Here is a 72,089-nt window from a genome sequence, read left to right on the forward strand (position 1 = left end):
CCTCAACACAGGAAGGAGCACCGCTGTCCTCCAACATAACAAGAGAGTGGTGCAGTATTGAGTGTGGCGGGAGGCGGGTCAACACAGTAGCAGTGATAACCTTGTGGTATGATCAACACTCCCGCCTTCCCTGGTCAATACCATTACTTCACTGATGGCTGCTGCTTCCCTCACTCCCTCCACTACTGGCTCTGGGGGCCAGATTCACGAAGCAGTTACGAGCGAACGTGTTCATCTTTCCTCAATCTTTGACGGCTTTGGTTACATTTATTAAACAGTTTACAAGCATGAAAACTTCCCAATCAACTGTTGTTATTGTTATAAACAGCCTCCTGGTGCTTCGGAGCTCATTAACTGTTTAATATTTATAAACAAAGCCGCCAAAGATTAAGAAAAGATGGAAAGGTTCGTAAGTACTTGCGTAACTGCTTCGTGAATCTGGTTCCTGGTCCGCGCGGTGCTGCCTTGAGTCTCCTCTATGTTGACTTCACTGAATTTCTTTCTTCTTACCTGAGCTGTTGTATATTAATATTACCTGTGACTTGTATGTAATTATTATTGTTTAGAGTCTAACTCTCTCTCTCGTGCCTCGTTATTCTTCGTTAGTTCCTTCATAACGTGCATAATGTTTGTGGCTATGGCGGTACTGTTGTTTAATTAACACACACTATTACAAGTAAAGGAGTTAGAAATTTTTACTGTTTTTTTAATCAATTGAAATTTATCAGTCACTGAGTTCTGAAGACACTAAAGTCTGTGCTGGTTCTTCTCGATGTTCGTCCTCTTACTGCCTCTCCCTTCCTCTCCCAGCCCTCTTACTGCCTCTCCCTTCCTCTCCCAGCCCTCTTACTGCCTCTCCCTTCCTCTCCCAGTCCTCTTACTGCCTCTCCCTTCCTCTCCCAGCCCTCTTACTGCCTCTCTCTTCCTCTCCCAGCCCTCTTACTGCCTCTCCCTTCCTCTCCCAGCCCTCTTACTGCCTCTCCCTTCCTCTCCCAGCCCTCTTACTGCCTCTCCCTTCCTCTCCCAGTCCTCTTACTGCCTCTCCCTTCCTCTCCCAGCCCTCTTACTGCCTCTCTCTTTCTCTCCCAGCCCTCTTACTGCCTCTCCCTTCCTCTCCCAGCCCTCTTACTGCCTCTCCCTTCCTCTCCCAGTCCTCTTACTGCCTCTCTTTCTCTCCCAGCCCACTTACTGCCTCTCCCTTCCTCTCCTAGCCCTCTTACTGCCTCTCCCAACCCCTCCCAGCCCTCTTACTGCCTCTCTTCACCTCCCAACCCTCTTACTGCCCCTCTCTTCACCTCCCAGCCTTCTTACTGCCCCTCTTTTCACCTCCCAGCCCTCTTACTGCCCCTCTCTTCACCTCCCAGCCCTCTTACTGCCCCTCTCTTCACCTCCCAACCCTCTTACTGCCCCTCTCTTCACCTCCCAGCCTTCTTACTGCCCCTCTTTTCACCTCCCAGCCCTCTTACTGCCTCTCCCTTCCTTTCCCAGCCCTCTTACTGCCCCTCTCTTCACCTCCCTGCCCTCTTACTGCCTCTCTTCACCTCCCTGCCCTCTTACTGCCTCTCTTCACCTCCCAGCCCTCTTACTGCCTCTCTTCACCTCCCAGCCCTCTTACTGCCTCTCTTCATCTCCCAGCCCTCTTACTGCCTCTCTTCATCTCCCAGCCCCCTTACTGCCTCTCTTCATCTCCCAGCCCTCTTACTGCCTCTCTTCACCTCCCAGCCCTCTTACTGCCTCTCTTCATCTCCCAGCCCTCTTACTGCCTCTCTTCACCTCCCAGCCCTCTTACTGCCTCTCTTCACCTCCCTGCCCTCTTACTGCCTCTCTTCACCTCCCAGCCCTCTTACTGCCTCTCTTCATCTCCCAGCCCTCTTACTGCCTCTCTTCATCTTCCAGCCCTCTTACTGCCTCTCTTCATCTCCCAGCCCTCTTACTGCCTCTCTTCATCTCCCAGCCCTCTTACTGCCTCTCTTCACCTCCCAGCCCTCTTACTGCCTCTCTTCATCTCCCAGCCCTCTTACTGCCTCTCTTCACCTCCCAGCCCTCTTACTGCCTCTCTTCATCTCCCAGCCCTCTTACTGCCTCTCTTCACCTCCCAGCCCTCTTACTGCCTCTCTTCATCTCCCAGCATTCTTACTGCCTCTCTTCACCTCCCAGCCCTCTTACTGCCTCTCTTCACCTCCCAGCCCTCTTACTGCCTCTCTTCATCTCCCAGCCCTCTTACTGCCTCTCTTCACCTCCCAGCCCTCTTACTGCCTCTCTTCACCTCCCAGCCCTCTTACTGCCTCTCTTCACCTCCCAGCCCTCTTACTGCCTCTCTTCACCTCCCAGCCCTCTTACTGCCTCTCTTCACCTCCCAGCCCTCTTACTGCCTCTCTTCATCTCCCAGCCCTCTTACTGCCTCTCTTCACCTCCCAGCCCTCTTACTGCCTCTCTTCACCTCCCAGCCCTCTTACTGCCTCTCTTCACCTCCCAGCCCTCTTACTGCCTCTCTTCACCTCCCAGCCCTCTTACTGCCTCTCTTCACCTCCCAGCCCTCTTACTGCCTCTCTTCATCTCCCAGCCCTCTTACTGCCTCTCTTCACCTCCCAGCCCTCTTACTGCCTCTCTTCACCTCCCAGCCCTCTTACTGCCTCTCTTCACCTCCCAGCCGTCTTACTGCCTCTCTTCATCTCCCAGCCCTCTTACTGCCTCTCTTCACCTCCCAGCCCTCTTACTGCCTCTCTTCACCTCCCAGCCCTCTTACTGCCTCTCTTCACCTCCCAGCCCTCTTACTGCCTCTCTTCACCTCCCAGCCCTCTTACTGCCTCTCTTCACCTCCCAGCTCTCTTACTGCCTTTCCCAGCTCCCGCATTCATTCCTAAACATTCTTATTCAACTTCCTTTAGCGTTTGCCTCGTTGTCTATCAGTTAAATAGCTGGTGGGTCACTTCCTGCTGCTTTTCCCTGTTGATGGCTGAGATCATGAGAACAAGCAATGGTCTCAGGCGCTCTAATGCTAATGTTCTCCTCAAGCTTTCCCTGTTCAAGATCTGTTCAGTGAGATAACAAGGATCTGTTCAAACTCGTTACAACAGCTTGTTGGTCGTGAAGATCTTTCTCTACATATATAATATATATAAAGACAAAAGCACGTGATTCAGTTATGTGTAAGTATCCACATAGGATGTTAAAATTAAAATAATCTGAACACTTTCCTTATTAAAGGAATGTAATAGATAGATAATACAGGAATATGGGTTATATATTACCACCATAAGGAAGTGACGTGTAAAACCAAATAATGAAAAAAATGTAAATCAAATAATGGGACTAGGTCTTTACCCACCTTTACATACTTGCATATCTATCACAAGTCTTACCAATTATAAGAAAATATTTAATCTATACAATCCAGGAATTCAATTGATGGTGTCTAATCTACTACCTTACATATAATGGGGATTTAATTATATTTCTTTCACCAACAGATTTACTCAATAATTTTGCACGAATTAATGAAGTGACATGATTACGATCTCTTAAGTACAAAAAGAATTTAATCTTTTGACCTATTCTTAGCCTATATTTGTGTTGTGTTATTCTTTGGTCTATGTCTTTGCCTGTTTGTCCAACATAATGCTAAAATTTGTTCATGGACACACACAGCCACGTGGGCCTGTAGCTGAGTAGTCAGCGCTCTGGATGCATAGTCCTATGGCCCGGGAATCGATTCCCGGCGATGGCGGAAACAAATAGGCAAAGCTTCTTTCACCGTGATGCCCCATGTTCACCTAGCAGTAAATAGGTACCTGCGAGTTAGACAGCTGCTACGGACTGCTTCCTGGAGGTGTGGGGGGAAAACATGTTGATTGACAGCTGAGAGGCGGGCCGAAAGAGCCAGAGCTCAACCCCCGCAAGCACAACTAGGTCAATACACACACCCATTTCAACTACTCTGGAAACTTTCTATCTGAGAGTTTTTATGATATCAAAATTCCCAAATGCTACATTAATATAAAAATTATTTTAGTAATTTTGGAATTTCATTCAAGTTACTATGAAATGTCAGAATTATTGTATTCATTATATTTCGGGTAATTCGACTATTTTCAACAAAAGAATTACGATATTTTAAATGTTAAACCTGTACAATATATACCACTAATTTCATCATCTATAATCATAGGATTATTTATCCTTGTGCCCTGAACAGTTTTAGAGAAATATAACTTGTTTTACGCTTTGACGAAATAAAGTATTCAATGAACCAACATTTGTTGGTTTTCTATATACAGAAAACTTGAATTTATTTTCAAATATAAAAGCCGAAACATCTAAGATTTGTTGAGTTAGCTGGTGTCAGCATAGTGATGGATTGGTTAGCTAGTGTCAGCATAGTGATGGATTGGTTAGTTGGTGTCAGCATAGTGATGGATTGGTTAGCTGATGTCAGCATAGTGATGGATTGGTTAGTTGGTGTCAGCATAGTGATGGATTGGTTAGCTGATGTCAGCATGATGGATTGGTTAGCTGGTGTCAGCATAGTGATGGATTGGTTAGCTGGTGTCAGCATGATGGATTGGTTAGCTGGTGTCAGCATGATGGATTGGTTAGCTGGTGTCAGCATGATGGATTGGTTAGCTGGTGTCAGCATGATGGATTGGTTAGCTGGTGTCAGCATAGTGATGGATTGGTTAGCTGGTGTCAGCATAGTGATGGATTGGTTAGCTAGTGTCAGCATAGTGATGGATTGGTTAGCTGGTGTCAGCATGATGGATTGGTTAGCTGGTGTCAGCATAGTGATGGATTGGTTAGCTAGTGTCAGCATAGTGATGGATTGGTTAGCTGGTGTCAGCATAGTGATGGATTGGTTAGCTGGTGTCAGCATGATGGATTGGTTAGCTGGTGTCAGCATGATGGATTGGTTAGCTGGTGTCAGCATAGTGATGGATTGGTTAGCTGGTGTCAGCATGATGGATTGGTTAGCTGGTGTCAGCATGATGGATTGGTTAGCTGGTGTCAGCATAGTGATAGATTGGTTAGCTGGTGTCAGCATAGTGATGGATTGGTTAGCTGGTGACAGCATATTGATGGATTGGTTAGCTGGTGTCAGCATGATGGATTGGTTAGCTGGTGTCAGCATAGTGATGGATTGGTTAGCTGGTGTCAGCATGATGGATTGGTTAGCTGGTGTCAGCATGATGGATTGATTAGCTGGTGTCAGCATAGTGATGGATTGGTTAGCTGGTGTCAGCATAGTGATGGATTAGTTAGTTGGTGTCAGCATAGTGATGGATTGGTTAGTTGGTGTCAGCATAGTGATGGATTGGTTAGTTGGTGTCAGCATAGTGATAGATTGGTTAGCTGGTGTCAGCATAGTGATGGATTGGTTAGCTGGTGTCAGCATAGTAGTAGGCATCCTTCAGTCTCGGGAGACTATGGAGTTGCGCCCTAGTTGTCAATCCTGGTGCAGCGTCTGGTGTGACTGATGAGGCCAATCCGAGAGTGGCAGTCCATCCCACACCGAGCACAAACGAAGTCCGATTCTGGTCTGTCTTCCTGGTTACCGGCTTTCCTTCTCTGTCTCTTTGCCTCCGATTCCTTGGCAAGTGACTCCTCGAACTTGGAGAGACCTCGTTGAACAGACTGCCTCCAGGCTGAACGGTCTGTAGCCAGTGTCTCCCATATAGCAAGATCGACGTCCATGGCTTTCAGGTCCCTTTTGCATACGTCTTTGTACCGTAGCTGGGGCTTGCCTACTGGACGCTTTCCCTGCCTCAGCTCTCCATACAGGAGATCCTTGGGGATCCTGCCGTCGCCCATTCGCACAACGTGCCCGAGCCAGCGCATTCGTCTCTGTTTCAGCATTGTGTACATGCTGGTGATTCTTGCTCTCCCCAAGACGTTGTTGTTTGTCACCTTGTCCTGCCAGGTGATGTCCAAGATGTGTCGAAGGCAGCGCATGTGGTAGGCATTCAGCCGTCTTTCATGACGGGCGCGGAGTGTCCAAGACTCACTGCCATAAAGGAGAGTGCTCAGGACACAGGATCTGTAAACCTGAATCTTAGTATACTCAGTTAGCCTATTGTTGGCCCACACTCTCTTTGTCAGTTTGGACATGGTAGTAGATGCCTTACCGATGCGTTTGTTTAGCTCCGTATCAAGAGAGAGGGAGTCAGAGATTGTGGAGCCCAGGTACACGAAGTCGTGAACAACTTCCAGTTTGGAATCAGAGATGCCGATGTCAGGTGGGGAGTCCACTCCTTGTCCCATGACTTGTGTTTTCTTCAGACTGATGGTGAGTCCGAAAGCCTGAGAGGCCTCGCTGAAGCGGGTTATGAGCCGTTGGAGGTCTTCAGCTGAGTGGGCAGTGACTGCTGCGTCGTCGGCAAAGAGGAAGTCGCGCAGACACCTCAGCCGAACCTTTGTCTTGGCTCTCAGCCTGGCGAGGTTAAAGAGCTTCCCATCCGACCTGGTCCGGAGGTAAATGCCTTCCGTGACAGATCCGAAGGCGTGCCGCAGCATAACTGCGAAGAAAATCCCGAATAGGGTTGGAGCCAGTACGCAGCCCTGCTTTACTCCACTTCGGATGTCAAAGGCGCCTGATGTTAGGCCATCAAAGACCACGGTGCCCCTCATGTTCTCATGGAAAGATCTGATGATGCTGAGGAGCCTGGGTGGGCATCCGGTCTTGGGGAGGATCTTGAACAGGCCATCCCTGCTGACGAGGTCGAAGGCCTTCGTCAGGTCTATGAAGGCTACAAAGAGTGGCTGCTTCTGTTCCCTGCATTTCTCCTGCAGTTGTCTGAGGGAAAAGACCATGTCGATGGTGGACCTGCCAGCTCTGAATCCACATTGTGATTCTGGATAAACTCTCTCTGCAAGTACTTGGAGCCTCTTCAATGCGACTCGAGCAAACAGCTTTCCGACAATACTGAGGAGGGAGATTCCACGGTAGTTGTTGCAGTCGCCCCTGTCACCTTTATTCTTATACAGTGTGACGATGTTGGCATCCCTCATGTCCTGTGGCACCTCTCCTTCTTCCCAGCAGAGGCAGAGAATTTCGTGCAGCTCCATGAGCAGGCTACCTCTGCAGCACTTCAAGGTCTCAGCAGGAATGCCATCTTTGCCAGGAGCTTTACCAGAAGCAAGGGAGTCTAGGGCATCGCTGAGTTCTTCCAGGGTCGGTTCACTGTCGAGCTCCATTAACACAGGCAGACACTCAATGGCGCTCAGGGCATCTTCGGTGACCACATTGTCCCTGGCGTATAGCTCAGAGTAGTGCTCGACCCAGCGCTTCAGCTGCAGTGTCTGGTCCTGAATCACCTCGCCAGTGGCAGATTTCAGAGGAGCGGTCTTCTTCTGGATTGGGCCGAGGGCCTGCTTGATGCCGTCATACATTCCCCTTACATTGCCTGTATCCGCTGCAGTCTGTATCTGGGAGCAGAGCTGGAGCCAATAGTTGTTGGCACATCGCCTGGCGCTCTGCTGCACTTTGCAGCGGACGGCCCGAAGGATCTGTAAGTTGCGCCGACTTGGGCAGGCTTTGTAGGCTGCCAAGGCGTTTCTCTTCTCTTCGATTACAGGTGTCATCTCTTCCGAGTGAGCCTCGAACCAGTCTGCCGACCTGCTGGTCTTCTTGCCAAAGGTGGAAATGGCAGCGTTGAACACTCTGAAGTGAAGTGTTCAACGCTGAAGTGCTCCCATCTTTTACAGGCAGTGACCCCAGCTGGGCCAGGAAGAGCTTCCTCGAGCACGTGTGCAAAATCTTCCACCTTGTCCTGGTTGCGGGTCTTGGTGGTGTCGATGCGAGGTCTGCCCGCCTTTTTCGAGTGATGAATCTTCTTTGGTTGCATCTTGACCCTGCTACATACCAGGGAGTGGTCGGTGTCACAGACAGCACTCTGGTAGCTACGCGTAATCTTGACGCTGGGTAGACTTGCACGCCTGGTAAGAATCAGGTCAAGCTGGTGCCAGTGCTTGGATCTGGGGTGTCTCCAAGATACTCGGTGTTGAGGCTTTGTGCCGAAGAACGTGTTGGTGACACAAAGACCATGAAGGCAGCAGAGTTCTAGCAGACGTTGCCCGTTCTCATTCATCCTTCCTATGCCGAATTGACCCAGGCAAGTGGGCCAAATGTTGTGCTCGGCACCCACTCTGGCGTTGAAGTCGCCGAGGATGAACAGTGGCTCCTTTACAGGGATTCTCGCTATGACTCTGTTGAGGTCATCGTAGAATTTTTCCTTTGCCTCTGCTGGAGAAGTCAGGGTTGGTGCATATGCACTAATTACATTGACTGGTCCTGTTTGGGAGTACAGTTGCAGAGACAGAATTCGTTCGGTTTCCCCCATCGGTGGCATAATGTGTCCCAACAGTGCATTCCTGACGGCAAATCCCACACCATGTTCTCTGGTCTCATCTGGAGGTTTTCCTTGCCAGAAGAAAGAGAAGGTCCTCTCTCTCACAGATCCTGATCCTGGGAGCCTGGTCTCTTGGAGAGCAACAATATCCATCTGCAGCTTGCTCAGCTCCCTATCGATGATTGCTGTTTTTCGGGCGTCATTGATTTCTTGCAGGTCGTCAGAGAAACCTGGTGTCAGTGTCCTGACGTTCCATGTGCCCAGCTTTAGGGCAGTTGATATTTTCTTCTTTGGTTTGGTATTGCTTGGTGCAAAGTTGTCGGGCCGCTTGTCAGTTTTCACCCTAAACCCCACACACCCAGTGAGGTTAACGGACCGTGGCGAGGCAACACCTTATTGGCTGGGGTTTGCCCAGCTTGAGGCGGGCGGTAGCTGCCCAGTGGGGCGCGATGACCCCTCCCACCGTCGGAAGCAACCCCTGGCGTCACACTCTTCGCCAATCGAGCAGAAGACTTAAAACCGGTAGACTGTCGCTTCCCGTGTTGGTTCGACGCTGTGAGGCGAAGCTGGAGTGTCCTCTCCAGGGCGCAAAGCCTGGGTAGGTAGATATGGAGGAGAAGCTGTTACCCATGCAGCAGGTCCCCCCTCTCCACGTTGCTGAAATTATCCAATAGAGAGGCAAATGCCAATACGCATGGTTCCAGCAACGTCGCAGGAGCTGCCAGAACGAGGTCGACGTCAACAACGAACTGCCTTAGGGGCTCCAACTCCGGATTTTTCCTCGAGGTTGACTCCTGAAGCCTTCCCAAAAACAAGGGTATGGCCGCAAGGCAGCGGAGGTTTAAAATAAGGGTTTTCCTTCCCCTAGATGGGCTGCCTTCCCAGGCTATCGAGTCCCATCTACCCGGAGCAGCTGGTTTTAAGGCGCCAGAGGCACGCCCTCGCCCCTTCTCCTGTCGGTAAAAGCAGTTCCGCCGGACTTAGACTAAGCCACCCGTGCAGGCCAGGAGTTGGACTTGGTTGTCAGAGGCTATTTGAGACGCATGCCGTATAGGAGCATTTTATAGGTCATGGGAGCTCGTCCCCCATTACCACCCCCTGGCTATGACAACCCCTTGGAACCGTCAGCATAGTGATGGATTGGTTAGCTGATGTCAGCATAGTGATGGATTGGTTAGCTGGTGTCAGCATAGTGATGGATTGGTTAGCTGGTGTCAGCATGATGGATTGGTTAGCTGGTGTCAGCATAGTGATGGATTGGTTAGTTGGTGTCAGCATAGTGATGGATTGGTTAGCTGGTGACAGCATATTGATGGATTGGTTAGCTGGTGACAGCATATTGATGGATTGGTTAGCTGGTGTCAGCATAGTGGATTGGTTAGTTGGTGTCAGCATAGTGATGGATTGGTTAGTTGGTGTCAGCATAGTGATGGATTGGTTAGTTGGTGTCAGCATAGTGATGGATTGGTTAGTTGGTGTCAGCATAGTGATGGATTGGTTAGCTGGTGACAGCATAGTGATAGATTGGTTAGCTGGTGACAGCATAGTGATGGACTGGTTAGCTGGTGACAGCATAGTGATGGATTGGTTAGCTGGTGTCAGCATAGTGATGGATTGGTTAGCTGGTGTCAGCATAGTGATGGATTGGTTAGATGGTGTCAGCATAGTGATGGATTGGTTAGATGGTGTCAGCATAGTGATGGATTGGTTAGATCCATATGGTTAAGAACACAAGAATCAAATAAACTGCAGAATTCCATGCCCCAAACATAGTAGCTCCTATTTATATCCAAACTCATTAATACATCTAACCTACGCTTGAAACAATCAAGGGATCCTTTGTCTATTATGTTACCCGGTAACTGGTCACACAAATCAACAACCATCTTACCGAACCAGTATTTACCCAGGTCTTTCCTAAAGACCTGACTAATATTATTTGTAAATTTATAATAACTTATCCAATGAATATCCATAGCTTCGTGTTCTGTTATGTGTTCATGTATATAATACGTTCTTAATATTCCCTTTGTTAAGTACATTCACCCCCCTGGTACTCTTCAGTCATCACCCCTAACTCTTCACTTTTCTTGAGAATTAGGTTACTGTGATGGGCGACTCAACCTACGTAGCTTTAAACCTAGACATCACTAAAGCTTTAAACGTAAGCTTTAAATCATTAAAGTTTTTAACCTATTCATCATCAATAAGTACATCACTGATGTGTACAGTATCTAGGTCATCAATGTTTAACAATTGTGTTGTGACACGCAATTTTGAGTGTTATGCCCTCAAGCGAGGAGGGAAGTATACTGAGGGAAGCATACTGAGGGAAGTATACTGAAGGAAGCATACTGAGGGAAGTATACTGAGGGAAGTATACTGAGGGAAGTATACTGAGGGAAGTATACTGAAGGAAGCATACTGAGGGAAGTATACTGAGGGAAGTATACTGAGGGAAGTATACTGAGGGAAGCATACTGAGGGAAGTATACTGAGGGAAGTATACTGAGGGAAGCATACTGAGGGAAGTATACTGAGGGAAGCATACTGAGGGAAGTATACTGAGGGAAGTATACTGAGGGAAGTATACTGAGGGAAGTATACTGAGGGAAGTATACTGAGGGAAGCATACTGAGGGAAGTATACTGAGGGAAGTATACTGAGGGAAGCATACTTCCAACAGGTACTCATCAGCCAAGATCATCAATGCTGCAGCAGGAATGCTTTCTTTCAGACACTAATATTTACAACTGACACCATTACTCAAGTCAAGAATATATGTTGTATTGTTTAATATCTCAAAAGCCATCAACATCCACAATTATTATAAAGTTTGATTCGTGGTTGGAGAGAGAGAAGCCATTGTGAATGTTACGTTGTTCATTGTTCAGTCATGAACATTTGGAACACATTATATATATGTAATGGAATATATGGAACACATTTGTTTAATCCAATGTTGAGCACTCTGTGCATACATGGCGCTCAATTAATGCTTGGTTGGTACTACATACATGGCGCTCAATTAATGCTTGGTTGGTACTACATACATGGCGCTCAATTAATGCTTGGTTGGTACTACATACATGGCGCTCAATTAATGCTTGGTTGGTACTACATACATGGAGCTCAATTAATGCTTGGTTGGTACTACATACATGGCGCTCAATTAATGCTTGGTTGGTACTACATACATGGCGCTCAATTAATGCTTGGTTGGTACTACATACATGGCGCTCAATTAATGCTTGGTTGGTACTACATACATGGCGCTCAATTAATGCTTGGTTGGTACTACATACATGGCGCTCAATTAATGCTTGGTTGGTACTACATACATGGCGCTCAATTAATGCTTGGTTGGTACTACATACATGGCGCTCAATTAATGCTTGGTTGGTACTACATACATGGCGCTCAATTAATGCTTGGTTGGTACTACATACATGGCGCTCAATTAATGCTTGGTTGGTACTACATACATGGAGCTCAATTAATGCTTGGTTGGTACTACATACATGGCGCTCAATTGTTTAATGCATGTTGAGCACTCTGTGCATACATGGCGCTCAATTAATGCTTGGTTGGTACTACATACATGGCGCTCAATTAATGCTTGGTTGGTACTACATACATGGCGCTCAATTGTTTAATGCATGTTGAGCACTCCATGTATAAGTAGAGTTCATTAATATACTACTGTGCTTTAATCAATCTACTATGGCCTAAATTGCTGTGATTTTAAGCAACAGTGGTTTAATTTATTGTGAGTGTGTGTGTAATTACCTAAGTGTAATTACCTAAGTGTAATTACCGAAGTGTAGTTACAGGATGAGAGCTACGCTCGTGTTGTCCCGTCTTCCCAGCACTCTTTGTCATATAACGCTTTGAAACTACTGACGGTCTTGGCCTCCACCACCTTCTCACCTAACTTGTTCCAACCGTCTACCACTCTGTTTGCGAAAGTGAATTTTCTTATATTTCTTCGGCATCTGTGTTTAGCTAGTTTATATCTATGACCTCTTGTTCTTAACGTTCCAGGTCTCAAGAAATCTGCCCTATCGATTTTATCAATTCCTGTTACTATTTTGTATGTAGTGATCATATCACCTCTTTTTCTTCTGTCTTCTAATTTTGGCCTATTTAATGCCTCTAACCTCTCCTCGTAGCTCTTGCCCTTCAGTTCTGGGAGCCACTTAGTAGCATGTCTTTGCACGTTTTCCAGTTTGTTGATGTGATTCTTAAGATATGGGCACCACACAACAGCTGCATATTCTAGCTTTGGCCTAACAAAAGTCGTGAACAATTTCTTTAGTATATCGCCATCCATGTATTTAAAAGCAATTCTGAAGTTAGGAAGTGTGGCATAGGCTCCTCGCACAATATTCTTTATGTGGTCCTCAGGTGATAGTTTTCTATCTAGAACCACCCCTAGATCTCTTTCTTTATCAGAATTCTTTAAAGATTTCTCACATAATATATAGGTTGTGTGGGGTCTATGTTCTCCTATTCCACATTCCATAACATGGCATTTATTAACATTAAATTCCATTTGCTAAGTGGCGCTCCATGTACTTATTTTGTCCAGGTCTTCTTGAAGGGCATGACAATCATCTAAGTTTCTTATCCTTCCTATTATCTTAGCATCATCAGCAAACATGTTCATATAATTCTGTATACCAACTGGTAGATCATTTATGTAGACAATAAACATCACTGGTGCAAGAACTGAACCCTGTGGTACTCCACTTGTGACATTTCTCCAGTCCGATACATTGCCTCTGATCACAGCCCTCATTTTTCTATCAGTCAGAAAATTTTTCATCCATGTTAGAAGCGTACCTGTCACTCCAATATTTTCCAGTTTCCAGAACAACCTCTTATGTGGAACTCTGTCGAAAGCCTTTTTTAGGTCCAGATAGATGCAGTCAACCCAACCATCTCTTTCCTGTAATATCTCTGTTGCTCGATCATAGAAACTGAGTAAATTCGATACCCAGGATCTTCCAGATCGAAAACCATACTGTCTGTCTGATATTATATCATTTCTCTCCAGGTGTTCTACCCATTTAGTTTTAATTATTTTTTCCAATATTTTGACTATTACACTTGTCAATGATACCGGTCTATAATTAAGGGGGTCTTCCCTGCTTCCACTTTTGTAGATTGGAACTATGTTAGCCTTTTTCCACACATCAGCTACAACTCCTGTATACAGGGATGCCTGAAAAATCAGTTGAAGAGGAATGCTGAGCTCAGGTGCACATTCTCTCAGAACCCATGGTGAAACTCCATCTGGACCAACTGCTTTGTTCTTATTTAGCTCCTTGAGAAGTTTTTCCACTTCGTCTCTGGACACCTCTATGTGCTCTAAGTTTGTTCTCTGGAATTCTTTTTTATCTGGTTCCCTGAAGATTTCATTTTGTACAAACACACTTTGGAACTTTTCGTTTAATGTTTCACACATTTCCTTTTCATTTTCCGTGAATCTATTTCCCATTTTCAACCTCTGAATATTATCCTTTACCTGCAATTTGTTGTTTATGAATTTATAGAACAGACCTGGTGCTGTTTCACATTTGTCTGCAATCCTTTTTTCAAAATTTCTTTCTGCCTCTCTCCTCACTGCCGTGTAGTTGTTTCTCACATCTTTGTATCGCTGGTATGTTTGGGGGTTCGGCCTCTTCCTGTATTGATTCCATTTTTGTGTCTTTCGGTCTCTGGCCCTCTCGCACTTTCTGTTGAACAAATCCTGTTTCCTAGTTCTGCTTCTCTGTTTTGGTATAAATTTTTTTGTGCCTTTATCATATATTTCACAAAACTTGACATACATCTCATTCACTTCCTTGCCTAGCAACAAGTCTGTCCAATTATACTCACTAACAAAATTTCTAAGGTTGCCATAATGTCCTCTCCTAAAGTCAGGTTTTTCATTTGCATCGACCGTCATATTTTCTTCCAGATTATAACACATTGCATACTTTATTCCCAAAAAGACATGGTCACTTTTACCCAAGGGAGGAAGGTACTGAATGTCAAATATTTCTTCCTCCTTCCTGGTGAATATCAAATCTAGCATGGAGGGAACGTCCCTTTCCCTCATCCTCGTAGCTTGTTTAACATGTTGATACAAGAATGTTTCCCGGATGAGGTCTACAAATTTACAGGTCCAGAAATCTTCTGTTTTAGCTTCACATGCTTCCCAGTCTATGGATTTCAAGTTGAAGTCGCCGACTATCAACAGTATTGAACTATCGTTATCCGCTCTCGCTATGATTTTTCTCATTATTGTTATAAGACCTTCTCGTTTACTATCTAGCTCCTCCTTTGACCATGTGCTGCTTAACGGTGGACTATATGCATTTATGATCATTAGTTTATCATCCTCATGGCAGATCTCTAGTGCTATTATGTCAACTTCTTGTGGATTGGCAGTCACTATTTCGTTCACCTTTAGGTGTTCTTTCACCAGCACAGCAACGCCACCGCCTTTCCTAATTTTTCTGTCCCGTCTCCAAATTGAGTCGCCCCTTGGGAATATGACCTCATTTAAAATAGCATCTTCAAGTTTTGTCTCCGTGAGTGCAACAATGTCTGGTGTCTGCAGCTGTATTACATCACTTAACTCCAGTATCTTTGATCTTACTCCATCTATGTTGGTGTATGCAATCTTCAGGAACTTGTTCCCCCTCTCCTTATTCTTCACTCTCCCTCTCTCTAATGATTTTGTTGGTTTGCCTTTATGTACCACTTTACTGGCCTGCCTGCCCCTATCACTTTGTAGAAAAAATAATTGATTTCTTCTTCATTCCTGCTCTCATTTAAACGTTTTGCCTCGGCGAGGTTCAGTTTCAGCTTCTCTCTATCTTCTTTTGAAAGATCTCGTCTTAACGACCACACTTTCCCATCCTCATCACTTTGTAATTTTCTAGCATTCCTTAGTACTTCTTCCATCTGTTTAGCACCGTTTACGGTGATCCTCAAAGGTAGATCTTTCCCTTTTACGTACCTGCCTATTCTCCTGCAGTCGCACACATTCTCTATGGTTGCAAGACCTTCCACGAGGCCAACAATTTTATCTACTACTTTTGCTTCTTCTACAGCTCTTTCTGACCTAGATGTTATCTCCTTTTCCTTGCAGCCAAAAATGATCAGGGACTTACTCCGATCAACTGTGTTTTGCACCAACTTCGGGTTAGATGCCAATTCTTTTCTCACTTCCAGCCTAATGTTTGTTTTATCTTGGTTGCTGCAGTGTTTGACTTCCTTTACTGCTTCTTCTATTTTGTCCTTCTCCTTGGCCACTTGTGCATAGGTGAGTTGCATATCTTTCTTGCACTGTTCTATTCCCTGTGTAACTTCCTCCATCTGTGCTGACAAAAGCTGTTTCTCCTGTTGAAATTCCTTACCTAACCTATTGTAGTCATTTATGTTTAAATTTACTTTAACTTCTTCCAAAGCTATTTTTAAGAGTTTATTTTCTTCTTCCATGGCTTTGCAATTTGTTTCCAATTGATTCTTATCCTTGCGCAAGTCTTTCACTACACCCTCAAGACATACAACTTTGCTATTTAAATGGTCATTACTTTCTTTCAATTTACTAATTATTTCTACATGAGAGGTCACAATAGTATCTAATTTTACCACCTTGTTGTATAGACTGGTTATATCAATGCTTTCTTCACTGAATCCAGCAAAATCAAGCTCTGTTTTGTGTTTCTTCTTGCAGGCGGCCATCTTGAATGTTCTTCTCTGCCCTGGAAACACTAGGGCAACTTTTTCTCATCCACTATTTCACTTCCCTTGGCACATTCCTGTTATCTCACCTATTTTTCAAAAGCACTATACCTTTATGTTCTCTGGGACACCACTCACTATCATCATCCTGTACTACAATACTTAGGATTGTTGAAATATGCTGGAGCTCCTCTTGTCTGCCTCTTGGGAAAGAACTTGGGATAGAAGATCAAGGTGAAGGTGTGTGTGTGTGTGTGTGTGTGTGTGTGTGTGTGTGTGTGTGTGTGTGTGTGTGTGTGTGTGTGTGTGTGTGTGAGTGTGTGTGTGTGTGAGCGCGAGTGTGTGTGTGAGCGCGAGTGTGTGTGTGTGTGTGTGAGTGTGTGTGTGTGTGTGTGTGTGTGTGTGTGTGTCAGGTTACATCACAAACACAACAAATATGTAGTAAAAACTAATATCTGCATCACATCAACACAAACCAAGAACAAAAAACTGAATAATGTAAAAATAAAGAGTTAGGAATGACCATTAATCTAGGGACGAAGGTCACCTTTGGCTTAGGAAAAAAATTCAGTCAAAAAATATATTTTATCTGGGGACAGTAATTTTCATCAACATACCTAAAATACATATAACCCATCAGGAATCATCAGCACCAACATGGGCACCACCATGGGCACCAACATGAGCACCAACCCCTCCCAACATGAGCACCAACAAGGGCACCAACATGAGCACCAACACCCCCCAACATGAGCACCAACATGGGCACCAACATGAGCTCCAACACCTCCCAACATGAGCACCAACAAGGGCACCAACATGAGCACAACACCTCCCAACATAAGCACAACACCTCCCAACATGAGCACCAACACCCCCCAACATGAGCACCAACATGGGCACCAACATGAGCTCCAACACCTCCCAACATGAGCACCATCAAGGGCACCAACATGAGCACCAACACCCCCCAACATGAGCACTATCATGGGCACCAACATGAGCACCATCAAGGGCACCAACATGAGCACCAACACCTCCCAACATGAGCACCAACAAGGGCACCAACATGAGCACCAACACCCCCCAACATGAGCACTATCATGGGCACCAACATGAGCACCATCAAGGGCACCAACATGAGCACCAACATCTCCCAACATGAGCACCAACAAGGGCACCAACATGAGCACAACACCTCCCAACATAAGCACAACACCTCCCAACATGAGCACCAACAAGGGCACCAACATGAGCACCAACACCCCCCAACATGAGCACTATCATGGGCACCAACATGAGCACCATCAAGGGCACCAACATGAGCACCAACACCTCCCAACATGAGCACCAACAAGGGCACCAACATGAGCACCAACACCCCCCAACATGAGCACTATCATGGGCACCAACATGAGCACCATCAAGGGCACCAACATGAGCACCAACATCTCCCAACATGAGCACCAGCATGAGCACCAACATGAGCACCAACACCTCCCAACATGAGCACCAACAAGGGCACCAACATGAGCACCAACACCCCCAACATGAGCACAAACATGGGCACCAACATCCCCCAACATGAGCACCAACACCCCCCAACATGAGCACCAGCATGAGCACCAACACCCCCCAACATGAGCACAAACATGGGCACCAACATCTCCACAACATGAGCACCAACACCCCCAACATGAGCACCAGCATGAGCAGCACCATCCTTCCTTCAACATGAGCACCAACATGGACACCAACACCCCCCAACATGAGCACAAACATGGGCACCAACATCCCCCAACATGAGCACAAACATGGGCACCAACACCCCCCAACATGAGCACCAACACCCCCCAACATGAGCACCAACACCCCCAACTTGAGCACAAACATGGGCACCAACATCCCCCAACATGAGCACAAACACCCCCAACATGAGCACCCACATGGGCACCAACACCCCCCCAACATGACCACCAACATCCCCCAACATGAGCACAAACATGGGCACCAACACCCCCCAACATGAGCACCAACACCCCCCAACATGAGCACAAACATGGGCACCAACACCCCCCAACATGAACACACAAACATGGGCACCAACACCCCCCAGCATGGGCACCAACATGAGCACCAACACCCCCCAACATGAGCACCAACACCCCCCAGCATGGGTACCAACATGAGCACCATCACCCCCCAACATGAGCACCAACACCCCCCAGCATGGGCACCAACATGAGCACCAACACCCCACAACGTGAGCACCAACATGGGCACCAACATGAGCACCAACACCCCCCAGCATGGGCACCAACATGAACACCAACATCCCCCAACATGGTCACCAACATGAACACCAACATCCCCCAACATGAACACCAACATGGACACCAACATCCCCCAACATGAGCACCAACATGGGCACCAACATCCCCCAACATGAGCCCCAACACCCCCCAACATGAACACCAACATGGACACCAACATCCCCCAACATGAGCACCAACATGGGACCAACATCCCCCAACATATTGTGCTCATTACCTGCTAACGCAGTTCAGTGTTGGGAGTGGGCTTCGACTCCCACTGATTGGTTCACTTGGATGAGGCCATCAATCACCAAGAGCAACGTTGCAACAGGAGCACCAATCAAGATCCCTGGCAAGGTTTGCAATGATTTTATTGCTCCACTTCTTCTAATTGTTATTGCAGCGCTTAAGTTAATCAATGTTTGTGTCCCTTCTCAGCTAATGGTTCTTCTCTGTTCGTTGCCTCTCCTCTCGTGTTCCAAATGTGTAATTCTTCTCTTGTTCGAATTTGTGAGACCTTCTTGAGCAATATATTTTTTGGGGATTTATTTTTGTATTCTTTATTATATATATATATATATATATATATATATATATATATATATATATATATATATATATATATATAAATATATATATATATATATATATATATATATATATATATGTATATATATATATATATATATATATATATATATATATATATATATATATACATATATATATATATATACATATATATATATATATACATATATATATATATATATATATATATATATATATATATATATATATATATATATATATATATAAACTGTGAACGCCAAGAAATCCGGAATCCACCTGCCAAAGATTATTGGGGAATACAAACCTGGATACGCGTATGGAAATGTCAAGACACATAAGCCTGGAAACCCACTTCGGCCAATCATCAGCCAGATACCCACACCCACGTACAGACTGGCGAAGCGACTCAACGGCTTGCTGACTCCTTATGTCTCTTGTGCCTTCAGCCTGAAGTCTCCAAAGGAATTTGTTAACTTACTGCGGGAAACACGGGCCACAGAGATAAGAGCCTCGTTGAACGTAGAATCACTGTTTACCAACGTACCTGTGGATGAAACAATCAGGATGATAGCCGACAGAGTGTATCGTGATCCAGCCTGTACTCCTCTTGACATACCAGAAAACATTCTAAGGAAACTTCTCCAAGCTTGTACTAAAGAGGCACCCTTCTTGAGCCCGGATGGGCACATGTATAAGCAAGTAGATGGGGTCGCCATGGGTTCTCCCCTAGGTGTCCTGTTTGCAAACTTCTACATGGGTACCATCGAACAAAAGGTCTTAGTCGACATGAACTTAAAACCGGCCATATACTGCAGGTATGTTGACGACATTTTTACACAGGTACCAGATGTTAGATATCTGCAGGAGCTGAAGGAGGCATTTGAGCGGAATTCTGTGTTGCGTTTCACTTACGAGATGGAGAAGGATGGGAAGCTGCCCTTTTTAGATGTAACAGTCATGGAAAGGAGCGGAGGTCTCCACACTGCAGTCTACACTAAGGAAACAAACATAGCAATGTGCCTCAATGCTAACAGTGACTGCCCAGACAGGTACAAGAGGAGTGTCGTTAATGCTTATGTCGACCGTGTCCTCAGCCACAGCTCAGGATGGAAGCAAGTCGATGAAGAACTCTGTAGGGTAAGGCAAGTCCCAGTCAACAACGGCTTCTCCAATGGTTACGTGGAAGACATCATAAGAAGGAAGGTAAAACGCCATGTAACCTCTGAAGAGACAACTAACACAACACCTGTACCCCCTATTAGACTATTTTACAGGAACTTCTTTTCCACAGCTCATAAAACGGAGGAAAGGGTCCTGAACGATATTGTTAATAGAAACGTTATCCCTACAGACAAAAATCAGAAGATACAATTGACGATTTACTATAAAACCAAGAAAACGGCCAACCTACTCATGAGAAACTCTACAGACACAAAGCAGAACGCTTTAAAAGAGACCAACGTCGTCTATGCCTTCAAATGCCCACTTGGGGACTGTAAGCCTCAAAGAATTCAGTATATAGGGAAGACAACAACATCTCTTTCCAGGCGTTAACGATGCATAAGCAACAGGGCTCCATTAAGGAACACATAATCTCTTCCCACAACCAAACCATTACCAGAGAAGTCTTAACAAAGAACACGGAAATCATCGATAGATACAGCGATAGCAGGCGGCTTGATATCTGCGAGGCACTACACATTAAGAAGTCGACACCAGCAATCAACAGCCAATTAATGCACAACTATATTCTATCCACTTCAAGACTCCGCACCAATATAGAAGCATCAAGAAATATGGGCCAATAGGCCCTTTGCAGTTACTTCCATTCTTCCCTTTAACTTACAAAATATTATACCAATTGTTTCGTGTTCTGTCTTGTGTTGAAAGTTTGTTTTCACCTCATCCAAAACTGTTGTAACATATCACCTCACCCAAATACAGGTATAAAATCAAAGCTGTTTAAACTCTGTTAAGTGTTTGCAAGTTATAGTTGTGTGTGTGTAAACTAAAGTCTTTGAAAATGTAATAAGTTATTACGAAACGCGTTCAAGTTTTGCGTCAGACTAGAAATAAAAATGAATTTTGGAGAATTGATTTTTCAATTACCATCAACAGTGAAAAGAAATATAAGAAATATTGAGAAAATTCGTGTTAGAATTATTAATCTTACTTTTTCGGTCATATTTAATAATATATATATATATATATATATATATATATATATATATATATATATATATATATATATATATATATATATATATATATATATATATATAAGTCCCAAACGTAATTTCAACAACAAAAAGGTCTCAATATTTAACATCAGCAATAACCGTGATTGTTTAAGAAGAGGAATTGGGCAAGCTTGAGTTTAAGAATATATTTGGTGCAGCTAAGATGGAGGGACCGTCTTGCCTCCCTGTCTTGGTCAGCAATAGGTGCCGTCTGTACTGCCCGCTCCGCTGATTGGCTATTCCCTACAAAATCTAATCTTTTAATTTGGACCCACCAAAAACGTACAAACCCAATCAATCAGCCAAGAGGGGCCTGACGGCTGAGTGGACAGCGCTTGGGATTCGTAGTCCTATGGTTCCGTTTCGATTCCCCGGTGGAGGAGGAAAGAAATGGGCAGAGTTTCTATCACCCTGATGCCCCTTTTCACCTAGCAGTAAATAGGAACCTGGGAGTTAGACAGCTCTTACGGGCTGCATCCTGGGAATGTGTGTGTGAAAAAATTGTTAGTAGTTAGTAACAGTTGATTGACAGTTGAGAGGCGGGCCGAAAGAGCAGAGCTCAACCCCCGCAAGCACAACTAGGTGAATAGACTCGTCTGACGGAACATATATTAATTAATTAGATTAGAAAATTATTAGTCAAATTAGAAAAAAAAAATGCTCCATATTTGAAGAGTAAAGAAAGCACATATTGTGAGAGCAACAGTTGAGCTTCAGCTCCGCAGCTCTCGCTCACACACACTCCAAAATCTTCCTCCCAAAAAATAGTCGCGATGTTTTAGCAATATTGCGATGATTTGTGTTTAGCGCGCACAATGATGGGACAAGTGCCTCCAATAGTAGCTTTCCCATTTTGTCTTGTACTGACTTTAGTCTCTCGCCCTCGAGGGAAAGGGAGGTGGAAGAGGGAGGGGACGAGAAGAGGGGAATGTTGACGGAAAAGGAAGAAATGGGGAGAATGGGCAGGGAAAGCGACCAGATGGAACGGGGTTACACCTTTGGAAGAAGGTAAGTAGCGGGTGAAAGAAATGACAAACAGGCTGTTAAGATGATTAGGGCATTTAAGACGGGTGACAGGTGGGACGGGGAGGTGTTTAAGACGGGTGACAGGTGGGACGGGGAGGTGTTTAAGACGGGAGACAGGTGGGACGGGGAGGTGTTTAAGACGGGTGACAGGTGGGACGGGGAGGTGTTTAAGACGGGAGACAGGTGGGACGGGGAGGTGTTTAAGACGGGAGACAGGTGGGTCGGGGAGGTGTTTAAGACGGGAGACACGTGGGTCGGGGAGGTGTTTAAGACGGGAGACACGTGGGACGAGGAGGTGTTTAAGACGGGTGACAGGTGGGACGGGGAGGTGTTTAAGACGGGAGACAGGTGGGACGGGGAGGTGTTTAAGACGGGTGACAGGTGGGACGGGGAGGTGTTTAAGACGGGAGACAGGTGGGACGGGGAGGTGTTTAAAACGGGAGACAGGTGGGACGAGGAGGTGTTTAAGACGGGTGACAGGTGGGACGGGGAGGTGTTTAAGACGGGAGACAGGTGGGACGGGGAGGTGTTTAAGACGGGAGACAGGTGGGACGGGGAGGTGTTTAAGACGGGAGACAGGTGGGACGGGGAGGTGCTTAAGACGGGTGAAAGTGGGACGGGGAGGTGTTCAAGACGGGTGACAGGTGGGACGGGAAGGTGTTCAAGACGGGTGACAGGTGGGACGGGGAGGTGTTTAAGACGGGAGACAGGTGGGACGGGGAGGTGCTTAAGACGGGTGACAGGTGGGACGGGGAGGTGTTTAAGACGGGAGACAGGTGGGTCGGGGAGGTGTTTAAGACGGGTGACAGGAGGGACGGGGAGGTGCTTAAGACGGGAGACAGGTGGGACGGGGAGGTGTTTAAGACGGGTGACAGGTGGGACGGGGAGGTGTTTAAGACGGGAGACAGGTGGGACGGGGAGGTGCTTAAGACGGGTGACAGGTGGGACGGGGAGGTGTTTAAGACGGGTGACAGGTGGGACGGGGAGGTGTTTAAGACGGGTGACAGGTGGGACGGGGAGGTGTTTAAGACGGGAGACGTGTGGGACGGGGAGGTGCTTAAGACGGGTGACAGGTGGGACGGGGAGGTGTTTAAGTCGGGTGACAGGTGGGACGGGGAGGTGTTTAAGACGGGAGACAGGTGGGACGGGGAGGTGTTTAAGACGGGAGACAGGTGGGATGGGGAGGTGTTTAAGACGGGTGACAGGTGGGACGGGGAGGTGTTTAAGACGGGACACAGGTGGGACGGGAAAGTGTTCAAGATAGGAGACAGGTGGGACGGGGAGGTGTTTAAGACGGGTGACAGGTGGGACGGGGAGGTGTTCAAGACGGGAGACAGGTGGGACGGGGAGGTGTTTAAGACGGGAGACAGGTGGGACGGGGAGGTGTTTAAGACGGGTGAAAGGTGGGACGGGGAGGTGTTCAAGACGGGTGACAGGTGGGACGGGGAGGTGATCAAGACGGGAGACAGGTGGGAAGGGAAGGTGTTTAAGTCGGGTGACAGGTGGGACGGGGAGGTGTTCAAGACGGGAGACAGGTGGGAAGGGAAGGTGTTTAAGACGGGTGACAGGTGAGAGGGGGAGGTGTTTAAGACGGGTGACAGGTGGGACGGGGAGGTGCTTAAGACGGGAGACAGGTGGGACGGGGAGGTGCTTAAGACGGGAGACAGGTGGGACGGGGAGGTGCTTAAGACGGGTGACAGGTGGGACGGGGAGGTGTTTAAGTCGGGTGACAGGTGGGACGGGGAGGTGTTCAAGACGGGAGACAGGTGGGACGGGGAGGTGTTTAAGACGGGTGACAGGTGGGACGGGGAGATGTTCAAGACGGGAGACAGGTGGGACGGGGAGGTGTTTAAGACGGGAGACAGGTGGGACGGGGAGGTGTTTAAGACGGGAGACAGGTGGGACGGGGAGATGTTCAAGACGGGAGACTGGTGGGACGGGGAGGTGTTTAAGACGGGAGACAGGTGGGACGGGGAGGTGTTTAAGATCGGGTGACAGGTGGGACGGGGAGGTGTTCAAGACGGGTGACAGGTGGGACGGGGAGGTGATCAAGACGGGAGACAGGTGGGAAGGGAAGGTGTTTAAGACGGGTGACAGGTGGGACGGGGAGGTGTTCAAGACGGGAGACAGGTGGGAAGGGAAGGTGTTTAAGACGGGTGACAGGTGAGACGGGGAGGTGTTTAAGACGGGTGACAGGTGGGACGGGGAGGTGCTTAAGACGGGAGACAGGTGGGACGGGGAGGTTCTTAAGACGGGAGACAGGTGGGACGGGGAGGTGCTTAAGACGGGTGACAGGTTATAACAGTCCATGAGTGGGATTAACACACGAGACAGACAGACGGGAAGTATTATAACAGTATTGAAACACTTGACAACCCCCCCCCCCTCCCCCCCCCCACCACCAACAACAGAGACCCACACTGTGTGGGTTACACGGCGGCCGGATGGGTTACACGGCGGCCGGATGGGTTACACGGCGGCCGGATGGGTTACACGGCGGCCGGATGGGTTACACGGCGGCCGGATGGGTTACACGGCGGCCGGATGGGTTACACGGCGGCCGGATGGGTTACACGGCGGCCGGATGGGTTACACGGCGGCCGGATGGGTTACACGGCGGCCGGATGGGCAGCCAGGGTTGACTAGCCTGTTGGAACACTTTAATATACCTCTATATACCTATATATACTTAATATACCGGATATACCCAGTGCCATCGCCATGACTTTAGTGCTGAACCTGTCAACTGTTGTTATTTAAGACTCGCTACATGGAACAAAAAGTTCCATGTAGCACGGGCTATGGTGAGCCCGTAGTGGACCTGTGAACTATTTACACAGAGAAGAGACCATTACATTAGCCCAGACCAGCTGTAGGGATATTTGCAAGGGACAGAAATAGAAATACCCCTTGCATAGTGGGCTCATGTATTCGTACTGAAAATCATGATCAAGCCAGCATTTGCCCTTTGGCTCTACGCGAGGTGTCTGTGCCCACTATATAACGGGTAGAAACGAATAGAGAATCAGAAGGGGCAACAAACGACGGAGAACAATAGGAGAAAGGAGACTAAGAAACAATACAACATTGACAGAATTACTGCAAAGAACCAAAGATAACAGTAGATCAGAAAACGGGACAAATAGATCAAACTGCAAAGAAAACGAAAACAGAAAATGGAACAGAGACCGACCAGGCAAAGAATGTAATAATAATTCGACTTGTCAGGGGACAGGAAGCCTGTGTATATATATACTTTAGACTTTTACTGAGGTTCCCCCAAAGTCGACCGTCCTACCCTCCCCCCCTAAGGATTCAACCCCCCCTCCTCCCCCACGCTACAACAGTTGCCTAACTCTCGCGTACCAATTTACGATTGGTATAGGTGAATAGGTGCCTCAGGTAAAAGGAAAACATGCCCAACCATTACTGTCCCGCCTGGGAATCGAACTTGGGATCTCTGATTATGTGCCTAGAACGAAGCCAGCTATGCTATGGTACGCTAGGGGGAACTATACAAATATAATAGAGATATAGGCACTTAAACTCATCCTCAAAATTTGTTTAATTTGCTTAAGGAAATGTCGTTCTGGAAGGGGAAATATTAGGGGAAAACGCCAAGCCATTACGACTATATAGCACTTGGAAGGGGACAGGATAAGGATTTGGGGCCGGGGGGGGGGGGAGGAATGGTGCCCAATCGCTTGGTGGACGATCGGGGATTGAACACCGACCAGCATGAGTTCTGGAGTAACATGTCGGTTTGTCCACAAAGACGAGTGGGAGATCTGGTAAGGTAGTAGGCTTATACCCTTATAGATAACCCCCCCCCCCCTCCCCCCTAACATGAGGACAGTAAAGGCACAGTGGTTAGCAGGACGTATTAGTGACGTATGTTACAATATAGAGTATGATCAAGCTTCAGGCCAGGGTCGTGTGGGGGTTTTCATGCCCTAAGAACTATGAAATAATTTTGTCCTATAACCTAAGTGAATATCTCCTGAAGGTGTTTGGCTGGAAGCATCTCTCTCTCTCTCTCTCTCCCCTCTCTCTCTCTCTCTCTCTCTCTCTCTCTCTCTCTCTCTCTCTCTCTCTCTCTCTTCTGTGATCACATCAAGAACAATCATCACCCTGAAGACTCCAGACCCAGTCTTACGACGCTGGAAGATGCCTTCCCCGCCGCCAGCTGGTGGAAGTGGGTTCCACAGCCTCCTGAGATTATCTCAGTCCTTGTCACACTAATTCCAGGAAATGAAAAGTCCTTTCCTTGCCTCGCAGTCGGAGTCTCGCGTCGCGTTAATGATGTTATTGGTGTGAATAAGCCATTAACTGCTGTGGTGGAGGCGGCGGCTCTCGTAATATTACAGCTGAAACAGGTGACTACTGTGGCTGGTCCACACATGTGGCTACTGTGGCTGGTCCACACATGTGGCTACTGTGGCTGGTCCACACATGTGGCTACTGTGACTGGTCCACACATGTGGCTACTGTGGCTGGTCCACACATGTGGCTACTGTGACTGGTCCACACATGACACTTGTTCTGTGTGTGTGTGCATGTGTCTGGCTCTGCGTGTGCCTGGCAGTGTGTGTGTGTGTGTGTGTGTGTGTGTGTGTGTGTGTGTCTGCGCACACGCGCGCCTGCTTCTCCCGACGTGAGTTTGAAACATTAAAATGCCTGAACACAGGACATTAATTATCAGCTTCACAGCCGTCCTCGAGTTACAGGATAGTCCCCCATGAAAGAAACACAGTAATGAGACGAGGAGAATACTGGTGAGAACATTTCATTAAAGAGAAAACGTGTTATAGTAACTTTTCAAAAATGTAAACATACGAATATTATGTAATCTCACTAACACTTTGCATATTATAGTAAATATATTATAATTATTATATTATTATTCTTATTATAAGAAAACTGTTTGAAGGTTCATGCATGCCAACCAAAGAGAATAACAAAAAAATAGTTTGTCGTTCATTGAAGGTTGAGAATGTTTTATTAATCACTATTTAATTTAATTCGAGGGGAATACTTTAACATTTTCAGTTTTACTTCAAACATTAAGTGAGAGGTAAGGTTAAAGTCGGAGTTATAGCATTAAGCTAAGGTGACCATATAATAATTGTATGAGAGAAGAGGACAAAGATATAAGGATAAGGTATGAGGATAAGGAGCTGGGGTATGGGGATAAGGAGCTGGGGTATGGGGATAAGGAGCTGGGGTATGAGGACAAGGTCTTCGGCAGGAGACCTGCAGGACCCCTCCAACACCGCACAGCACCCCTCCAACACCACACAGCACCCCCTCCAACACTGCACAACACCCCTCCAACGCCGCACAGCACCCCCTCCAACACCGCACAGCACCCCTCCAACACCGCACAGCACCCCCTCCAACACCGCACAGCACCCCTCCAACACCGTACAGCACCCCCTCCAACACCGAACAGCACCCCTCCAACACCACACAGCACCCCTCCAACACCACACAGCACCCCTCCAACACCACACAGCACCCCTCCAACACCGCACAGCACCCCTCCAACACCGCACAGCACCCCCTCCAACACCGCACAGCACCCCTCCAACACCACACAGCACCCCTCCAACACCACACAGCACCCCTCCAACACCACACAGCACCCCCTCCAACACTGCACAACACCCCCCTCCAACACCACACAGCACCCCCTCCAATACCACACAGCACCCCTCCAACACCGCACAGCACCCCTCCAACACCACACAGCACCCCCTCCAACACTGCACAGCACCCCCTCCAACACCACACAGCACCCCTCCAACACCGCACAGCACCCCCTCCAACACCACACAGCACCCCTCCAACACCGCACAGCACCCCTCCAACACCGCACAGCACCCCCTCCAACACCACACAGCACCCCTCCAACACCGCACAGCACCCCTCCAACACCACACAGCACCCCCTCCAACACTGCACAACACCCCCCTCCAACACCGCACAGCACCCCCTCCAACACTGCACAGCACTCCCTCCAACACTGCACAGCACCCCTGCAACACCGCACAGCACCCCTCCAACACTGCACAACACCCCCTCCAACACTGCACAGCACCCCCTCCAACACTGCACAGCACCCCTCCAACACCGCACAACACCCCCTCCAACACTGCACAGCCCCCCCTCCAACACTGCACAGCACCCCTCCAACACCGCACAACACCCCCTCCAACACTGCACAGCACCCCCTCCAACACTGCACAGCACCCCTCCAACACCGCACAACACCACACAGCACCCCTCCAACACCACACAACACCCCCTCCAACACTGCACAACACCCCCTCCAAAACTGCACAGCACCCCTCCAACACTGCACAACACCCCCTCCAACACTGCACAGCACCCCTGCAACACCGCACAACACCCCCTCCAACACCACACAGCACCCCTCCAACACTGCACAACACCCTCTCCAACACTGCACAGCACCCCTCCAACACCACACAGCACCCCTCCAACACCGCACAACACCCCCTCCAACACAGCACAGCACCCCCCTTCAACACTCCACAGCACCCCTCCAACACCGCACAGCACCCCCTCCAACTCCGCACAGCACCCCCTCCAACACCGCACAGCACCCACTCCAACACTGCACAGCACCCCCTCCAACACTGCACAGCACCCCCTCCAACACCACACAGCACCCCTCCAACACTGCACAGCACCCCCTCCAACACCGCACAACACCCCCTCCAACACCCCCTCCAACACCACACAACACCCCCTCCAACACTGCACAGCACCCCTCCAACACCGCACAGCACCCCTCCATCACCACACAACACCCCCTCCATCACCACACAACACCCCCTCCAACACCACAGAGCACCCTCCTCCAACACTGCACAGCACCCCCCTCCAACACCACACAGCACCCTCCTCCAACACTGCACAGCACCCCCTCCAACACCACACAGCACCCCCTCCAACACCACACAGCACCCCCTCCAACACTGCACAGCACCCCCTCCTCCAACACTGCACAGCACCCCCCTCCAACACCACACCCCCTCCAACAGCGCACAGCACCCCTCCAACACCGCACAGCACCCCCCTCCAACACCAAACAACACCCCCTCCAACACCACACAGCACCTCTCCAACACTGCACAGCACCCCCTCCAACACTGCACAGCACCCCCCCCTCCAACACCACACAGCACCCCTCCAACACCGCACAACACCCCCTCCAACACTGCACAGCACCCCAATTCAACACCGCACAGCACCCCTCCAACACTGCACAGCACCCCCTCCAACACTGCACACCAGCCCCCCCCCTCCAACACCGCACAGCACCCCTCCAACACCCCCTCCAACACTGCACAGCACCCCTCCAATACTGTACAGCACCCCTCCATCACCGCAAAACACACCCTCAAACACCGCACAACACCCCCTCCAACACCGCACAGCAGCCCTCCAACACTGCACAGTACCCCTCCAACACCGCACAGCACCCTTCCAACACTGCACAGCACCCCTCCAACATCACACAGCACCCCTCGAACACTGCACAGCAACCCTCCAATACTGCACAGCACCCCTCAACACTGCACAGCACCTCTAAAACACTGCACAACACCTACCCGCCGCTCACCATCCCCACACAAACTCCCAGCAACAAACTTGACGAAAGTGGCGGGAAAACTCTCCATTCTTTCATGTCTACACCGAGGTAACTTTTCTTGTCATCCTCACGTTGAGGGCGACGGTGTGACGGTGTGTGGTGAGGTGTGACGGTGTGTGACGGTGTGTGATGAGGTGTGACGGTGTGTGGTGAGGTGTGACGGTGTGTGACGGTGTGTGATGAGGTGTGACGGTGTGTGGCGAGGTGTGACGGTGTGTGGTGAGGTGTGACGGTGTGTGGTGATATGTGACGGTGTGTGGCGGTGTGTGGTGAGGTGTGACGGTGTGTGACGAGGTGTGACGGTGTGTGGCGAGGTGTGACGGTGTGTGGTGAGGTGTGACGGTGTGTGGTGAGGTGTGGCGAGGTGTGGCGGTGTGTGGTGAGGTGTGACAGTGTGTGGCGAGGTGTGACGGTGTGTGGTGAGGTGTGGTGGTGTGTGGTGAGGTGTGACGGTGTGTGGTGAGGTGTGACGGTGTGTGGCGAGGTGTGGGGGTGTGTGGTGAGGTGTGACGGTGTGTGGTGAGGTGTGGCGAGGTGTGGCGGTGTGTGGCGAGGTGTGACAGTGTGTGGCGAGGTGTGACGTTGTGTGGCGAGGTGTGGCGGTGTGTGGCGAGGTGTGACGTTGTGTGGCGAGGTGTGGCGGTGTGTGGCGAGGGGTGGTGGTGTGTGGCGATGTGTGACGGTGTGTGGCGAGGTGTGACGGTGTGTGGCGAGGTGTGACGGTGTGTGGCGAGGTGTGACAATGTGTGGCGAGGTGTGACGGTGTGTGGCGAGGTGTGACGGTGTGTGGCGAGGTGTGACGGTGTGTGGCGAGGTGTGACGGTGTGTGGCGAGGTGTGACGGTGTGTGGCGAGGTGTGACGTTGTGTGGCGAGGTGTGACGGTGTGTGGCGAGGTGTGGTGGTGTGTGGTGAGGTGTGGTGGTGTGTGGTGAGGTGTGGCGGTGTGTGGCGAGGTGTGGCGGTGTGTGGCGAGGTGTGACGTTGTGTGGCGAGGTGTGGCGGTATGTGGCGAGGTGTGGTGGTGTGTGGTGAGGTGTGGTGGTGTGTGGGGAGGTGTGGCGGTGTGTGGCGAGGTGTGACGGTGTGTGGCGAGGAGTGACGTTGTGTGGCGAGGTGTGGCGGTGTGTGGCGAGGTGTGGTGAGGTATGGTGGTGTGTGGTGAGGTGTGGTGGTGTGTGGTGAGGTGTGACGGTGTGTGGTGAGGTGTGACGGTGTGTGGCGAGGTGTGACGTTGTGTGGCGAGGTGTGGCGAGGTGTGACGGTGTGTGGCAAGGTGTGGCGGTGTGTGGTGAGGTGTGGTGGTGTGTGGTGAGGTGTGATGGTGTGTGGCGAGGTGTGACGGTATGTGGCGAGGTGTGGCGGTGTGTGGCGAGATGTGACGGTATGTGGCGAGATGTGACGGTGTGAGGTGAGGTGTGGTGGTGTGTGGTGAGGTGTGACAGTGTGTGGCGAGGTGTGACGGTGTGTGGCGAGGTGTGGCGGCGTGTGGCGAGGTGTGGCGAGGTGCGACGGTGTGTGGCGAGGTGCGGCGGTGTGTGGCGAGGTGTGACGGTGTGTGGCGAGGTGTGACGTTGTGTGGCGAGGTGTGGCGGTGTGTGGCGAGGTGTGACGTTGTGTGGCGAGGTGTGACGGTGTGTGGCGAGGTGTGACGGTGTGTGGCGAGGTGTGACGTTGTGTGGCGAGGTGTGGCGGTGTGTGGCGAGGTGTGGCGGTGTGTGGCGAGGTATGACGTTGTGTGGCGAGGTGTGGCGGTGTGTGGTGAGGTGTGGTGGTGTGTGGTGAGGTGTGGTGGTGTGTGGTGAGGTGTGGCGGTGTGTGGCGAGGTGTGACGGTGTGTGGCGAGGTGTGACGTTGTGTGGCGAGGTGTGGCGGTGTGTGGCAAGGTGTGGCGGTGTGTGGTGAGGTGTGGTGGTGTGTGGTGAGGTGTGACGGTGTGTGGCGAGGTATGACGGTGTGTGGCGAGGTGTGGCGGTGTGTGGCGAGGTGTGACGGTGTGTGGCGAGGTGTGACGGTGTGTGGCGAGGTGTGACGGTGTGTGGCGAGGTGTGACGTTGTGTGGCGAGGTGTGACGGTGTCTGGCGAGGTGTGGCGGTGTGTGGCGAGGTGTGACGGTGTGTGGTGAGGTGTGACGTTGTGTGGCGAGGTGTGGCGGTGTGTGGTGAGGTGTGACGGTGTGTGGCGAGGTGTAGCGGTGTGTGGTGAGGTGTTGCGGTGTGTGGCGAGGTGTGACGGAATGTGGCAAGGTGTGGCGGTGTGAGGCGAGGTGTGACGGTGTGTGGCGAGATGTGACGGTATGTGGCGAGGTGTGACGGTGTGAGGTGAGGTGTGGTGGTGTGTGGTGAGGTGTGACGGTGTGTGGTGAGGTGTGACGGTGTGTGGCAAGGTGTGGCGGTGTGTGGCGAGGTGTGGCGAGGTGTGGCGAGGTGTGGCGGTGTGTGGCGAGGTGTGGCGGTGTGTGGCGAGGTGTGACAGTGTGTGGCAAGGTGTGGCGGTGTGTGACGATGTGTGACGGTGTGTGGCAAGGTGTGACGGTGTGTGGCGAGGTGTGGCGGTGTGTGGCGAGATGTGACGGTGTGTGGCGAGGTGTGACAGTGTGTGGCGAGGTGTGACAGTGTGTGGCGAGGTGTGACGGTGTGTGGTGAGATGTGACGGTGTGTGGTGAGGTGTGACGGTGTCTGGCGAGGTGTGACGTTGTGTGGTGAGGTGTGACGTTGTGTGGCGAGGTGTGACGGTGTGTGGCGAGGTGTGGTGGTGTGTGGTGAGGTGTGGTGGTGTGTGGTGAGGTGTGGCGAGGTGTGGCGCTGTGTGGCGAGGTGTGACGTTGTGTGGCGAGGTGTGGCGGTGTGTGGCGAGGTGTGGTGGTGTGTGGTGAGGTGTGGTGGTGTGTGGTGAGGTGTGGCGGTGTGTGGCGAGGTGTGACGGTGTGTGGCGAGGTGTGACGGTGTGTGGCGAGGTGTGACGGTGTGTGGCGAGGTTTGACGGTGTGTGGCGAGGTGTGGCGTTGTGTGGCGAGGTGTGACGGTGTGTGGCGAGGTGTGGCGAGGTGTGACGGTGTGTGGCGAGGTGTGGCAGTGTGTGGCGAGGTGTGGCGGTGTGTGGTGAGGTGTGGCGGTGTGTGGCGAGGTGTGACGGTGTGTGGCGAGGTATGACGGTGTGTGGCGAGGTGTGGCGGTGTGTGGCGAGGTGTGACGTTGTGTGGCGAGGTGTGGCGGTGTGTGGCAAGGTGTGGCGGTGTGTGGCGAGGTGTGGCGGTGTGTGGCGAGGTGTGACGGTGTGTGGCGAGGTGTGACGGTGTGTGGCGAGGTGTGACGGTGTGTGGCGAGGTGTGACGTTGTGTGGCGAGGTGTGACGGTGTCTGGCGAGGTGTGGCGGTGTGTGGCGAGGTGTGACGGTGTGTGGTGAGGTGTGACGTTGTGTGGCGAGGTGTGGCGGTGTGTGGTGAGGTGTGACGGTGTGTGGCGAGGTGTAGCGGTGTGTGGTGAGGTGTTGCGGTGTGTGGCGAGGTGTGACGGAATGTGGCAAGGTGTGGCGGTGTGAGGCGAGGTGTGACGGTGTGTGGCGAGATGTGACGGTATGTGGCGAGGTGTGACGGTGTGAGGTGAGGTGTGGTGGTGTGTGGTGAGGTGTGACGGTGTGTGGTGAGGTGTGACGGTGTGTGGCAAGGTGTGGCGGTGTGTGGCGAGGTGTGGCGAGGTGTGGCGAGGTGTGGCGGTGTGTGGCGAGGTGTGGCGGTGTGTGGCGAGGTGTGACAGTGTGTGGCAAGGTGTGGCGGTGTGTGACGATGTGTGACGGTGTGTGGCAAGGTGTGACGGTGTGTGGCGAGGTGTGGCGGTGTGTGGCGAGATGTGACGGTGTGTGGCGAGGTGTGACAGTGTGTGGCGAGGTGTGACAGTGTGTGGCGAGGTGTGACGGTGTGTGGTGAGATGTGACGGTGTGTGGTGAGGTGTGACGGTGTCTGGCGAGGTGTGACGTTGTGTGGTGAGGTGTGACGTTGTGTGGCGAGGTGTGACGGTGTGTGGCGAGGTGTGGTGGTGTGTGGTGAGGTGTGGTGGTGTGTGGTGAGGTGTGGCGAGGTGTGGCGCTGTGTGGCGAGGTGTGACGTTGTGTGGCGAGGTGTGGCGGTGTGTGGCGAGGTGTGGTGGTGTGTGGTGAGGTGTGGTGGTGTGTGGTGAGGTGTGGCGGTGTGTGGCGAGGTGTGACGGTGTGTGGCGAGGTGTGACGGTGTGTGGCGAGGTGTGACGGTGTGTGGCGAGGTTTGACGGTGTGTGGCGAGGTGTGGCGTTGTGTGGCGAGGTGTGACGGTGTGTGGCGAGGTGTGGCGAGGTGTGACGGTGTGTGGCGAGGTGTGGCAGTGTGTGGCGAGGTGTGGCGGTGTGTGGTGAGGTGTGGCGGTGTGTGGCGAGGTGTGACGGTGTGTGGTGAGGTGTGGCGGTGTGTGGCGAGGTGTGACGGTGTGTGGCGAGGTGTGACGTGTGGCGAGGTGTGGCGGTGTGTGGCAAGGTGTGGAGGTGTGTGGTGAGGTGTGGTGGTGTGCGGGGAGGTGTGACGGTGTATGGCGAGGTGTGACGGTGTATGGCGAGGTGTGGCGGTGTGTGGCAAGGTGTGGCGGTGTGTGGTGAGGTGTGGTGGTGTGTGGTGAGGTGTGACGGTGTGTGGCGAGGTGTGACGGTGTGTGGCAAGGTGTGGCGGTGTGTGGCGAGGTGTGACGGTGTGTGGCGAGGTGTGACGGTGTGTGGCGAGGTGTGACGGTGTGTGGCGAGGTGTGACGTTGTGTGGCGAGGTGTGACGGTGTGTGGCGGTGTGTGGCGAGGTGTGACGGTGTGTGGTGAGGTGTGGCGGTGTGTGGCGAGGTGTGACGGTGTGTGGCGAGGTGTGACGTTGTGTGGCGAGGTGTGGCTGTGTGTGGCGAGGTGTGGTGAGGTATGGTGGTGTGTGGTGAGGTGTGGTGGTGTGTGGTGAGGTGTGACGGTGTGTGGTGAGGTGTGACGGTGTGTGGCGAGGTGTGACGTTGTGTGGCGAGGTGTGGCGAGGTGTGACGGTCTGTGGCAAGGTGTGGCGGTGTGTGGTGAGGTGTGGTGGTGTGTGGTGAGGTGTGATTTTGTATGGCGAGGTGTGACGGTATGTGGCGAGGTGTGGCGGTGTGAGGCGAGGTGAGACGGTGTGTGGCGAGATGTGACGGTATGTGGCGAGATGTGACGGTGTGAGGTGAGGTGTGGTGGTGTGTGGTGAGGTGTGACGGTGTGTGGCGAGGTGTGACGGTGTGTGGCAAGGTGTGGCGGTGTGTGGCGAGGTGTGGCGAGGTGTGGCGGTGTGTGGCGAGGTGCGACGGTGTGTGGCGAGGTGCGGCGGTGTGTGGCGAGGTGCGGCGGTGTGTGGCGAGGTGTGACGGTGTGTGGCGAGGTGTGACGTTGTGTGGCGAGGTGTGACGGTGTGTGGCGAGGTGTGACGTTGTGTGGCGAGGTGTGGCGGTGTGTGGCGAGGTGTGACGTTGTGTGGTGAGGTGTGACGTTGTGTGGCGAGGTGTGGCGGTGTGTGGTGAGGTGTGGCGGTGTGTGGCGAGGTGTGACGGTGTGTGGCGAGGTGTGACGGTGTGTGGCGAGGTGTGACGGTGTGTGGCGAGGTGTGACGTTGTGTGGCGAGGTGTGACGGTGTTTGGCGAGGTGTGGCGGTGTGTGGCGAGGTGTGACGGTGTGTGGTGAGGTGTGACGTTGTGTGGCGAGGTGTGGCGGTGTGTGGTGAGGTGTGACGGTGTGTGGCGAGGTGTGGCGGTGTGTGGTGAGGTGTTGCGGTGTGTGGCGAGGTGTGACGGAATGTGGCAAGGTGTGGCGGTGTGAGGCGAGGTGTGACGGTGTGTGGCGAGATGTGACGGTATGTGACGAGGTGTGACGGTGTGAGGTGAGGTGTGGTGGTGTGTGGTGAGGTGTGACGGTGTGTGGCGAGGTGTGACGGTGTGTGGCAAGGTGTGGCGGTGTGTGGCGAGGTGTGGCGAGGTGTGGCGGTGTGTGGCGAGGTGTGACGGTGTGTGGCGACGTGTGGCGGTGTGTGGCGAGGTGTGATGGTGTGTGGCGAGGTGTGACGTTGTGTGGCGAGGTGTGGCGGTTTGTGGCGAGGTGTGACGGTGTGTGGCAAGGTGTGGCGGTGTGTGACGAGGTGTGACGGTGTGTGGCAAGGTGTGACGGTGTGTGGCGAGGTGTGGCGGTGTGTGGCGAGATGTGACGGTGTGTGGCGAGGTGTGACGGTGTGTGGCGAGGTGTGACGGTGTGTGGTGAGGTGTGACGGTGTGTGGTGAGGTGTGACGGTGTCTGGCGAGGTGTGACGGTGTCTGGCGAGGTGTGACAATGTGTGGCGAGGTGTGGCGAGGTGTGACGGTGTGTGGCAAGGTGTGGCGGTGTGTGGTGAGGTGTGATGGTGTGTGGCGAGGTGTGACGATATGTGGCGAGGTGTGGCGGTGTGAGGCGAGGTGTGACGGTGTGTGGCGGTGTGTGGAGAGGTGTGACGGTGTGTGGCGAGGTGTGACGGTGTGTGGCGAGGTGTGACGTTGTGTGGCGAGGTGTGGCGGTGTGTGGCGAGGTGTGACGGTTTGTGGCGAGGTGTGACGGTGTGTGGCGAGGTGTGACGTTGTGTGGCGAGGTGTGGCGGTGTGTGGCGAGGTGTGACGTTGTGTGGCGAGGTGTGACGGTGTGTGGCGAGGTGTGACGTTGTGTGGCGAGGTGTGGCGGTGTGTGGCGAGGTGTGACGTTGTGTGGCGAGGTGTGGCGGTGTGTGGTGAGGTGTGACGGTGTGTGGCGAGGTGTGGCGGTGTGTGGTGAGGTGTGGCAGTGTGTGGCGAGGTGTGACGGTGTGTGGCGAGGTGTGACGTTGTGTGGCGAGGTGTGGCGGTGTGTGGTGAGGTGTGGCGGTGTGTGGTGAGGTGTGGTGGTGTGTGGTGAGGTGTGGCGGTGTGTGGCGAGGTGTGACGGTGTGTGGCAAGGTGTGGCGGTGTGTGACGAGGTGTGACGGTGTGTGGCAAGGTGTGACGGTGTGTGGCGAGGTGTGGCGGTGTGTGGCGAGATGTGACGGTGTGTGGCGAGGTGTGACGGTGTGTGGCGAGGTGTGACGGTGTGTGGTGAGGTGTGGCGGTGTGTGGTGAGGTGTGACGGTGTGTGGCGAGGTGTGACGGTGTGTGGTGAGATGTGGTGGTGTGTGGTGAGGTGTGGCGATGTGTGGTGAGGTGTGACGGTGTGTGGTGAGGTTTGGCGGTGTGTAGTGAGGTGTGGCGGTGTGTGGCGAGGTGTGACGGTGTGTGGCGAGGTGTGGCGGTGTGTGGCGAGGTGTGACGGTGTGTGGCGAGGTGTGGCGGTGTGTGGCGAGGTGTGACGGTATGTGGCGAACCTCAGGACTACGAATCCCGAGCGCTGTTCACTCAGCCGTCAGGCACCCCTGTGTAGTGGGGGGGGGGAGCATGAAAAAATACCATGTATTAAAAATTTGTTTGTTCTCATATAGAAATTAATATTATTATACATACAAATTATATAGTTAGTCGTAGGTTAGGTGTTTAGGTTCTGTTGGCGATTATTTGTATTTGTAGTACGTGGGTGAAGCATTGACAGCGTTGTGGTTCGAACAGAGGACGTGAACGAAGCACTTGTTCTGGCAGCCCGTCCTCCAAACAAAGGCCAAAAATCCATTCCATGCATCCGCCAAACGCCTTGTTTATGAATGAAAAACGTTCGAAATGTTCGAACACTTCCGGAACAAGTGCTTCACTGACGACTTGTGTTCGAACCTCAACGCTGTAAATGCTTCACCCACGTACTACAAATACAAATAATCGCCAACAGAACCTAAACACCTAACCTAACCTATGCCTATATGTGCACAATGTGCTAATATATTATAATATTAATTTATATTTGAGAAAATTCCCGTTTTGAATGAACAGAAGGTCAAAATTTATGAACGCGTCTGTGGGGTCGACCGCTGGATGGAATGGAGTCGAGGACGGGTTGCGTCCTTCTCTTGATCTGCCACTCCGTCACAAAAGCAACCGTTTCGCCAGACAAGAAATAAACGAACCCAAGCAACCCTCCCAACCCATCGAGGCCGATGTATCGTAACTGCCATTATAACAAAAGCTCTAATATTTAGTAATACTTCACATTTGTAGTGAATTGGTTGATTCCGTAAAGAATGCGACGGTTTGAGTGTACAATGAGTTATCGCAAAATTTTATTTAGGGTAAAACTTCATGATTGTAATTGCTTTTGAACAAATATATCAGGAAAGTGTTGATAAACACATGTGAACTGATCAGTGGAAGTGGGAAAGTTTAAGGCTGACTAGGTCAAAGGTCAGACCTTTGTCGTAAGGTCACCAGGTGAACCCTGATTACTGTGTTGTTATTAAGGTCACCTGCCGGATCTTGTGTAGTAATTAAAACACTTATCACAACATAATACTTAAAACATTTTATTTTCAAAGAAGTATGGACGACAATTTATAATACTTAATATAGGAAATAAAGTAGGTTCTATAAGAGGAAAGGCGTTTTTGCCTTTCCACTGGAACATTTCAGCATCGTGGAGAGGGGGGGACTTGCTGCATGGGCAACAGCTTTCTCTCCGTATCAACCTACCCTGGCTGTGTGCCCTGGAGAGGCCACTCGAGACCGACAACCAGAGCACAACTCCATAGTCTCCTAAGACTGGTGCATGCCTACTACTACTATTACTACTACTACTATTACTCCTACTACTACTACTATTACTACTACTACTATTACTACTACTACTACTACTACTACTACTACTACTACTACTACTACTATAAGAGGACAAATCATCATACAAGAGAGCAGAAGACACGCAGCCTGAGGTACAAGAGTGGTGCTGCAACAGTGCATCATGGACAAACAAACAGGTGGCATAGCATTAACTGTAACATTGGGACAAGATCCTGTTACGCTGGCCTCTTACCATACAACTGTCCGTCACAGCGTTACAAGGCGATGTATCAGGAGCTGTTTACCACACAGCCTTCCTTGTAAGCTATACTTACCTAACTAGCTTGAATAACCACTAAATATGTACGGTAAGATGAATAAACTTACATAAACAGGTTGATTTTCAGTTGTTTTAATGTATTATTTTGGTCAAACAAGATGGTTGGTGATAGATGACTGACGTCACATCCGTTGACGACATGACCCCGAGTCTAGCCAATAGGAGGAAAGCCACGCCCTCGTCCTTCTGCGGAATCACCTGTGATTGGGTCATGGGACGTCACTCTCCTGCTTGACATCACCGAGAAAGGACGTCCCACCCCCGTCCTCTGTCAATTTTAATCCTTCGCCTATTTGAAGCCTCGTAAGGGAGACTGACCTAAGATCAGAGCAACACTAATAAGGTGTTGTGAAGCAGGTGTGCTGGAGGACCCACTTTTAAGGACCCACCAGGGAGGGTAGATTCACGAAGCAGTTACGCAAGCACTTACGAACCTGGGGCCAGATTCTCGAAGCAGTTACGCAAGCACTTACGAACCTGGGGCCAGATTCACGAAACAGTTACGCAAGCACTTACGAACCTGGGGCCAGATTCACTAAGTAGTTACGCAAGCACTTACGAACCTGGAGCCAGATTCACGAAGCAGTTACGCAAGCACTTACGAACCTGTCCATCTTTCTTTAATCTTTTATGGTTTTGGTTACATTTATTAAACAGTTTACAAGCATGAAAACTTGCCAATCAACTGTTGTTATTGTTATAAACAGCCTCCTGGTGCTTCGGAGCTCATTAGTTGTTTAATAATTGTAAACAAAGCCGCCAAAGATTGAGAAAAGATGGACAGGTTAGTAAGTGTTTGCGTAAATGCTTCGTGAATCTGGCCCCAGGTTCGTAAGTGCTTGCGTAACTACTTAGTGAACCTGGCCCAAGATTCACGAAGCAGCTACGCAAGCACTTAAGAACCTCCAGCTTGACACACCAACTACCCTCCCCCACCCCCCCCCCCCCTCTCGTTAATATCAGTCTGACTAAAGCCTCGTTCATAGCCACATTTACCCAGACGGAGAAAAATCGTTCCCGCGTCGTTAACAGCCCAACCGCTTCCACCGCCAGCACCCCGTCCACCATTAATTGTTGTGGCGGCGTCAAGAGGGTGCCAAGCCACATGCTGCAACAGGTGCGACAGTACTGGCCTGAGGAATAATGCACTCGACCATAACAGCAGCAACATGCAGGCGATGAGTCACAATAACGTGGCTGAAGTATGTTGACCAGACCACACACTAGAAAGTGAAGGGACGACGACGTTTCGGTCCGTCCTGGACCATTCTCAAGTCGATTGTCCATCACAATCGACTTGAGAATGGTCCAGGACGGACCGAAACGTCGTCGTCCCTTCAATTTCTAGTGTGTGGTCTGGTCAACATCAGCAGCAACATGGCGGGTCTATAATCCACTCACTAAACCAAGTCACCGAGAACGGTTAATTGAGGCGAGCAATTAGTAACCATCGGGTAATTAGACCCCTCGTTAACCCCAGAGTTAACCACAGGTCACTTGTGGTTAGTATTAAAATAGCAATAAATATATTAAAATAGCATTATTTATGCCTTTCCATAATAACTGTAAATGCTACTAGTATTGACAAGACAGACAGCCGGCTACAACACAAGTGGGAAGAAGCTGTTGTTGTTGTTGTTGTATTAAATTCAGCTACACGGAACAAAAAGTTGTAAGTAGCACGGGCTATGGTGAGCCCGTTCAGAAGGGCGCGTCGAGGCATTTTAAGAAGACTGAGACTATTACAAATGACTGGGGGCCAGATTCACGAAGCAGTTACACAAGCACTTACGAACCTGGGACCAGATTCACGAAGCAGTTACACAAGCACTTACGAACCTGGGGCCAGATTCACGAAGCAGTTACGCAAGTACTTACGAACGTGTACATCTTTCCTAAATCTTTAACGGCTTTGGTTACATTTATTAAACAGTTTACAAGCATGAAAACTTGCCAATCAACTGTTGTTATTGTTATAAACAGCTTCCTGGTGCTTCGGAGCTCATTAACTGTTTAATATTTGTAAACAAAGCCGCCAAAGATTGAGAAAAGATTTACACGTTCGTAAGTGCTTGCGTAACTGCTTCGTGAATCTGGCCCCAGGTTCGTAAGTGCTTGCGTAAGTGCTTGCGTAACTGCTTCGTGAATTTGGCCCCTGGTAATGAAGTGAGCGATTTTTATCTTTTCGATCCGCTTTTGGTTTCTTCTTGGCCGAGCCGCTTGTCCCGCCCTGGCCACGGGCCAGCGCAGCGCTTAGTGGCTCTTATTGATATATACCAGAGATGTTACATTCGTGTACAGCCACCAGCAGGCGTAGCGTTACGGGCGGGTCCTTAATACTGTGTTCCCTGGAACACCACCCGCCAAATGGTTTAACAACCAGGTACCCATTTACTGCTGGGTGAACAGAGGCTACACTTAAGGTTTGGCGCCCAGTCAATCCTCACCTGCCAGGATACGAACCTAGGCCAAAGCGCTCGCGAAGCGCCTGGCGAGTGTTTTACCACTACACCATGGGAACTTGAGGTAATGTTCCCAGAGAGAGAGACAGAAATGTATTACTAAATGCAAACAAAGCCGCCATGATTAAGATGTACGGGTTTCGTAAGTATTTGTGCACATGGCTGATGAGTCCTGGCGCCTGGCTTCACGAAGATGAATCACTCATCCAACAATACGAACGAAGCGATTGTGTAAACTGTTTACATTTACCTTAAAGGGGAGTTTTTTTTTTATTATTATTATTTTCTACCACAGACGTGGCCACACATTTACAATGCTAACCAGCATATATACATTTTCTTCTGTCCTCCATGGACAGGGTTAGAGAAGTGTTAAACATATAGTTCAAGGGCTTATTGAACACTCAACCACAGAAGGTGATTCGGTGCTTTTAAAATGCTAAGCTAACCTACATACGTAAATACATAGATACACAGATTTACGTATGCCCTACATAAAGTGTTCGATGTGTCTTTTACATAGTGTCATTAATGTACATTCACAAAGGTGAAATGTAATTCTGATCAGCTTCCATATATACTTTATACCCATACATATACATACACACACACATATACATACATATATACACACACATGCATTCACATACATTTGTCTCATTTACTCTGACAGGGTGAGATAGCTGATAAAGAAACTAGTGTGCAATTAAGCACTTAATCACTGAAGGTGATGAAGGTGCTTTTACAAGCTCAGGTTATATAGTTACATCATATATATACATTGTATAATGGTACATTACATGGTCAGTCTTGGATACAAGTCCAATATATCATCAAGTGTTCCAGTACTCATATAGTAATTACAGAGTTCAGCATAGCTCAGCCCAGGAGGGCGAAAGTCAGTCAGTATGGGACATTCTACAATATAATGTTCAAGAGAGTGCATGTTTTCTCTTTCACAAAGTTGACACATTGTGTACTCGACATTTGGGTTTTGAGAAAGCTGCCAGATACGTCTATATCCCAGGCGTATTCTGGCCACTATAACATCACATTGCCGGGTTCTTGTTCTATTAGTCCCATATGTGAATGTCTCCTCACGATATCTATCATAATATTTAATGCTACAACTTTCAGGTCTTTGAGAATTTGTTAGGTCGGTGAGATTTTCATTAGATATTTGTTTAAGTATTCTCTTTGTTACTGCTAATGAAACACCCATATCAATTTCTACCACTGGTTTTCTGCAGGCTGTCTTAGCAAGCATTTCAACAGTGTCATGCCTTGAGATGCCAACATGTGATGGTATCCATAGGAATTTAATCTCAAATCTGTTTTCTTTAGAAGCTAAAACATTCATTCGAATATCACTGACCATTTTCTCGGTGTCACTACTATGTGCGTTCAATGCCAGGAGTGCATTCTGCGAGTCACAGTATATAAGTCCACTGCCTTTGTCTTTTAAAAATTCAGTGGCAAGGTATATGCCTGCAAGTTCGGTTTGAGTTGTACTTGCCCAGTCATTGACGCGCTTCATTGCTGTATGTACGAGAGAAGATTGTTCAAATATGTTACATGCACATCCGGTACATCGTCCACCTTCTTCTACAGAGCCGTCGGTATAGCACTGACAAACATCGTTACCCATACTCTGAGTACTTTCAGTGATGCTTTTCAGTGTTAACTGCTTTAATAATGTAGAGTGCACACTATCTTTCTTGGGCGCATTTACAAAATCAACTGATAGATCCCAGTTATCCCATGGAGTAATTGGCTGATTAATCATTAGTTGAGTTGGGTTCATATATAATATTTTGATGGAGTTGGCTACCTTGTAGAACCAAAATACATAATCAGATTTCGTTCTTCTTCTATAGACCTCAGGTGAGTGCAGCATATTAGAAAGTTTAGCTTGAAACTTCATGTGTTGTCTAGATCTACTCAATGCCTTCACGCCGAAAACTGTGCTAATAGACAAAATGGCCGTAAGACAAAGCCAAGTCATCTAATAACTCCACACTTAAGGTCACCTTCTAACTATTCTCTCAAGTTTTATTGGCCCAACCACTTGGGGCTGGACGGTAGAGCGACGGTCTCGCTGGATGCAAGTCGGCGTTCAATCCCCGACCGTCCACAGTGATTGGACACTATTTATCCTCCCCCGTCCCATCCCAAATCCTTATCCTGACCCCTTTCCAGTGCTATATAGTCGTAATGGCTTGGCGCTTTCCCCCCTCGATAGTTCCCTTCCCTTCCCCCTAGTAAGCCTAACTAGACGAGCCTAGCCCAGTAAGCAAGAGGTGACATACCAAGATGGCTGCCGCCATACTGTCCCAACAGCGGAAGTCTTGACCAATCAGCGTGAAGCAGCCTCGTTCCTTCCCAGACAGTGGGAAGGGAGCGGGAGTTCCTTAACTCCCCACAACATACGTGGGAGGGAAGTGGGTTAGTGCAGGTTATCCCAGGTTAATCTGTTTACCTCCCAGGCTGGTGTCCGCCCGTAGAGTTATGTGGTGGACTCCGTGGCTGGTGAGAGCAGGTTACTCTGCCCTCATGGGGGTGTTGGTGAGTTGTGAGGGAGGCCACAGTTGTGTGAGGGAGGCCACAGTTGTGTGAGGGAGGCCACAGTTGTGTGAGGCAGGCCACAGTTGTGTGAGTGAGGCCACAGTTGTGTGAGGGAGGCCACAGTTGTGTGAGACAGGCCACAGTTGTGTGAGGGAGGCCACAGTTGTGTGAGGGAGGCCACAGTTGTGTGAGGGAGGCCACAGTTGAGTGAGGGAGGCCACAGTTGAGTGAGTGAGGCCACAGTTGTGTGAGGGAGGCCACAGTTGAGTGAGGGAGGCCACAGTTGAGTGAGGGAGGCCACAGTTGAGTGAGTGAGGCCACAGTTGTGTGAGGCAGGCCACAGTTGTGTGAGGGAGGCCACAGTTGTGAGGGAGGCCACAGTTGTGTGAGACAGGCCACAGTTGTGTGAGGGAGGCCACAGTTGTGTGAGGGAGGCCACAGTTGTGTGAGGGAGGCCACAGTTGTATGAGGGAGGCCACAGTTGTGTGAGGGAGGCCACAGTTGTGTGAGGGAGGCCACAGTTGTGTGAGGGAGGCCACAGTTGTGAGGGAGGGCACAGTTGAGTGAGGGAGGCCACAGTTGTGTGAGGGAGGCCACAGTTGTGTGAGGGAGGCCACAGTTGTGAGGGAGGCCACAGTTGAGTGAGGGAGGCCACAGTTGTGTGAGGGAGGCCACAGTTGTGTGAGGGAGGCCACAGTTGAGTGAGGGAGGCCACAGTTGAGTGAGGCCACAGTTGTGAGGGAGGCCACAGTTGTGAGGGAGGCCACAGTTGTGAGGGAGGCCACAGTTGTGTGAGGGAGGCCACAGCACCAGGGGGGTGTACAGTGTAGACCCCAGCACCAGGGGGGTGTACAGTGTAGACCCCAGCACCAGGGGGGTGTACAGTGTAGACCCCAGCACCAGGGGGGTGTACAGTGTAGACCCCAGCACCAGGGGGGTGTACAGTGTAGACCCCAGCTCCAGGGGGGTGTACAGTGTAGACCCCAGCACCAGGGGGGTGTACAGTGTAGACCCCAGCACCAGGGGGGTGTACAGTGTAGACCCCAGCACCAGGGGGGTGTTCAGTGTAGACCCCAGCACCAGGGGGGTGTACAGTGTAGACCCCAGCACCAGGGGGGTGTACAGTGTAGACCCCAGCACCAGGGGGGTGTACAGTGTAGACCCCAGCACCAGGGGGGTGTACAGTGTAGACCCCAGCACCAGGGGGGTGTACAGTGTAGACCCCAGCACCAGGGGGGTGTACAGTGTAGACCCCAGCACCAGGGGGGTGCACAGTGTAGACCCCAGCACCAGGGGGGTGTACAGTGTAGACCCCAGCACCAGGGGGGTGTACAGTGTAGACCCCAGCACCAGGGGGGTGTACAGTGTAGACCCCAGCACCAGGGGGGTGTACAGTGTAGACCCCAGCACCAGGGGTGTGTACACTGTAGACCCCAGCACCAGGGGGGTGTACAGTGTAGACCCCAGCACCAGGGGGGTGTACAGTGTAGACCCCAGCACCAGGGGGGTGTACAGTGTAGACCCCAGCACCAGGGGGGTGTACACTGTAGACCCCAGCACCAGGGGGGTGTACAGTGTAGACCCCAGCACCAGGGGGGTGTACACTGTAGACCCCAGCACCAGGGGGGTGTACAGTGTAGACCCCAGCACCAGGGGTGTGTACACTGTAGACCCCAGCACCAGGGGGGTGTACACTGTAGACCCCAGCACCAGGGGGATGTGTACACTGTAGACCCCAGCACCAGGGGGATGTGTACACTGTAGACCCCAGCACCAGGGGTGTATACACTGTAGACCCCAGCACCAGGGGGATGTGTACACTGTAGACCCCAGCATCTCCAAAGACCACCTTAATTACCATAAACAAGAGTGCTGGGGTGGTTAGGGAAGAGGAAGGAGGCTTCCCAAGAAGGTAATGTCCCTGCCCTCCCTAAATATCCTCCCCTCAGGGACCCGCGTCTCGAACCTGGCAATATTTCTGCCCCAGGAAATAAAGTTTTGCACCGGGTTTTAATTAATCCAATATTAGGTACTATATAATTTTGATAACCCATAAATTCGGGTGTTATACATTGTTAAGATAAAGAATGAGGGACAATACAACTGACTTTGCAGTGTTATGATCAATAACATTATATACTGAATACAGTGTAACTTTACGAGAGGTAAGTGCTTCTTGATTCATCTTTGTTCCATATAATGTCCATTAGGAAACTATTTATCTGGGGCCAGATTCATGAAGCAGTTACGCAAGCACTTACGAACCTGGGGTCAGATTCACGAAGCAGTTACGCAAGCACTTTCGAACCTGAGGTCAGATTCACGAAGCAGTTACGCAAGCACTTTCGAACCTGAGGTCAGATTCACGAAGCAGTTACGCAAGCACTTAAGAACCTGGGGCCAGATTCACGAAGCAGCTACACAAGCACTTAAGAACGTGTTCATCTTTCCCTCAATCTTTGACGGCTTTGGTTACATTTATTAAACAGTTTACAAGCATGAAAACTTGTCAATCAACTGTTGTTATTGTTATAAACAGCCTCCTGGTGCTTCGGAGCTCATTAACTGTTTAATAATTGTAAACAAAGCCGCCAAAGATTGAAAAGAGATGGACTGGTTCGTAAGTGCTTGCGTAACTGCTTCGTGAATCTGGCCCCAGGTTCGTAAGTGCTTGCGTAACTGCTTCGTGAATCTGGCGTCAGGTTCTTAAGTGCTTGCGTAACTGCTTCTTGAATCTGGCCCCAGGTTCGTAAGTGCTTGCGTAACTGCTTCGGGAATCTTGCCCCAGGTTCGTAAGTGCTTGCGTAACTGCTTCGTGAATCTAGCCCCAGGTTCGTAAGTGCTTGCGTAACTGTTTCGTGAATCTGGCCCCAGGTTCGTAAGGGCTTGCGTAACTGCTTCGTAAATCAAGCCCCAGGTTCGTAAGTGCTTGCGTAACTGCTTCGTGAATCTGGCCCCAGGTTCGTAAGTGCTTGCGTAACTGCTTCGGGAATCTTGCCCCAGGTTCGTAAGTGCTTGCGTAACTGCTTCTTGAATCTGGCCCCAGGTTCGTAAGTGCTTGCGTAACTGCTTCGTAAATCTAGCCCCAGGTTCGTAAGTGCTTGCGTAACTGCTTCGTGAATCTGGCCCCAAGTTCGTAAGTGCTTGCGTAACTGCTTCGTAAATCTAGCCCCAGGTTCGTAAGTGCTTGCGTAACAGCTTCGTAAATCTAGCCCCAGGTTCGTAAGTGCTTGCGTAACTGCTTCGTGAATCTGGCCCCAAGTTCGTAAGTGCTTGCGTAACTGCTTCGGAAATCTAGCCCCAGGTTCGTAAGTGCTTGCGTAACAGCTTCGTGAATCTGGCCCCAGGGTTGTAAGTGCTTGCGTAAGTGCTTCGTGAATCTGGCCCCAGGTTCGTAAGTGCTTGCGTAACTGCTTCTTGAATCTGGCCCCAGGTTCGTAAGTGCTTGCGTAACTGCTTCGTAAATCTAGCCCCAGGTTCGTAAGTGCTTGCGTAAGTGCTTCGTGAATCTGGCCCCAGGTTCGTAAGTGCTTGCGTAAGTGCTTCGTGAATCTGGCCCCAAGGCTCATGTTGGAACGATGCTTTTTAATAAAACAGGACTTTGCGAAATTTATGATTTATTTACATACATTAATTAATAATTAATGCAGGCGACTGGATGGGGATAAATCTCTTACATAATTAAACAGTGCATTGATATACACATTTATCTCCATTATATATGTACATTATTTAATTACCTGGTTAAGGGTAGTGATATGAACAATAAGAGAGCTATACATATCACAGCTTCTCTCTGTATGTATACTGATAGATCTATACATATAACATATGTATAGATCGTACATATATTGATAGCTCTATACATATAATATATGTATAGATCGTACATATATAGATAGATCTATACATATAACATATGTATAGATCGTACATATATTGATAGATCTATACATATAATATATGTATAGATCGTACATATATAGATAGATCTATACATATAACATATGTCTAGATCGTACATATATAGATAGATCTATACATATAATTAACTTTCTCGTGATGTTAACAGTGTGTCAAAAGTTTGATTAGTTAAGTCTGACTGATGTAGGAGAGTGGGGGGGGGGCATGGTTCTGTCAATTATATCTTTCAAGACTCAGTTAAACCTTTTTATTTTTCAATTATATCTTTCAAGACACTTTGTCCGTTATATCACAGATAGCACGATAGACTACCTTCCGTTTAATGATATCTTCGATATATCTGTTTAAAGTATCTGCGATTGACTAGGACCTGCCTGACCCCCGCCAAGGGCCTCGTTAACCCGCTGGAGGTCTATATTCACCTAGTTGTGCTTGCGGGGGTTGAGCTCTGCTCTTTCGGCCCGCCTCTCAACTGTCAATCAACTGTTACTAACTACTAACTTTTTTCACACACACACACACACACACACACACACACACACACACACACACACACACACACACAAGTAAGGAGGCATTTAGGGCGCTTTACACTGCCTACGTGAGGCCAGTCTTAGAGTATGCCGCCTCATCATGGAGTCCCCATCTGAAGAAGCATATAATGAAACTGGAAAAGGTTCAGAGGTTTGCAACGAGACTCGTCCCAGAGCTACGAGGGATGGGGTATGAGGAGCGCCTGAGGGAACTGTGCCTTACGACACTAGAAAGAAGAAGGGAGAGGGGGGACATGATAGGAACGTATAAGATACTCAGAGGGATTGACAGAGTGGACATAGACGAAATGTTCACACGGAATAGTAACAGAACGAGAGGACATGGATGGAAGCTGGAAACTCAGATGAGTCACAGAGATGTTAGGAAGTTTTCTTTTAGCGTGAGAGTAGTGGGGAAATGGAATGCACTTCAGGAACAGGTTGTGGAAGCAAATACTATTCATAATTTTAAAACCAGGTATGATAGGGAAATGGGACAGGAGTCATTGCTGTAAACAACCGATGCTCGAAAGGCGGGATCCAAGAGTCAATGCTCGATCCTGCAGACACAACTAGGTGAGTACAACTAGGTGAGTACACACACACACTCACATACACACACACACACACACACACATAATAGTACTCACAGAAACAAAGCTAATGAAAATCATAACAAACGCAGTGTTTCCACAGGGCTACTATGTAGTGAGGAAAGAGAGAGAAGGGAGAGGAGGAGGTGGTGAAGCTTTGCTACTAAGAGAAGGTTGGAGTTTCAAAGAGATGGTAACTCAGAACTGTGAAGGTTTCAGTGACTACATATCAGGCACCATAGCAACTGGAGGACAGAAAATTATAATAGTAGTCATATATAACCCCCCCCCCCCCCACCGAATGACAGAAGACCCAGACAGGAATATGATAGAAACAACTTGGCCACCATCAATATAATAGAGAAAGCAGCTTCTGTGGCTACCAGCAACGGATCCAGACTACTGATCATGGGAGACTTCAACCATGGAAAGATTGATTGGGGGAACAGAGACCCACATGGAGGCCCAGACACATGGAGAGCTAAGCTGCTGGATGTGGCAACAAGAAACTTTCTAAGTCAACACGTCAAGGGACCGACAAGAATGAGAGGAGGGGATGAACCAGCCTTGCTTGATCTGATATTTACCCTAAATGAGTCGGATATAAGGGAAGTTAAGTTGGAAGCCCCCTTGGGAATGAGAGATCACAGTGTATTGAGCTTTGAGTACCTGGTTGAGCTAGGAATTATCACCCCCAAAAAAGGCATCTACGGGCTCACCATAGCTCGTGTTACTTGGAACTTTTTGTTCCAGGTAGCGAATCTTTAACAACAACAACAACAACCCAAAAAAGAACTGGGAAACAAAGGGCTGGCGTACCGAAAGGGAAACTATGAGGAGATGAATAAATTCCTATGGGATATACATTGGGACACAGAACTCGGAACCAAGTCCGTACAAGACATGATGGATTATGTCACCCAAAAATGTCAGGAGGCTGTAAGCAGGTTTGTCCCAGCCCGACAGGAAAAAACAGAGAAGCAAAGGAAGGATCTGTGGTTTAATAGTATTATAGACTGTGGGTTGGTTGGTGTTGTCGTCGTCGATCCTTCTCTATGGACAACCCAACCCACAACTCGGCAGAGTGCTTATACTAGGAGATCACCCTTGGCGCTTATGGCTCTTGGAGAGGGGCTCAACGTCACACGTTTAGGGGATGCGGCTCCAACACTTAGCCTCGTTGTCACGTGCACACACCCACTCGAGCCGCTGTGACTCCCCACTCTCTCCTTATGAGATATGATCTCCTCAATCCCCTATGACTTACTAGTATTACCTCCTACCCTGTCCACAGCAGTGGTTCTTGGTTCTTTCTCTCTCTCTCTCCTTCTTTACTACCTCCTGGGAAGCCTCACTAGGACAAGGGCAAACACCAGCAAATTGTGACACATTTACTGGACAAAGCACATACACGATACATACACACATATAATAATAATGAATCCTATACTCTATAATATTACAATCAGGTTGCACTTCAACACCGTCAGAACTCTATCATCAGCTTATCAAGTGGTATCCTATCTCCTAGTTCACCACCTGATACTATTAACCTCCTCAAGTTGATCAAGTCTACATACACTGTTGCACTATCAGCAAGATAATGTATATATAGAAAACCAGCATTTGAATGCAATAACATATATCAGTATAAATGTCCATTGATACACAACAATGATTAATCGATCACTATCAGTCCTCGAGCACATACATCTGTAGGTAATCGAGCCTACGACTGCAACTCTAAGCTTCAGAATAAATCACTCCTTGACATAAGAATGCAAACAGTCACTCACCTCTCACTGCGTCTTGCACGCTAATGACAACCAAACACTATCAACTCCCTATAAGTAATCCACCAGAACTTCCCCTTCCACCTCTGGAAGTTCACTACCCTAATATCCTTAGGTTCTTCCGGGCTTCACTACCAGGATCCTCTGCAGCTCCTCCAGGCTGCTATCATGAAGTTTCCTTGAGCAACTACGGTGCTTCACCCTTCTGCTAGGGTCCTCCACAGCTCTCTTGGCTGCTACACCATGAAGTTTCCCCGAGCCACTATGGTGCTTCTCCACCTCTACAGAAGCACGTGACACTCCTCTTCACTGCTGCTTCTCCTCACAGCTCGAGGTCCTCTGCTCCACTACCTTGGAGTCTCATCAGCTACTTCATCTGCTGGCTTCGAAGTTCTCAGCAACTTCTTCCCCAAAAGACAAACCTGCAACCCATCGACACTCCAATAAAATGTTCCCCTTTAACACATAAACAAAAATAACCACACAATATGCTTGCCTCAAACCTCTATCTGTCCTCTACATACAGTGAGAGTGGACTCCCCTGCTTTGGGCGGGTCCATACTCCACCTCGCCTGGCGGCGGTCCTCACTCGCTGGGAGGGTCTTCCTCCATCAGGAGCCAGGCTCCCTCAGTCGTCCGCCAGCGCTCAGAGGGGGCGGACGTCGCTCCGTGTTCCTCCCTCTCCACTCTCTTATTTCAGGCTTTCTGCCTTATTAAAACATGTCTAACTTATAAAATAAACATCGCTACTGTCGCTGGGCACACGACCAACTACAAGCAATCACTATGAACTGGCGTATATCGTGCTTACCACAGGTCGTCTGGTCGAGGGCGCTTCTACCTCTGACGAGGCTTGGTCAGGGCGCTCCACGGCCCACAATAATGCCTTCGGACGGCTTAATATTCACTAATTATCGCCCACAACTTGAGACCACACGTCCCCAGATCGATTCCACAGCTGGTACGTCTGCACACTTCTCTTCTCTTCGAGATATATCACTAGGGGTTCCCTTCTGACGGGAGCTCAACGGAGCGTGGCTTCCCCCTGCGATGTCTGGCACTCAAGTGAGGTCAAGGTCCTCCGGAAGCGAGCCTCACGCCTCCAGCAAAATGTCCACATCTCCTCGCCAGTCATTTCTCTGTTTTCTTCTTCATTGCCCATAATCTCAAACTGTTATACATATCCAAGCAACTATTTTTACATATGGGTTATCACCTCTATATTCCTTAGACCTTCTGGTTAGGTCAGGCTTGCTGAATAACTCTCAAGGAGGGAGACTCGTTTCTCCTGTAGGCTGAGATCATAACAATAGGGAATGTATGAAAGCAAAGGAGCTGAACAAAAGGGCATGGAGGAACTTCCGTAATAACAGAACACCAGAAAGTAGAGAGAGATACCAGAGAACCAGGAACGAGTATGTCAGTGTGAGAAGAGAAGCTGAGAAAAGGTATGAAAATGATATAGCTAATAAAGCCAAGACCGAACCAAAGCTACTACACAGTCACATCAGGAGGAAGACAACAGTCAAGGAACAGGTGATGAAACTTAGGGTGGGCGAAGACAGGTACACAGAGAATGACAAAGAGGTGTGTGAAGAACTCAACAAAAGGTTCCAAGAGGTCTTTACAATAGAACAGGGAGAAGTCACGACGCTAGGAGAGGTGGCAGCAAACCAGGTGACTTGGATAGGTACGAAATTACAAGAGATGAGGTCAAGAAGCACCTATTGGAGCTGGATGTGAGAAAAGCTGTTGGGCCGGACGGAATCTCACCATGGGTATTGAAAGAGTGTGCAGGAGTACTTTGCTTGCCACTCTCCATAGTGTATAGTAGGTCACTGGAGATGGGAGACCTACCAGAAATATGGAAGACTGCTAATGTAGTACCAATATACAAAAAGGGTGACAGACAAGAGGCACTGAACTACAGGCCAGTGTCCTTAACTTGTATACCATGCAAGGTGATGGAGAAGATTGTGAGAAAAAACCTAGTAACACATCTGGAGAGAAGAGACTTCGTGACAACCCATCAACATGGGTTCAGGGAGGGTAAATCTTGCCTTACAGGCTTGATAGAATTCTACGATCAGGTGACAAAGATTAAGCAAGAAAGAGAAGGATGGGCGGACTGCATCTTTTTGGACTGTCGGAAAGCCTTTGACACAGTACCCATAAAAGGTTGATGCATAAGCTGGAGAAACAGGCAGGAGTAACTGGTAGGGCGCTCCAGTGGATAAGGGAGTACCTAAGCAATAGGAAGCAGAGAGTTACAGTGAGGGGTGAGACCTCAGACTGGCGTGAAGTCACCAGTGGAGTCCCACAGGGCTCTGTACTTGGACCTATCCTGCTTCTGATATTCGTAAATGATCTCCCAGAGGGTATAGACTCATTCCTCTCAATGTTTGCTGACGACGCCAAAATTATGAGAAGGATTAAGACAGAGGAGGACAGCTTGAGGATTCAAGAAGACCTGGACAAGCTGCAGGAATGGTCGAACAAATGGCTCTTAGAGTTTAACCCAAGCAAATGTAATGTAATGAAGATAGGGATAGGAAGCAGGAGACCAGATACAAGGTATCATTTGGGAGATGAAATACTTCAAGAGTCAGAGAGAGAGAAAGACCTGGGGGTTGATATAACGCCAGACCTGTCCCCTGAAGCTCATATCAAGAGGATAACATCAGCAGTATATGCCAGGTTGGCTAACATAAGAACGGACTTTAGAAACTTGTGTAAGGAAGCTTTCAGAACATTATATACCATATATGTCCGACCAATTCTGGAGTATGCGGCTCCAGCATGGAGCCGCATACTCCAGTCAAGCATAAGACTAAACTGGAAAAGGATCAGAGGTTTGCCACCAGACTAGTACCCGAGCTGAAAGGTATGAGCTACGAGGAGAGACAACGGGAATTAAACCTCACTTCGTTGGAAGACAGAAGAGTTAGGGGGGGACATGATCACCACATTCAAGATTCTCAAAGGAATCGACAGGTTGATAAAGACAGGCTATTTAACACAAGGGGCACACGCACTAGGGGACACAGGTGGAAACTGAGTGCCCAAATGAGCCACAGAGATATTAGAAAGAACTTTTTTAGTGTCAGAGTGGTTGACAAATGGAATGCATTAGGAAGTGATGTGGTGGAGGCTGACTCCATACACAGTTTCAAGTGTAGATATGATAGAGCCCAATAGGCTCAGGAACCTGTACACCTGTTGACTGACGGTTGAGAGGCGGGACCAAAGAGCCAGTGCTCAACCCCCGCAAGCACAACTAGGTGAGTACACACATACAATGCTCGATCCTGCAGACACAACTAGGTGAGTACACACACACTCACACACACACACAGGAAGCAGCCCATAACATCTGTCTAACTCCCTGGTACCTATTTACTGCTAGGTAACAAGGGGCACCTGGAAACTCTGCCCCATCTGTTTCCGCCAGCTCCGGGAATCGAAACCCCGGACCACAGGACTACGTATCCAGCGTGCTGCCCACTCAGCCACCAGAGAGCGTGAGGGACGAAGGCACTGACAACACCTCTCCCTTAACTGTCAGTAGAGTAGAGTAGTGTAGACTGCACTGTCAAAGACCCCATTACCTTCCCAGACTGCTACATCTGGATAAGGCAGGTAAGTCAGCTATCAACCACTTGGGGTGAACGGTAGTGCGACTGTCTTGCTTGCAGCCCGTCCTCACGAAGACCCAAAGTCCATTCCATCCACCCGCCCACCCCTCCTCCCCTTCTCCCGCTGTTTATGAATGAAAAACGGTTTACACACGACTCACAACTGATGACGTTCGAACACTTCCTGAACAAGTGCTTCACTGACGACTTGTGTTCGAACCACAACGCTGTAAATGCTTCACCCACGTACTACAAATACAAATAATCGCCAACAGAACCTAAACACCTAACATAACCTATGCCTATATGTGCACAATATGCTAATATATTATAATATTAATTTATATTTGAGAACATTCCTGTTGTGAATGAACAGCATGTAAAAATTCATGAATGTGTTTGTGGGGTCGACCGCTGGATGGAATGGACTTGAGTCGAGGACAGGTTGAAATGCTTCACCCACGTACTACAGAGACACATAATCGCCAACAGGACCTAACCAACTCCTAACAATACATAGACTTTTTATATAATAATATACAAATGAAAACAACCCTCTTTTTAACACAAAAATGTTAAAAACTGATGAATACATCTTGGGAGGAGGAGGAGGAGGGGGGGGGGGGGAGGGTGTGACCCAAACATGGTGCCATTTCTCCAACTATTGGTTAATGTAATGCATGACCTTGAAAGATGGAGTCGGAGAGCTCAGAACTCCACCATTACTCTCTCTCAAACTGCCTCGTGTGCTGCCTCTGTGCCCAGAGACTCTGGCTAACACTAACTGGATCATCTGTGTCGCCAGCTGCTTCACTCAGCACGCCAGGTGGCTCACTCAGCACGCCAGGTGGCACTCTCTCTCTCTCTCTCTCTCTCTCTCTCTCTCTCTCTCTCTCTCTCTCTCTCTCTCTCTCTCTCTCTCTCTCTCTCTCTCTCTCTCTCTCTGGAGTTGTTGTCACCACATAAATCCTCACTTTGGGTTGTCTCCTGAACACAGCACGCCACCCCGTGTATGCTCCTCTCCCCCCCCTCCCCCAGACCTCTTGTTCCTGGGGGTCAACTCTCCCCCAACCCCCCGCTCCTGGGGTCAACTCTCCCCCAACCCCCGCTCCTGGGGTCAACTCTCCCCCAACCCCCCGCTCCTGGGGGTCAACTCTCCCCCAACCCCCCGTTCCTGGGGGTCAACTCTCCCCCAACCCCTGCTCCTGGGGGTCAACTCTCCCCCAACCCCCGCTCCTGGGGTCAACTCTCTCCCCCAACCCCCCGCTTCTGGGGTCAACTCTCCCCCAACCCCCGCTCCTGGGGGTCAACTCTCCCCCAACCCCCGCTCCTGGGGGTCAACTCTCCCCCAACCCCCGCTCCTGGGGTCAACTCTCTCCCCCAACCCCCCGCTCCTGGGGTCAACTCTCCCCAACCCCCGCTCCTGGGGTCAACTCTCCCCCAACCCCCCGCTCCTGGGGTCAACTCTCCCCCAACCCCCGCTCCTAGGGTCAACTCTCCCCCAACCCCTGCTCCTGGGGGTCAACTCTCCCCCAACCCCCGCTCCTGGGGTCAACTCTCCCCCAACCCCCCGCTCCTGGGGGTCAACTCTCCCCCAACCCCCCGCTCCTGGGGTCAACTCTCCCAAACCCCCCGCTCCTGGGGTCAACTCTCCCCCAACCCCTGCTCCTGGGGGTCAACTCTCCCCCAACCCCCGCTCCTGGGGTCAACTCTCTCCCCCAACCCCCCGCTCCTGGGGTCAACTCTCCCCAACCCCCGCTCCTGGGGTCAACTCTCCCCCAACCCCCCGCTCCTGGGGTCAACTCTCCCCCAACCCCCGCTCCTAGGGTCAACTCTCCCCCAACCCCTGCTCCTGGGGGTCAACTCTCCCCCAACCCCCGCTCCTGGGGTCAACTCTCCCCCAACCCCCCGCTCCTGGGGGTCAACTCTCCCCCAACCCCCCGCTCCTGGGGTCAACTCTCCCAAACCCCCCGCTCCTGGGGTCAACTCTCCCCCAACCCCTGCTCCTGGGGGTCAACTCTCCCCCAACCCCCGCTCCTGGGGTCAACTCTCCCCCAACCCCCCGCTCCTGGGGGTCAACTCTCCCCCAACCCCCCGCTCCTGGGGTCAACTCTCCCCCAACCCCCGCTCCTGGGGTCAACTCTCCCCCAACCCCCCGCTCCTGGGGGTCAACTCTCCCCCAACCCCCCGCTCCTGGGGTCAACTCTCCCCCAACCCCCGCTCCTGGGGGTCAAATCTCCCCCAACCCCCCGCTCCTGCGGTCAACTCTCCCCCAACCCCCCGCTCCTGGGGTCAACTCTCCCCCAACCCCCCGCTCCTGGGGTCAACTCTCCCCCAACCCCCGCTCCTGGGGGTCAACTCTCCCCCAACCCCCCGCTCCTGCGGTCAACTCTCCCCCAACCCCCCGCTCCTGGGGTCAACTCTCCCCCAACCCCCAGCTCCTGGGGGTCAACTCTCCCCCAACCCCCCGCTCCTGGGGTCAACTCTCCCCCAACCCCCGCTCCTGGGGGTCAACTCTCCCCCAACCCCCCGCTCCTGCGGTCAACTCTCCCCCAACCCCCCGCTCCTGGGGTCAACTCTCCCCCAACCCCCGCTCCTGGGGGTCAACTCTCCCCCAACCCCCCGCTCCTGCGGTCAACTCTCCCCCAACCCCCCGCTCCTGGGGTCAACTCTCCCCCAACCCCCGCTCCTGGGGGTCAACTCTCCCCCAACCCCCCGCTCCTGCGGTCAACTCTCCCCCAACCCCCCGCTCCTGGGGTCAACTCTCCCCCAACCCCAGCTCCTGGGGGTCAACTCTCCCCCAACCCCCCGCTCCTGGGGTCAACTCTCCCCCAACCCCCGCTCCTGGGGGTCAACTCTCCCCCAACCCCCCGCTCCTGCGGTCAACTCTCCCCCAACCCCCCGCTCCTGGGGTCAACTCTCCCCCAACCCCCGCTCCTGGGGGTCAACTCTCCCCCAACCCCCCGCTCCTGCGGTCAACTCTCCCCCAACCCCCCGCTCCTGGGGTCAACTCTCCCCCAACCCCCGCTCCTGGGGGTCAACTCTCCCCCAACCCCCCGCTCCTGCGGTCAACTCTCCCCCAACCCCCCGCTCCTGGGGTCAACTCTCCCCCAACCCCAGCTCCTGGGGGTCAACTCTCCCCCAACCCCCCGCTCCTGGGGTCAACTCTCCCCCAACCCCCGCTCCTGGGGGTCAACTCTCCCCCAACCCCCCGCTCCTGCGGTCAACTCTCCCCCAACCCCCCGCTCCTGGGGTCAACTCTCCCCCAACCCCCGCTCCTGGGGGTCAACTCTCCCCCAACCCCCCGCTCCTGCGGTCAACTCTCCCCCAACCCCCCGCTCCTGGGGTCAACTCTCCCCCAACCCCCGCTCCTGGGGGTCAACTCTCCCCCAACCCCCCGCTCCTGCGGTCAACTCTCCCCCAACCCCCCGCTCCTGGGGTCAACTCTCCCCCAACCCCAGCTCCTGGGGGTCAACTCTCCCCCAACCCCCCGCTCCTGGGGTCAACTCTCCCCCAACCCCCGCTCCTGGGGGTCAACTCTCCCCCAACCCCCCGCTCCTGCGGTCAACTCTCCCCCAACCCCCCGCTCCTGGGGTCAACTCTCCCCCAACCCCCGCTCCTGGGGGTCAACTCTCCCCCAACCCCCCGCTCCTGCGGTCAACTCTCCCCCAACCCCCCGCTCCTGGGGTCAACTCTCCCCCAACCCCCGCTCCTGGGGGTCAACTCTCCCCCAACCCCCCGCTCCTGCGGTCAACTCTCCCCCAACCCCCCGCTCCTGGGGTCAACTCTCCCCCAACCCCCCGCTCCTGGGGGTCAACTCTCCCCCAACCCTCCGCTCCTGGGGGTCAACTCTCCCCCAACCCCCCGCTCCTGGGGGTCAACTCTCCCCCAACCCCCGCTCCTGGGGGTCAACTCTCCCCCAACCCCCGCTCCTGGGGTCAACTCTCCCCCAACCCCCGCTCCTGGGGGTCAACTCTCCCCCAACCCCCCGCTCCTGGGGGTCAACTCTCCCCCAACCCCCCGCTCCTGCGGTCAACTCTCCCCAACCCCCCGCTCCTGGGGTCAACTCTCCCCCAACCCCCCGCTCCTGGGGTCAACTCTCCCCCAACCCCCCGCTCCTGGGGTCAACTCTCCCCCAACCCCCCGCTCCTGGGGTCAACTCTCCCCCAACCCCCCGCTCCTGCGGTCAACTCTCCCCCAACCCCCCGCTCCTGGGGTCAACTCTCCCCCAACCCCCCGCTCCTGGGGGTCAACTCTCCCAAACCTGATCTCCTAGTCACTCTTACTACTTGCTTCCATCATTCTACACAACCGTAACTCTATCACTGTTACCGACAGACAGAGACAGACAGACAGACAGACAGACAGACAGACAGACAGACAGACAGACAGACAGACAGACAGACAGACTCTCATCCCTCTCTCTAGAGGGAAGAAGACTCTCCATTAAGGAGTAGTCACCGACTTTGTAACTACTCTTGACAATTACATAACTCCAAATAAGCAAAGGTCCATCTACAAAAAAAAAAAAAAATAAACTTATCTACAAGAAAAGGAAGTCTCGCCTACAAAATAATGACTACAAAGACGAGGTATTTTCTGTTAAAAAAAAAGACAAAAGAAAACGGCTTGCCTACAAGACAACACAAGACACAGGAAGACACTCACAAAACAACACAAGACACAGGAAGACACAAAACAACACAAGACACAGGAAGACACAAAACAACACAAGACACAGGAAGACACAAAACAACACAAGACACAGGAAGACACAAAACAACACAAGACACAGGAAGACACTCACAAAACAACACAAGACACAGGAAGACACTCACAAAACAACACAAGACACAGGAAGACACAAAACAACACAAGACACAGGAAGACACTCACAAAACAACACAAGACACAGGAAGACACTCACAAAACAACACAAGACACAGGAAGACACTCACAAAACAACACAAGACACAGGAAGACACTCACAAAACAACACAAGACACAGGAAGACACTCACAAAACAACACAAGACACAGGAAGACACTCACAAAACAACACAAGACACAGGAAGACACTCACAAAACAACACAAGACACAGGAAGACACTCACAAAACAACACAAGACACAGGAAGACACCCACAAAACAACACAAGACACAGGAAGACACTCACAAAACAACACAAGACACAGGAAGACACTCACAAAACAACACAAGACACAGGAAGACACTCACAAAACAACACAAGACACAGGAAGACACTCACAAAACAACACAAGACACAGGAAGACACAAAACAACACAAGACACAGGAAGACACTCACAAAACAACACAAGACACAGGAAGACACCCACAAAACAACACAAGACACAGGAAGACACTCACAAAACAACACCAAGACACAGGAAGACACAAAACAACACAAGACACAGGAAGACACCCACAAAACAACACCAAGACACAGGAAGACACTCACAAAACAACACAAGACACAGGAAGACACTCACAAAACAACACCAAGACACAGGAAGACACCCACAAAACAACACCAAGACACAGGAAGACACTCACAAAACAACACAAGACACAGGAAGACACTCACAAAACAACACAAGACACAGGAAGACACCCACAAAACAACACAAGACACAGGAAGACACTCACAAAACAACACAAGACACAGGAAGACACTCACAAAACAACACCAAGACACAGGAAGACACCCACAAAACAACACAAGACACAGGAAGACACTCACAAAACAACACAAGACACAGGAAGACACCCACAAAACAACACCAAGACACAGGAAGACACCCACAAAACAACACCAAGACACAGGAAGACACTCACAAAACAACACCAAGACACAGGAAGACACCCACAAAACAACACAAGACACAGGAAGACACTCACAAAACAACACCAAGACACAGGAAGACACAAAACAACACAAGACACAGGAAGACACTCACAAAACAACACAAGACACAGGAAGACACCCACAAAACAACACAAGACACAGGAAGACACTCACAAAACAACACAAGACACAGGAAGACACTCACAAAACAACACCAAGACACAGGAAGACACTCACAAAACAACACCAAGACACAGGAAGACACCCACAAAACAACACAAGACACAGGAAGACACTCACAAAACAACACCAAGACACAGGAAGACACAAAACAACACAAGACACAGGAAGACACTCACAAAACAACACAAGACACAGGAAGACACCCACAAAACAACACAAGACACAGGAAGACACTCACAAAACAACACAAGACACAGGAAGACACTCACAAAACAACACCAAGACACAGGAAGACACTCACAAAACAACACAAGACACAGGAAGACACTCACAAAACAACACAAGACACAGGAAGACACAAAACAACACAAGACACAGGAAGACACTCACAAAACAACACAAGACACAGGAAGACACTCACAAAACAACACAAGACACAGGAAGACACCCACAAAACAACACAAGACACAGGAAGACACTCACAAAACAACACCAAGACACAGGAAGACACTCACAAAACAACACAAGACACAGGAAGACACTCACAAAACAACACCAAGACACAGGAAGACACAAAACAACACAAGACACAGGAAGACACAAAACAACACAAGACACAGGAAGACACTCACAAAACAACACAAGACACAGGAAGACACTCACAAAACAACACAAGACACAGGAAGACACTCACAAAACAACACCAAGACACAGGAAGACACTCACAAAACAACACAAGACACAGGAAGACACCCACAAAACAACACAAGACACAGGAAGACACCCACAAAACAACAAAAGACACAGGAAGACACTCACAAAACAACACCAAGACACAGGAAGACACTCACAAAACAACACCAAGACACAGGAAGACACTCACAAAACAACACAAGACACAGGAAGACACTCACAAAACAACACCAAGACACAGGAAGACACTCACAAAACAACACAAGACACAGGAAGACACTCACAAAACAACACCAAGACACAGGAAGACACTCACAAAACAACACAAGACACAGGAAGACACTCACAAAACAACACAAGACACAGGAAGACACTCACAAAACAACACAAGACACAGGAAGACACTCACAAAACAACACAAGACACAGGAAGACACCCACAAAACAACACAAGACACAGGAAGACACAAAACAACACAAGACACAGGAAGACACTCACAAAACAACACAAGACACAGGAAGACACTCACAAAACAACACAAGACACAGGAAGACACTCACAAAACAACACCAAGACACAGGAAGACACCCACAAAACAACACAAGACACAGGAAGACACCTAGAAAACAGCACAAGACACAGGAAGACACCCACAAAACAACACAAGACACAGGAAGACACTCACAAAACAACACAAGACACAGGAAGACACTCACAAAACAACACAAGACACAGGAAGACACCCACAAAACAACACAAGACACAGGAAGACACCCACAAAACAACAAAAGACACAGGAAGACACTCACAAAACAACACCAAGACACAGGAAGACACTCACAAAACAACACCAAGACACAGGAAGACACTCACAAAACAACACAAGACACAGGAAGACACTCACAAAACAACACCAAGACACAGGAAGACACTCACAAAACAACACAAGACACAGGAAGACACTCACAAAACAACACCAAGACACAGGAAGACACTCACAAAACAACACAAGACACAGGAAGACACTCACAAAACAACACAAGACACAGGAAGACACTCACAAAACAACACAAGACACAGGAAGACACTCACAAAACAACACAAGACACAGGAAGACACCCACAAAACAACACAAGACACAGGAAGACACAAAAAACACAAGACACAGGAAGACACTCACAAAACAACACAAGACACAGGAAGACACTCACAAAACAACACAAGACACAGGAAGACACTCACAAAACAACACCAAGACACAGGAAGACACCCACAAAACAACACAAGACACAGGAAGACACCTAGAAAACAGCACAAGACACAGGAAGACACCCACAAAACAACACAAGACACAGGAAGACACTCACAAAACAACACAAGACACAGGAAGACACTCACAAAACAACACAAGACACAGGAAGACACCCACAAAACAACACAAGACACAGGAAGACACCCACAAAACAACACAAGACACAGGAAGACACCCACAAAACAACACAAGACACAGGAAGACACTCACAAAACAACACCAAGACACAGGAAGACACTCACAAAACAACACCAAGACACAGGAAGACACCCACAAAACAACACAAGACACAGGAAGACACTCACAAAACAACACCAAGACACAGGAAGACACTCACAAAACAACACCAAGACACAGGAAGACACTCACAAAACAACACCAAGACACAGGAAGACACTCACAAAACAACACCAAGACACAGGAAGACACTCACAAAACAACACAAGACACAGGAAGACACTCACAAAACAACACAAGACACAGGAAGACACAAAACAACACAAGACACAGGAAGACACTCACAAAACAACACAAGACACAGGAAGACACCACAAAACAACACAAGACACAGGAAGACACTCACAAAACAACACAAGACACAGGAAGACACTCACAAAACAACACAAGACACAGGAAGACACTCACAAAACAACACAAGACACAGGAAGACACCCACAAAACAACACAAGACACAGGAAGACACCCACAAAACAACACAAGACACAGGAAGACACTCACAAAACAACACAAGACACAGGAAGACACCCACAAAACAACACAAGACACAGGAAGACACCCACAAAACAACACAAGACACAGGAAGACACTCACAAAACAACACAAGACACAGGAAGACACTCACAAAACAACACAAGACACAGGAAGACACTCACAAAACAACACAAGACACAGGAAGACACCAAAACAACACAAGACACAGGAAGACACTCACAAAACAACACAAGACACAGGAAGACACTCACAAAACAACACAAGACACAGAAGACACTCACAAAACAACACAAGACACAGGAAGAACACCCCAAAACAACACAAGACACTAGGAGAGACACAAAACAACACAAGACACAGGAAGACACTCACAAAACCACACCAAGACACAGGAAGTACACTCACAAACAACACAAGACACAGGAAGACACTCACAAACAACACAAGACACAGGAAGACACCCACAAAACAACACAAGACACAGGAAGACACAAAACAACACAAGACACAGGAAGACACTCACAAAACAACACAAGACACAGGAAGACACTCACAAAACAACACAAGACACAGGAAGACACTCACAAAAACAACACAAGACACAGGAAGACACTCACAAAACAACACAAGACACAGGAAGACACCCACAAAACAACACCAAGACACAGGAAGACACCACAAAACAACACAAGACACAGGAAGACACTCACAAAACAACACAAGACACAGGAAGACACTCACAAAACAACACAAGACACAGGAATACACTCACAAAACAACACAAGACACAGGAAGACACCCACAAAACAACACCAAGACACAGGAAGACACTCACAAAACAACACAAGACACAGGAAGACACCCACAAAACAACACAAGACAACAGGAAGACACTCACAAAACAACACAAGACACAGGAAGACACTCACAAAACAACACAAGACACAGGAAGACACCTCACAAAACAACACAAGACACAGGAAGACACCACAAACAACACAAGACACAGGAAGACACTCACAAACAACACAAGACACAGGAAGACACCACAAAACAACACAAGACACAGGAAGACACTCACAAAACAACACCAAGACACAGGAAGACACCACAAAACAACACAAGACACAGGAAGACACTCACAAAACAACACCAAGACACAGGAAGACACTCACAAAACAACACCAAGACACAGGAAGACACTCACAAAACAACACAAGACACAGGAAGACACTCACAAAACAACACAAGACACAGGAAGACACCACAAAACACACAAGACACAGGAAGACACTCACAAAACAACACAAGACACAGGAAGACACCACAAACAACACAAGACACAGGAAGACACTCACAAAACAACACAAGACACAGGAAGACACCACAAAACAACACAAGACACAGGAAGACACTCACAAAACAACACAAGACACAGGAAGACACTCACAAAACAACACAAGACACAGGAAGACACTCACAAAACAACACAAGACACAGGAAGACACAAAACAACACAAGACACAGGAAGACACTCACAAAACAACACAAGACACAGGAAGACACTCACAAAACAACACAAGACACAGGAAGACACTCACAAAACAACACAAGACACAGGAAGACACCCACAAAACAACACAAGACACAGGAAGACACTCACAAAACAACACAAGACACAGGAAGACACTCACAAAACAACACAAGACACAGGAAGACACTCACAAAACAACACAAGACACAGGAAGACACTCACAAAACAACACAAGACACAGGAAGACACTCACAAAACAACACAAGACACAGGAAGACACTCACAAAACAACACAAGACACAGGAAGACACCACAAAACAACACAAGACACAGGAAGACACTCACAAAACAACACAAGACACAGGAAGACACTCACAAAACAACACAAGACACAGGAAGACACTCACAAAACAACACAAGACACAGGAAGACACCACAAAACAACACAAGACACAGGAAGACACTCACAAAACAACACAAGACACAGGAAGACACTCACAAAACAACACAAGACACAGGAAGACACTCACAAACAACACAAGACACAGGAAGACACTCACAAAACAACACAAGACACAGGAAGACACTCACAAAACAACACAAGACACAGGAAGACACTCACAAAACAACACAAGACACAGGAAGACACTCACAAAACAACACAAGACACAGGAAGACACCACAAAACAACACAAGACACAGGAAGACACTCACAAAACAACACAAGACACAGGAAGACACTCACAAAACAACACAAGACACAGGAAGACACTCACAAAACAACACAAGACACAGGAAGACACCCACAAAACAACACAAGACACAGGAAGACACTCACAAAACAACACAAGACACAGGAAGACACTCACAAAACAACACAAGACACAGGAAGACACTCACAAAACAACACAAGACACAGGAAGACACTCACAAAACAACACAAGACACAGGAAGACACTCACAAAACAACACAAGACACAGGAAGACACTCACAAAACAACACAAGACACAGGAAGACACTCACAAAACAACACAAGACACAGGAAGACACTCACAAAACAACACCAAGACACAGGAAGACACTCACAAAACAACACAAGACACAGGAAGACACTCACAAAACAACACAAGACACAGGAAGACACTCACAAAACAACACCAAGACACAGGAAGACACACAAAACAACACCAAGACACAGGAAGACACTCACAAAACAACACAAGACACAGGAAGACACCACAAAACAACACAAGACACAGGAAGACACTCACAAAACAACACAAGACACAGGAAGACACTCACAAAACAACACAAGACACAGGAAGACACTCACAAAACAACACAAGACACAGGAAGACACTCACAAAACAACACAAGACACAGGAAGACACTCACAAAACAACACAAGACACAGGAAGACACCACAAACAACACAAGACACAGGAAGACACTCACAAAACAACACAAGACACAGGAAGACACCCACAAAACAACACAAGACACAGGAAGACACTCACAAAACAACACAAGACACAGGAAGACACCCACAAAACAACACAAGACACAGGAAGACACTCACAAAACAACACAAGACACAGGAAGACACTCACAAAACAACACAAGACACAGGAAGACACTCACAAAACAACACCAAGACACAGGAAGACACCACAAACAACACAAGACACAGGAAGACACTCACAAAACAACACAAGACACAGGAAGACACTCACAAAACAACACAAGACACAGGAAGACACTCACAAAACAACACAAGACACAGGAAGACACTCACAAAACAACACCAAGACACAGGAAGACACTCACAAAACAACACAAGACACAGGAAGACACTCACAAAACAACACAAGACACAGGAAGACACTCACAAAACAACACAAGACACAGGAAGACACCACAAACAACACAAGACACAGGAAGACACTCACAAAACAACACAAGACACAGGAAGACACCACAAAACAACACAAGACACAGGAAGACACTCACAAAACAACACAAGACACAGGAAGACACCCACAAAACAACACAAGACACAGGAAGACACTCACAAAACAACACAAGACACAGGAAGACACTCACAAAACAACACAAGACACAGGAAGACACCACAAAACAACACCAAGACACAGGAAGACACTCACAAAACAACACAAGACACAGGAAGACACCCACAAAACAACACAAGACACAGGAAGACACTCACAAAACAACACAAGACACAGGAAGACACTCACAAAACAACACAAGACACAGGAAGACACTCACAAAACAACACAAGACACAGGAAGACACTCACAAAACAACACAAGACACAGGAAGACACTCACAAAACAACACAAGACACAGGAAGACACTCACAAAACAACACCAAGACACAGGAAGACACTCACAAAACAACACAAGACACAGGAAGACACTCACAAAACAACACAAGACACAGGAAGACACTCACAAAACAACACAAGACACAGGAAGACACTCACAAAACAACACAAGACACAGGAAGACACTCACAAAACAACACAAGACACAGGAAGACACTCACAAAACAACACAAGACACAGGAAGACACTCACAAAACAACACCAAGACACAGGAAGACACTCACAAAACAACACAAGACACAGGAAGACACTCACAAAACAACACAAGACACAGGAAGACACTCACAAAACAACACCAAGACACAGGAAGACACTCACAAAACAACACAAGACACAGGAAGACACTCACAAAACAACACAAGACACAGGAAGACACTCACAAAACAACACAAGACACAGGAAGACACTCACAAAACAACACAAGACACAGGAAGACACTCACAAAACAACACCAAGACACAGGAAGACACTCACAAAACAACACAAGACACAGGAAGACACCACAAAACAACACAAGACACAGGAAGACACTCACAAAACAACACAAGACACAGGAAGACACTCACAAAACAACACAAGACACAGGAAGACACTCACAAAACAACACAAGACACAGGAAGACACTCACAAAACAACACAAGACACAGGAAGACACTCACAAAACAACACAAGACACAGGAAGACACTCACAAAACAACACAAGACACAGGAAGACACTCACAAAACAACACCAAGACACAGGAAGACACTCACAAAACAACACAAGACACAGGAAGACACTCACAAAACAACACAAGACACAGGAAGACACCACAAAACAACACAAGACACAGGAAGACACTCACAAAACAACACAAGACACAGGAAGACACTCACAAAACAACACAAGACACAGGAAGACACCCACAAAACAACACCAAGACACAGGAAGACACTCACAAAACAACACAAGACACAGGAAGACACTCACAAAACAACACAAGACACAGGAAGACACTCACAAAACAACACAAGACACAGGAAGACACCACAAACAACACAAGACACAGGAAGACACTCACAAAACAACACAAGACACAGGAAGACACTCACAAACAACACAAGACACAGGAAGACACTCACAAAACAACACCAAGACACAGGAAGACACTCACAAACAACACAAGACACAGGAAGACACTCACAAAACAACACAAGACACAGGAAGACACTCACAAAACAACACAAGACACAGGAAGACACTCACAAAACAACACAAGACACAGGAAGACACCACAAAACAACACAAGACACAGGAAGACACTCACAAAACAACACAAGACACAGGAAGACACTCACAAAACAACACAAGACACAGGAAGACACCCACAAAACAACACAAGACACAGGAAGACACTCACAAAACAACACCAAGACACAGGAAGACACTCACAAAACAACACCAAGACACAGGAAGACACTCACAAAACAACACAAGACACAGGAAGACACTCACAAAACAACACAAGACACAGGAAGACACTCACAAAACAACACAAGACACAGGAAGACACTCACAAAACAACACCAAGACACAGGAAGACACTCACAAAACAACACAAGACACAGGAAGACACTCACAAAACAACACAAGACACAGGAAGACACTCACAAAACAACACAAGACACAGGAAGACACCACAAAACAACACAAGACACAGGAAGGACACTCACAAAACAACACAAGACACAGGAAGACACTCACAAAACAACACAAGACACAGGAAGACACTCACAAAACAACACAAGACACAGGAAGACACTCACAAAACAACACAAGACACAGGAAGACACTCACAAACAACACAAGACACAGGAAGACACCCACAAAACAACACCAAGACACAGGAAGACACTCACAAAACAACACAAGACACAGGAAGACACCACAAAACAACACAAGACACAGGAAGACACTCACAAAACAACACCAAGACACAGGAAGACACTCACAAAACAACACAAGACACAGGAAGACACTCACAAAATAACACAAGACACAGGAAGACACTCACAAAACAACACAAGACACAGGAAGACACTCACAAAACAACACAAGACACAGGAAGACACTCACAAAACAACACAAGACACAGGAAGACACTCACAAAACAACACAAGACACAGGAAGACACTCACAAAACAACACAAGACACAGGAAGACACTCACAAAACAACACAAGACACAGGAAGACACTCACAAAACAACACAAGACACAGGAAGACACTCACAAAACAACACAAGACACAGAAGACACAAAACAACAAGACACAGGAAGACACTCACAAAACAACACCAAGACACAGGAAGACACTCACAAAACAACACAAGACACAGGAAGACACTCACAAAACAACACAAGACACAGGAAGACACTCACAAAACAACACAAGACACAGGAAGACACTCACAAAACAACACAAGACACAGGAAGACACTCACAAAACAACACAAGACACAGGAAGACACTCACAAACAACACAAGACACAGGAAGACACTCACAAAACAACACAAGACACAGGAAGACACTCACAAAACAACACAAGACACAGGAAGACACCACAAAACAACACAAGACACAGGAAGACACTCACAAAACAACACAAGACACAGGAAGACACCACAAAACAACACAAGACACAGGAAGACACTCACAAAACAACACAAGACACAGGAAGACACTCACAAAACAACACAAGACACAGGAAGACACCACAAAACAACACAAGACACAGGAAGACACTCACAAAACAACACAAGACACAGGAAGACACTCACAAAACAACACAAGACACAGGAAGACACTCACAAAACAACACAAGACACAGGAAGACACTCACAAAACAACACAAGACACAGGAAGACACCCACAAAACAACACAAGACACAGGAAGACACTCACAAAACAACACAAGACACAGGAAGACACTCACAAAACAACACAAGACACAGGAAGACACTCACAAAACAACACAAGACACAGGAAGACACTCACAAAACAACACAAGACACAGGAAGACACCACAAAACAACACAAGACACAGGAAGACACTCACAAAACAACACAAGACACAGGAAGACACTCACAAAACAACACAAGACACAGGAAGACACTCACAAAACAACACAAGACACAGGAAGACACTCACAAAACAACACAAGACACAGGAAGACACCTCACAAAACAACACAAGACACAGGAAGACACTCACAAAACAACACCAAGACACAGGAAGACACTCACAAAACAACACAAGACACAGGAAGACACTCACAAAACAACACAAGACACAGGAAGACACCACAAAACAACACAAGACACAGGAAGACACTCACAAAACAACACAAGACACAGGAAGACACTCACAAAACAACACAAGACACAGGAAGACACTCACAAAACAACACAAGACACAGGAAGACACTCACAAAACAACACCAAGACACAGGAAGACACTCACAAAACAACACAAGACACAGGAAGACACTCACAAAACAACACAAGACACAGGAAGACACTCACAAAACAACACAAGACACAGGAAGACACTCACAAAACAACACAAGACACAGGAAGACACTCACAAAACAACACAAGACACAGGAAGACACTCACAAAACAACACAAGACACAGGAAGACACTCACAAAACAACACAAGACACAGGAAGACACTCACAAAACAACACAAGACACAGGAAGACACTCACAAAACAACACAAGACACAGGAAGACACTCACAAAACAACACAAGACACAGGAAGACACTCACAAAACAACACAAGACACAGGAAGACACTCACAAAACAACACAAGACACAGGAAGACACCACAAAACAACACAAGACACAGGAAGACACTCACAAAACAACACAAGACACAGGAAGACACTCACAAAACAACACAAGACACAGGAAGACACCACAAAACAACACAAGACACAGGAAGACACTCACAAAACAACACAAGACACAGGAAGACACCACAAAACAACACAAGACACAGGAAGACACTCACAAAACAACACAAGACACAGGAAGACACCACAAACAACACAAGACACAGGAAGACACTCACAAAACAACACAAGACACAGGAAGACACTCACAAAACAACACAAGACACAGGAAGACACCCACAAAACAACACAAGACACAGGAAGACACCACAAAACAACACAAGACACAGGAAGACACTCACAAAACAACACAAGACACAGGAAGACACCCACAAAACAACACAAGACACAGGAAGACACCTCACAAAACAACACAAGACACAGGAAGACACCTCACAAAACAACACAAGACACAGGAAGACACTCACAAAACAACACAAGACACAGGAAGACACTCACAAAACAACACAAGACACAGGAAGACACTCACAAACAACACAAGACACAGGAAGACACCACAAAACAACACAAGACACAGGAAGACACTCACAAAACAACACAAGACACAGGAAGACACTCACAAAACAACACAAGACACAGGAAGACACTCACAAAACAACACAAGACACAGGAAGACACTCACAAAACAACACCAAGACACAGGAAGACACTCACAAAACAACACCAAGACACAGGAAGACACTCACAAAACAACACAAGACACAGGAAGACACAAAACAACACAAGACACAGGAAGACACTCACAAAACAACACAAGACACAGGAAGACACTCACAAAACAACACAAGACACAGGAAGACACAAAACAACACAAGACACAGGAAGACACCCACAAAACAACACAAGACACAGGAAGACACCCACAAAACAACACACAAGACACAGGAAGACACTCACAAAACAACACAAGACACAGGAAGACACCACAAAACAA

This window comes from Procambarus clarkii, chromosome 26 (assembly GCF_040958095.1).
Source record: "Procambarus clarkii isolate CNS0578487 chromosome 26, FALCON_Pclarkii_2.0, whole genome shotgun sequence".
In the NCBI taxonomy this organism is placed as follows: Eukaryota; Metazoa; Arthropoda; class Malacostraca; order Decapoda; family Cambaridae; genus Procambarus; species Procambarus clarkii.